We start from the raw sequence: 72,089 nt of genomic DNA, 5'->3' as shown, positions 1-72,089 counted from the left end.
ACAAGGGTAACAACAAATTGATCCAAATGACCATGTAGATAGGACAGTCAGACAGTGCAACATTTTGTATCAATCCACTCCAAGAAATAGTTCCTAAGAAAGTTCTGGGGACTGTTTGAAGAGGAACACTAGGAAGTTCCCTTAGAACTACACACCGTGGGGTCTTTTTCCTGTCTGCATTTGCACTGCCATGTTTTCTTTCAAAGTATTTTTAAGAGCTTTTACCAACTGTTATTTGCTAATGTTCGACCAATCAACGTACACTGCCGTATGGACCAATCACTGTGCACATAATGTCCCTCCAGTGCTGAAAGGGTACCTACCCTGAAGCAGGAATTAAAAAGGTTCCTCTTAATGGGGTTCTGGGAACTAAAGTAGTTCATAGTTCCTGTAGTCTGGAATCAATAGGCGTTTTTTGGACGGCAGGAACTTTTTCATAGTTCTATAGGAACTTTTGGAACCCTCCTCCTTTTTTATTTATTCCCTACCGCAGGAACTATTAACTATTTAGTTCCCAGTGGAACCTTTTTAGCTCCTGGTGGTGGGGATGCAGACAGACAAAAAGTCCCCATGGTGTGTCGTTCTCAGGAAACTCCCTAGTGGATAGTTCCTCATCTAAAAGTCCCAAGAACTGTTTGGTCCTAAAACACCAAATAAAAAGGGGGAGAGTTCCAAAAGTTACTAGAACTATGAAAAAGTTCCTGCTGTCCGAAAAACACCTCTACAGAGAAGAGTCAAGGGTTACAGAAGGTGTAGTCTTACTTTATGTAACTTCACAGTCACTTTTCTGGTTCTGTCTCAGTGTTATTGTTGGCAGATGTTGGAGTCACAACAAACAGTTCTGTTTAGCATTTAGTTTTAGCTCTGACTAACGTGCTAGCACCTCGACGATCAACCTTATCAGGCATTTAGCAGAAAAAAGAACAGGTTGGCTTAAACAGGGGAGGTATGGGGGTAGAGTGAGGACCTCACATGGGCATTGAAGAGAAGTTAAGAGTACAAATAGTCATATCATTTACACAGTGAACGTGTACCGCATTGGTCCTAAGTGGAATGCATTCATACATTATGGGCTCTTCATAAGGTTACTGAATTGAATGAAACATTATTTAGCGGTAATAGTTACGTTAAGCTTTGAGTGTTTTTATGTCAGATCACTTCACTTAGATAAGGTCGCTCCATTGCCTTCAGGTTAACCTCTAACATCTCCACCTTTTGGACTGCTCTTATTTATAAATCATGAAGTGTTATTAGTAATACCAGTAAGTATGTCTTAATCTGATTTCCTGATTGTAACACTGTACATGTGGAGTCCATGCAGGCTGATAAGTCATGCAAGACTTTGTGTAACCCAACGTGCACATGCTGGCTTGGCATGCGCTCAAGTCTTTTGAGAAAGCAACTGTTTATTCAAAAGCACCAGGCTAACCTTATCAACTAATAATATGTCAATGTTGTGTTGAAGCTTGTCATGCTGTGGCTCAAAAAATCAATGAATTATTATTTTAAACGTTTCTTCACTTGGCTGAGGTGAGTTTTGATGCAAACATTATTTCCCTCCAATCACAGAAATGTGACTGTAACACAATAAGCATCTTTCTCTGACAGTCGCTTTAGTGATTCTCTTATCTATTCAGACATCGGCATGCGTATAAAAAAAATGCCAAAATCAATCTCAGCACACACAACATGAAATCCAGAGAAGCTTTTGCCGCCTAGAAGGTCAACGCTGCCATTACGCTAATCCTATTAAATCAAATTGTCAGTGTTCCTTCCATCAGACCATGCTTTATGTATTGTTGCAGTATATATTGACCTATACTTTAAGTACAGACATGATCCTCATGCATCACATTTGACCCTCTCTGCCCCTCTCTTCCCGATAGGCTTTTCTCTGTTGTGGTCATTTGGCTGGTCTCAGTAACCATGGCATTACCCAAGGTCACCTACATCCACTTCAATGTGGGCTGCACGTGGGCGGTGGGCCGAGACGAGTGGCTGTACTTCCTGGTTCCTGCGTTCCTGGTTTACTACATGGCTCCTCTGCTCTGCATCGCCGTCAACTGCGGCCTCATCATCTCTCAGCTGCACGGCTGCAGGAGAACTCTAGCAGCCGACAGACGCAACAAGAAAGCCACCGCTCTGCTGATTGCTTCCACGCTCGTGTTTGCGCTCAGCTGGTTGCCGTATTATGCGCTTGAGTTTGTTAATGTCATGTCACCTTATGTCAGCTCTGTAGCTTCTCCTGTCAGCAGATTAGGGCGTAAGTTGTCTTCAACATTGTCTCCATCATATTTAAACGTCACCTCTCCTGAGCAGACTGAGGAGACAAGTGTGTCCTTACTGTGGGAGGTGGCGTCCCTGTCGGCTATTTTGTTAGTATGTCTGGCTCCCTGCTGGAATCCGCCACTCTACTTTCTGTTGTCACGTCCGGCAGTTCGTCAGCTCCGAGCTCTCCTGCCAGCTTTCTTTCAAAAGCACTTCGGTAAAAAACCTGTGCAGCGCTGGCGTATCGCTCCTGCTCCTCCCCCTCGCTCGCCACACCCTCAGCCTTCTGCACACTCACTCGCTCACCAACCTCTCACACACAGTTTGACTCAGTAGAGTTAGAACTACACACAAATCTCATATCCACAATACGCACCCGTCACATTCCACATCACAAAAACACTAGAAAAATTCAAATCCATGAGTCACAAAACGTTTGATATTTAGGCAGAGTCATTCTGTAAAGGAAATACAATGGATCACTATTGCTTTAACTCATGAAAGTTGATTAAAAACACAATATGTTTCACTTTATTACAAGGTCATTTTAAGTTATTATGACTTACAAATCTATGATTTTATTTCCTTTTTATGACAATGTTCTTTTTATCTTGTTTTACTGTAAACCTTTTTGTGAAAAATCATGTTGTAAAAAGCTAAAACATTCATATTTAATGAAGATGTAACAATAGTTTTGAGTTTGATAATTTAATAAATAATTGTATGATTGTTATAACTCTTGTAATACTGTGTCATTATACAAAAACATCTTGTTGTAACATAATTATGTTGTATTTAAATATTAACATTGAAATTCATTGTATTCAACATGAAGATATCTTGTTACATGAAATGATATGTAGCATTGAAATATTTTGTCATAGCCACAAAAGATCTGGAAGAAATTGTCTTCTTGTTTATTGAAATGGATGAATATGAGACTATAAAAATAAAAAATCCAAACGAATGTGATAATGTCTTTTTATTTATTGAAAATGACATGAAGAGGATCTTGTTAAAACGTGTAAATATCCTGTTATAATAGAAAGAGTCTAGTTGTGAAATGAAAATGATTTAGTTATAAGGAGAAAATATCTAATACTAATGTCAATATTGTAACAAGGAAAATGTTGTTAGAAGATAAAGGTTTCTTGTTATAGGGCCCAAATATCCAATTTAATCATTATTTTTTATATGCGATTGAGCGTACGCTATTTTGTCACTTCAGTTAGTTTAATATCCACCTTTGACATCAAACATTTCACTTTTTGACCGCCCCTTTGAGCTGTTTGATTTCAGTTTTTGATCCATAACGAGTAGGGGTTGGAATCTCCAAAGGCCGAACGATACGATATCATCACGATACTCGATTCAGGATAAGATATTATTGCGATTTAAAACATTTTGCGATATGCTGAGAGTTGCATTTCAAGATATTGCTATTTTACTTTTAACTGCATATTATGTCCACAAACTTAAACTAAATCAAGAACTGTTTTTTCAAATCAGAAAACCTTCTCAGTCCATTCATCTCACTTCAGTCTTTGTATTTCTACACACGGGGAGTCAAGCCCACAGACTGACCAACAATGTGGCGGCCATGAATCAATATTATGTCACCATGCAGATTATCGCCATACTATGCTCTATCGATTTTTCCCTCCACCTCTAGTAACGGGTTCTTTTTTCCGTGGTTAAGTTAATGTTGTAACCTTCGATCTACCGGGAGGTCCTCACTTCATTCCAAAATAAAAGCAGGGTTTAATTCAAACATTAAGTCATGTACTCTCAGTTTATGACAGTACACAAATTCTAAATGAAAGCCTAACAAAATAAAAGCCTAACAATTCTTATTTTTATATGAAAATAGTGGAATTTCAAACATGTGATTCAAAATGTGATTCATCGCAGTAAACTATTGAAATGTAGCGATTAATCGTGATTACATTTCTTTGTAATTTCAAGCCCTAGCTTGTGTAAATAATCTTTGATAAAATGAAAATATCTGGTTTTAAGATGAAAATATGTTACAGAGAAAATAATCATACTGAGATGGTATCTTATAACAACAAAAATGTCACATGTTAACGTGACAGTGGTCTGTTCGGCAGCAGTGGGCTGTCGTATGTTAGTCACATGCCTTTGTGTTTGTTTGGATGCTTATCATGACCACATCCTTTTTCTTTTCCAGCTGTACCATGATTGTATAAAAAGGCTCCAGGCAACAGTGTATGAGCTCCTTAGAGATATGACAATGAATCATAAACAGGAAGCTTTATGTGTCATAAAAACTGAAGGATACCAGATTCACCAGGAGACGCACGGCTCTGACAGAGTGAAGCTGGAGGAGGAGAAAAAGAGCATTAATTCAAACTATTAGAGAGGAAATACAGCTAAAGCAAGCAGTGTATTTAGTCTTTATCTTCCTATCAAAGTGCACATCACTGTGTACAAATCCAGGTCACTGAACTTAAAGAGACGTGTTTACAGCTCTCACGTGGGACATGCACAAATCTTAACAGCAGGGTTTTTTTTCAGCAAGTGAAGGACGTCTGCTGAACTCACGCTGACTTACACACACTATCCGAGCAAACATGACTCCCGACGGAGCTTTTAAACATTCATGTTAGACTACAATAGGAAAAACCATCTGATAATAATGACACATACTGTATCATGTGCACAGTTAGAGCTTGCCTGTTTCATTACAAAGCTGCATAACCTCGTATTCATATTAGTAAGCCGTGTGACACTTAGGGGCACAGCCTGCCTCCCAGTAAAGCTCCCAGTAAAGCTCCTCAATGTTGGCTTAATGACCTTGTGAAGAGGCCTCCTTGGCGTTTATCAAACCTTGTTTTGTTCAGGGCTTGAATGCATTGATTATTAAAATCTGCATAGTTTGATATCACAGTGTAAAGGTTGTGTCATGTAGTTGTAGTGGTCGGGGGTGATGTTTGACAAATTGGCTCGGTATGAGTAATTGGATTTTTGCTGGCAGGCTATTCATACTGAGAGATTTAATACAGTGATTTAAGTTTATTAAGAAGATTGAATCAGGTGAGCTGCCATGAAACATTTTCTAATTGGATTGTTTTGCAGCGACCATGGAAAATGATTCATTATTTTATTCAAACCCCATGTAGAACTTCGGGTTCATTAGAGCGCCACTTCTTCATTTTGTTATTTTATGTTGTTTTATTATATTTTGTGTCCATCCATCCGTTCTCTTCCGCTTGCCCAGGTTGGGTCATGTTGCAATGCAGACTTCCCTCCTACCAGCAACGTTTTCCAGCTCCCCCTGGGGGAGGTGTTCCCATGCCAGATGGGACATATAATCCCCCCCAGCAAACTCTGTGGCTGGAAAACCTCCTAAGGGAGACGTCCAGGAGGAATCCTAATCAAATGCAACTAGCGCCTTTCAATGTGAAAGGAGTAGCAACTCTACTCCGATCTCATCCCTGAATGTCTGAGCTCCTCATGCTGCTCGTTTCCATCTTGTACTTTTGGTCACTACCCACAGCTCATGACCACAGGTGAGGGTTGGAACAAAGATCAACTGGTAAATCGAGAGCTTTGCCTTCAGGCTCAGCTCTCTCTTCACCACAACGGTTCAGCACAACGGCCGCATTACTGCTGATGATGAGCCAATCCGTCTTACCCTCACTCATGAACAAGACAAGCTACTTAAAACTCCTTCACCAGGGGAGAAGACTCACTCCCCAACCTGAGGGAGCAATCCACCATTTTTCCAGCTGTATACTTTATGTCTTTTATACCTAATATAGCCTATATCTTTTTAAAATCGAGCCTCTCCACCGAAGCATTTCACATGACTTGTCTAACCAAACTGTATAAACATAAACTTAAATTATGAAAATGTATTTAAAGCAATCCTTCAACATGTAGTGAAATACGCTTTTGTTTCAAAGTTAAGCTAAAGCCATCAGTTGGCTAGCTTAGCTTAGCATAAAGACTTAGCCTAGACAGAAAGAAATATCCAGGCTCTGCTCATGTTGTCTGCCTACCAGCACTGATTATTTAAAAAGTAAAAATTTTAAACTGATGCCTCGAAAAAAAAGAACTGAAGATCATACAAAACCCCCAACCTGGAGAGGATTGAGCCGTTGTACCACCTGTGAAGCTGTGACAAACTGGTAGCTTGTAGGAAACACAAGTGAGCTGATGATCCTAATTGAGCCAGATGTGCTGCAGCTGTGCCAGCAGGGAGCCTCAGACCAGATCCTCGCCCTCTGCTCCAGAAGCAAGAAACAACAAAAACCATACAACACAAGACAACACTACACTTTTAATGACTACAACTAAAGTAAAAAATAAACACAGAAAGTCCAAAGCCTGACAATAACAGCGTGTTAACCAGCAGACTGACTGCATGTTTATTGTTTTTGTCTGACATCGCTGTTACTTTGTCCGATTCTGATGAAGCTATTTACAGCATCTAGACAGAAAATGCTTTTTTTTCCCCTTTTCCATAATGTGTGGAAAAGCAAATCTTTTGCAAATCATCAATCAAATAAAAAAGAAGCATTTTTTTTACGCACATGTCCAGGAGCAAAACAAGAAAAGACACAAGACGTATCATGTTGCAGAGAGGGGCTGCTGCAACACACTATAGCTCGTGTGTTAGATCCACAAAACTAGATTATAATTGAGATAAAATACAAAGAAAAACAAAGTGTATTAACATCAATGTCTGGTAATAAATCAGCTATGTAAAAAAAAAAGGTTGTGGTTATATGCACGTCAGGTAGGTGCAGGACAATTCAAGAACACCTGATGTGCTCACACATTTATTCACTGCCACTTATTGAATCTCAAATTGGTTATGTGACTAACTACTTATTGTGTTGGCACAGTAACTTCCTTGAGTCTTTGTTGTTTGTCAGCATAAAGGAGTATATTGTTTCCTTCAGGGGATGAAGACCAGCTTCCTGGGTCTTTTCTTAGCCGAGCTAAGCTAAGTAGCTACATCTGGCTTTTAGCTTCATCTTTAGTCGATGGATAAGTTTGTAAAACTGTCAGATTAGAGAAAAGAGGTAGAAGTCATTTTTCATAAAATGTTTACATGTAGGCTATCAGTTTACATGAGGCTGTGGCTGAGGGGAGGGGAGGGCAGGTTTTCTGAAGATCTGTGTCTCGAGCCCCTCTGTTGTAGTGTCCTTATAGGAAGATGCTAAACCACAAACCGCTCTCAAAGACATTAAGTGCAGTGTGTGTGACAGTAACTTGAATATGTCTTTAATAGAATGTAACTAAACAGACTAGTTAAAGCAACTGAAATGTTTCCAACTTCTGCCACAGGGAAGGTGTCGTATAAGACAATTAGCAGCATGCAGTCAAAATTGTTTTTTTCTCCACTGATTAGATTCTCAAATAACAACACAATTGCCTGTAATAATAAATTGCTATTTCATTTGTAAAACAAACTCTCCTTAAACATGGAGAGTTTCCGGGACAAAATCAGCAAAAAGGTAAGAAATACCACTTTGTCCACAGGGGTCGCCAAAAATCAACACAAACCAAAAGTTCCTGCTTCAAAAAAGGGTTTTCACAAAGTCCCTGACTCATGATAGCCGTTTTCACAGATACACTACTGAAAATATCTAGATCATTTCAGGAGGACAGCTCCAAATATTCTCCTGACCTGGCTGTTCATATATGCACCAGCAGGAGACTATCCCTGTCAGAAAGGAGGGGGGGGGGGCGGGGGGTCTCCTGAGGTAAGACGTGAAGTAAAAAGAGTCTGCTATATTATGCTATAATTAGAATATTATATCAAAGCTATGTGTAGTTCAGCGAAATCAAACAATGCGTGCACATAGATCGTAATGGTCGCACTTTGCAGTCCAAGCATATAAACGTCACGCCCTTTCCTATTGGCTATGGGGTGAATTCTCCAGATAATATTCCCTGCTGCGATTGTATAAATGGCTCTCTCGAACTTGCTGCGGACAAAATGCTAAGGGTCTGGCAGGAGAAACTTCAGGTTTTCTGCAAGTGTGAAAGCCCTATATGTCACCCTAAGGCCTGATGTTTTTGTTTGAAGTATGAATCAGCATTCAGTTGTGGTTGTTCTTTCACAAAACAAGTTTCTAATATATCATTTACAATCCCCTTGTCTTCAGCAGCTCTCTGTGTGAGAATGTATAAGATGATGTGATGATTTTTGCATGACATCCTCATCAGTGAATAGACTGGTATACACTAAAGACTTAAGATCAGAAAGAGGTCATACAAGCTCAGAACATTTTTTATTTATATAAGGAAAAGAATAATTCACCTACAGCTGTGTTATTATCATGATGGCTGCATGACAGGCACGTGACCCTGATAAAGTCATCTCCGACCTTTCGGCTGTCATCTTGCTGGCAGCCATAAATCCTACCTTCGTTACCTCTCGACCTCCTGACATCTCCCAGAATGCACTGCTGCAGGTTGTAATGACAGAGGGGAGTGTTTCCACTTGCGGGGGAGCTGGCAGTATTCTTCGACGCCGTCTTGGTGTCTAATGAGAGCACTTATCTCTGTCATCTGTCTGCGCTGTGATCCGCTCACACAGTTCGTGGCTCTGATGTCCTGATGAGACTTAATTAAGTCTGAAGATTAGTGAAAGCTCCAAATACAAGTCATGCTCAGCAGGCCCATTGAGAGGATCTTTCCCGTTTTCTTTTCAGTGTGTTTACTGAGGTCTGACGTGACTTGGAGGCCTGATGTAGTTTTTTTTAAAAACACTGAGCGCTGCAAACAGAGGAGATTGATGTCTAACTGATTCAGGAGGTGGCTTCTATAACTGAGGGGACTCCTCTGTGTCTGAATGGTAATTTTGGAGAAGTATTGATTACTTGGTTGTGACAGAGAGAATGAACACTTCCCCCTTAATGGCCTTAAAGGGATGCCAATTCATTCACTGTGATTGAACACTGTTTAAATCCCACAGGGAGGATCTGTTTAACACAAAGCGCTCTTGACGGTTAGATGTGTTTGAAGTCACTCACTCATTCACCACTTCCTGCCCACTTAATAAGGAGTTCAATGTAAGGGGACTACATAGTGAGGTCATTGATGAAAAGACTTTAAGGCAATAGTCAGGTCATTTTCTCTGAGCCGTTTATTACGTCATTGCTGTTGTTTTTTCAATCTGTATATTGCACGATGTTGCACTCGGTCAGCAACCATCAATTGTCCACACATCTTGCATTTTGAACAGCACTAAAAAAGTCAAACTCACTCTATAGGGGACTATAGGAGTAATGTTTTTTCCCTAATGGTGTAATAATTTTACAACATCATAGAGTGAGTCAATAATTAATGGATTAAAGGAGTTATTGCTTCAATGTAGAGTGTAGTTTCATAGTCAAGTTGTTGATGCGACTCCAGCAGGTGTTCATTGTGCATTTTCCAACTCGGAAACTCATTATTCCAAAGTATTAGGTTTTTAGTTTGTATTTCTATCCTCAGGAATGTAAGTAAATGGTAAATGGACTTCAGCTTGTAAAGTGCTTTTCTAGTCTGACTACTCAAAGCGCTTTTTACACCGCAGGTCACACCTACACATTCCGTCCCATTTCCAAACTGATTGCAAAGGTTGCTGTGTAAAAGGGACCATCAGAAGTAACTAATCCCATTCATACACACTCATACTGTGCACTGCTGATGAAGCAGCTGGAGCAATTTTAGGTAATGTGTCTTGTCCAAGGACACATCGGACATGTTGCTGCATGAGCTGGGGATTGAAACCCCAACCTTCCGTTTGGGAGATGACGACTCTACCAACTGAGCCACAGCCACCCCAAGCCTAATAAAATTAGTATTTATATAGCTCTGTTTTTGGCACCAAAATATCTTCATCTTTAGCTGAAAACTTCTCTATAATGTTTAATGGCAACCCTTTTGTGTTGGTTCCATGTAGCACCAAGGGCCAACCTCTGGTCTTGAAAAATGAAGCCAAAGTGGAGTGTCCGCTTGAGGCTGGGAACACCTGAAGTCACATACACACCACAGCCAAAAAGTTATCAGTGTAGCATTTACCTATTTAAGGTTCCTGTGTCAAAGCTTACTGCAGGTTAATGTATGTAAGTAAGTTCAACTTCATTAATCGAGTACTATTCAAACACTGGGTGCTTCACATGCACATAGATGACAGCATACACAAAGACCTCAAACTCAACAGAAATGCCCACATAAAGAAGTCAATCATCAAACAGAGAGCAACATGAAGGCTTGTCTGTACAGATACATTTTTAGATGCTTCTTGAAACAGTCCAAAGATTCAGCAGACTTGACAGATTGTTGGAGCCGATTCAAGAGGGTGCTGATACAGCAAAGGCACAGTCACCTTTAGTTTTGCAGTTAGAGCGTGGGATAGCTGAGAGGCAGAGAGAAGACGATTCACAGAGTGGATGAGGGGCGGGGTAGGAAATGAGGAGTTTGGAAACTTTTTTATACCTTTATTGATAGGAACATGGATAGAGTAGAACACTGGGGAGAGTGAGAGTTGGGAATGACAAGTGGCAAAGAAGCCACAGGCCGGATATGTACATGGGCCGTCGCCAGTTTGGAGGTCTATTGCCTCTGTAAATGGGGTGCAACCTAACCACTAGGCCCCAACGGAAATGTAATTTGGGGAGGAAACCATGCAGTGCTTTGTTTGTAATTAGCAGGATCTAATTAATTCAGAATTTGACAGGAAGCTAATGGAGGAGACAGGAGAGATGCAGGATTGACTGCTGCTACATTATGGATTAACTCTAGACTGTTTAAAGAGGATTGGCTGAGGCATGTGTACAGAGAATATGGTAAAACAAATGTATGATTTAAAAGCACATGATCTGTATAGGAGAGAATTGCTCTGAATTATGCCAAATTTCTTGGGTGGTCAAAAATGGTTCTGAGACTCTTAGAGTCAGTGAATATAGTAAATATGTCAGTGAGATACTGTTTTGTTTCGTGATGCTGTAACAGAAATGTATTGTGATATACTTTGTACAGTGTATAATGAATTGGTAAGGAGGGGCTGCCAGTGGCTGTGTTTGCCTGCAGCCAATTTAATATAAATTGTTTTTGAATTAAGTGTTCTGTTTTGTTTTAATTAATGTTTTGTAAAAGAGGGGCATATATTATAAGATTAATCTTCTTTCTGCTCTTTTTTTGTTTGTTTTTCTTGACTTTATTGTTTGTTTGTTTTTTTAATGAAATAAAATTGACAAATAAAAAAAAAATATTGGCTGAAAGTTGTCAAAGGAACCGACATCCAGTGTGTCTCTGCTAGTTATCACAGTGAAGTGAAATATCATGATGGATATAATGATCCTAAATTTATTATGTGGTCCAACACATGTTTCTCAAAGTCAGTTCAGTGGAATTAAACGACTCTGGAATTTATTACTGTGGATTTAACAAAGATGGACGTCCATTTCTTACTACGATACATCTAAAGATCAAAGGTAAGATTATTTTAAGTTTTTTCCTTCTCTCTGTTTCCATTGTCACGTTGTTAATTTTCTGTATATTTTAATGATAAATGATCTTGAAACATAAGTCAGCAAATTGTCTTTTATATTTTGATGTAAATCAGTTAAGATGAAATCCTTCTCTAATAGGCAGCAGTGACGCTCATAACAGCAACTATACAAGTAATATTCTCCAAAAGTTTTCTTTATTCAACAGACTTGTGACATTTTAAATCCTTCATGTTAAAAAGCTAGTTGAATTTGGAGTCTCCAAAAGGAAAACAGAGTCTGAAGCAATGATCTGTCTCTGTAGAAGAGTCTAATGGAACAGCAACTAAAGACCTGAGCTTCTTTAAATATGTTTAATAGGAAGCAACGAGGCAGATGAAGACGTGGACAGAACGGACAGTAACCATACGAGTAACCATAGACTTCTTATATCTTCAAATAGCTTAGAAGCTTAAAGAATTTAGTTTGATCCTGTCAGGTTTTAAAGGCTTTATATGCGACATTTTTGATCCAGCAGATGTCGCCCTTGAGCACCAGCATGAAACCAAAACAACTCGCGCTGCATTGTGGGTTAGTGTGCTAATGCTAGCGATCTTTATTATGCTCGTATCTTCACACTGCATAAGCGTAATCTAGAAACGCAGTTAAGCAGTGAGTACAGAATGTTATTCTTCTTTTCTCTAGTCCCTCAGTTAAACAACTTATATTCGCGAGGGGAGGAGTCAGCCGTCTGTCAACAAACAGAAAATATGACTCGGAAAAGTCGGAAAACATCAGACAGTGGGACTCAGGTGTTACACCCACTGTAGACGGTCATTACTCAGAGTTATTTTCAGAGGATATACTTGATTTCTATTATATTTAAGTGTGAAAAATCACATATAAAGCCTTTAAAAGTCTCTAAAAGGAAAATGTATTCTGACACAATGATCTTTCTTTGTTGAAGAGTGTGATGGAGCAGCAACTCTGGCGAGTGTCGTCCTGTGTGTTTTGACTCTTGCTTGTGATGGTCTTCATCCGTCTGGTTGTTAAATACAGGACATTTCACACAGGTATGTTTTTTATCTTTCTTTATCACAATAGAAAACTCATTCAAGTTCCTTCAATGGTCTTTAAAATGACTCAAACATAATGTTGAATGAATTTAGCAGATGTTGTATTTTGTCTCTCAGCTGCTGAAGACAGACAGAATCCAGGACACCGTGAGGTGAATCACATTTGAATGTTTACTTTTATAGTTTATGGATAAGTCCAGTGAAGAATACTGATATTAATCATTGATGTTAGTTTAATGTGTTTCAAAAATATTAGTGTATTGATAGACTTACATACTTCTTGTTCGTATACAGAGCTACATGAACATTGAATCAGTTTAGGAGAGTCAACATTAGTGTTGTAGTACTCCAAATCGCTCTCCAGGCCACTTTTGGAAGGTCTCAGTCTCAGAATCAAAGCATTTTAACTCAGACTTGTCTCGGTCTCAGACTGGGCGAACTCTGGATTTCAAATCAAGACCACTCAACACCACCCTCGTGGAAGGAGGGTCACCTTGTTGTGGTCCGGGGGCTTGCGTGCCTCAATGACCCCAAGAGCTATACCGACAGGAGCTTACGCTCCTGGTAGGGTCACCCAAGTCGGTCAGGTCGAAGGATAGAGGTCTGACAAAGTGCAATCCACTGGTCCTCCAGGTTGGGGGTTGGGCACAGGGCCAACAACCCAGTCCCGTAGAAAAAATATTGTTATGGAAACGGCAACAAAGGAAAAAAACACTACTGTGTACAATGGGCCTCCAGAGTTATTGAAAGAAAATATAATGAAAGTCAGTAGTGAAAGCCTTAAGGAAGCTACTGACAGGAAGGTGGATGCCCTCAACACAAAATGCAAGACTGGAATTGGATTCTGGAATGTGCAAACCTTTTGCCAAACAAGTAAACTCACTCAAGTCACAGCAGAAATGAGAAATTACAACCTGCATACTCTTGGAATAAGTGAGAGTAGGTGGACAGGAAGAGGCAGACACAAAACCAACACAGGAGAGACCGTCCTGTACTCCGGAAGAGATGACAACAAACATCATGAAGGGGTAGCCATCGTCCTTAGAAAAGGAATGGAGAAATGTCTGATGGAATGGAAACCTGTAAACAGCAGACTCATGAAAGTCAGATTGTGGGGGGAAACACATTAACATCACAATCATCCAATGTTATGCACCAACAAAAGACAGTGATGAAATAACCAAGGACATATTCTATGACCAGCTTCAAGCCAAATTAGAATAAACTCCACAACATGATATAAAGATAATAATGGGTGATTTAAATGCAAAAGTTGGCAGCAATAACCAAAATTATGACAGGGCCATGGGGAGGGAGGGCTGCGGCATCATGAATGAAAACAGAGAGAGGCTGTTAGAGTTTTGTACCACTTACGACCTTGTCATCGGAGGTACCCTATTCCCAAATTGCGACATCCACAAACTCACCTGGTGTTCCCCCAATGGAAGAGACAGGAACCAGATAGACCATCTAATGATCATTGGCACCTGGAGACGATCACTCTTGGACGTCAGAGTCAGGAGAGGAGCTGATGTCGGCAGTGACCATCACTTAGTCACAGCAGTGCTGAAGTTAAAATTAAGGAGAGCCAGGCAGAAGACAATAGGACAGCAACATTTTGACGTGGAGAAATTACATGACCCCAAAGTGAAGGCCGCTTTTATGCTACAGCTGAAAAACAGATTCCAAGCTCTGGCAGACACGAATGACAACACACAGAAAGGACCTGATGTTGCCAACATTAAATGGGAACAGATCAAAACCGCTTACACCAATAGCAGTGAAGTCTGCCTTAGAATAAAGCAAAGGAACAGAAAAGAGTGGATTACAGCAGACATCTGGAAAGGTAAGGTCTATAAAATTACCAAAATAGTCTGCGGTAGGTACCATACAGCTATAGATATGCCGATCACTGACAAACAAGTGCGAACTCTTACATCAGAGGCAGAAATAGAGGCAAGGTGGGCAGAACACTTTAGTGTGGTCCTAAACAGACCCCCACCAACAGCAGAACCAAAGATATAGGAACCTGAGACTGCACTTGATGTTAACACTGCACCACCAGAAGAAAAATAAATTGTTTCAGCCATCAAAACACTCAAAAATGGAAGAGCCCCCGGGCAAGACAACCTGAATGCAGAACTGTTCAAAGTACATCCAGAACTTTTAGCAAAACTGCTCAAACCACTCTTCACATCCATATGGGAGGGGAAGACGATACCAAACGATTGGTCGAAGGTTGAAATCGGAAAGATCCCCAAGAAAGGTTCCTTAAAAAACTGTGACAACTGGCGTGGAATTACTCTTTTGTCAATTCCAAGCAAAATACTAGCAAAAGTCATCATACAAAGAATTTCAGATGCAATAGACAAGCAGCTCAAAAGAGAACAAGCAGGATTTCGGAAAGGAAGAGAGTGTGCCGACCAGATTTTCACTCTGCGCAACATCATAGAGCAGTGCACAGAATGGCTAAGACAGCTATATATCAACTTTGTAGACTTCGAGAAAGCATTTGACAGCATCCACAGGGACAGTTTATGGCGCATTTTATGTTTGTATGGGATTCCACAAGAAATCATCCTCATCATAAAGGGTTTTTACACCAACTTCACATGCCAAGTAGGAAACAGCAACCACACTTTTGAAGTCAAGACTGGAGTGAGGCAAGGATGCGTGATGTCAGCATTACTCTTCAATACCGTCATAGACTGTGTGATGCGAAGAACAACCGAAGAGCAACCTAGAGGCATCAGATGGACACTATTTACAACACTTATAAGACCTAGACTTTGCAGACGACTTGGCACTGGTTTCCCATACCCACCAACATATGCAAGAAAAAACATCCCGTGTCAACAGATTTGCACAACACATAGGACTGAACATAAGCATGACGAAAACAGAGGTGATGACCTTAAACACACAAAATCCCCCACCTATACAAATAAATGGAGTAAATATACCCACAACAGAAGAGTTTTCATATCTAAGAAGCACTGTTAGATATGATGGAGGAACAGGCAATGACATCAAAGGCTGACTCAACAAGGCAAGAAACACATTCAGAATGGTGAACAAGTACAGCATCAACACCAAACTCAAGTTGTACCAGAGCTGTGTTCTCTCCACCTTACTATACAGCTCTGAATGCTGGAGGATGACAGAGAAAGACCTTTCCAAGCTCTCGGCATTCCACACAAGAAACCTCAGAAAAATCCTACGTATCTTCTGGCCTAACACCATCTCCAAACAGCAATTACTTGCTCGGACCAACCAAAAAAGTATAGAGACCATCATAAAAAGAAGGCGGTGGAGATGGATTGGACACATCATGCGAAAAGAACAGGATTACATTCCTAGAACCGCCCTACACTGGACACCTGAAGGCAAACAAGAGAGAGGACGACCCAAAGAAACCTGGCGTCGAACAATGGAGAAAGAACTGAAAGCCTTGAAGCAGACCTGGAGTTCTATCCAAAAGCTCGCCCAAAACAAACAGGAGTGGAGATCCTTTGTTGCTGCCCTACATGCCAGTAGGCATAAAGGGCAGTAAGTAAGTACTCAACACCACCACTGACTGGTTGTTTTTCCATGCCATTACTTTGATTAGAAGGAATGGGCCCCATTTAAGTAAAACAAAAAAAAAAAAAATTAATTCATAATTTCATTTTTATCCCCGGTTACAGCTCAACCTTTCAAATGTTACACTCACTAAGTGGCACGCCCGCTGCACACAAGATGATGATCTTTCAGTGATATTTTATGGGCTTGTTACGACCAGTGAATTTAGGACCCAGATGCAGGACACATAAACAGAGGGGTTGATTGGTGATGAGGTTTATTGTGGCAAATGGAGATGAAGATGGGTTGAAGATTCTGGAGAGTTAGCAGAGTGAAGGGGATGAAGGCTGACCAGACCAGAGTAGGGGTGTGAGTGTGGCTGAGCAGTTTTGAGTCCAGAGAGCAGGTTGAGGCAGATGGCTGAGCAGGAAGGCAGGTTGAGGCAGATGGCTGAGCAGGAAGGCAGGTGGGTGAATGGTGATCCTGAAGCAAAGGAAAAACAGGGTGAGACTCAAAAACCAAAACAAGCACAAAAGATTAATTTCAAAGGTTTTTTTAACATCTTAATTTAGCCTGAGACGTAGTCTACCGCAGTAGTTGATACAACGATCTGTCGATGAGTGGATGGAGAGCCGGGGTATATATACTGCTGAGTTGATGAGGAGATGGAGAGCTGGTGTGCAGGTGAGAGCAGGTGAAAGGAATGAACCTCAATCAGGAGGGAGCCAGAGTGAGAGAGCCATGACAGGTCTTGGTCTTGGTTTTGGTCTTGACTCGTTCCCTTAATGTCTTGGTCTTGTCTCAGTCCCGGAGCACTCTGGTCTCTGGTTAGTCTTGGTCTCAGTTAGTGTGGTCTAGACTACAACACTAGTCAACACCTTTTATCAATGATCAAGAACCAAAATATCATGATCTGTACCTGCTTAAAGATCCAGAATATGTTGGTCTACTCTGGAAATAAAACTCATGTCCAGTGAACACATCATGACTGTAAATATTATTTCACAGAATGAGACCTCTGATGAAATGAACTACAAAGAAGTTGTAGAGTTGACTTGAAGCCGTAAGAAGAGAGCCGGAGCCAAATGTTATTCATGTTGCTTCCAGATAGAGTGAGGAGGAGGCTGGACATGAGTGTGTATCATGTATTATTGCAATGCTTTGGGCTTGTGCATGGCTTGTTGGTGAGAGTTAGTTGAATTATCATCTTAATATTGCTTTTACTTACTATTTACTTTTGCTGAATCAACACTGTCTGTGGCTCCCTGCATCTCTTTTGTGATGTGTTTTAGAAATCCCTACATGTCATCATGTGATGCTTTAGGTAGATTTTTTGTAATGATTTGTTTTGATGTGGTGTACTGAATTTGGTTTTCAACAATTTTTGTCACTTATATTGTGTTTGTATACTCTCAGTGCAAGACAAATTCCCCTAGGGGCAATAAAGGTTTCATTCATTCAATAAAAGATTGAGTTATGTGATGAGTTGCCATTGTTGTTTGTTCCCTTGTATCCCAAAATCTTCATCAGTAATGGTCTGTCCCTGTGATTTTTTAATGATTATAATGAGTTCAGTAAAAGGAAAATTGTCTGCAGCATTTCTGTCTGCAGAAGTAGACGAGTGAGTGAGGATCACATCACTTGTTAGACAGGAAGAGAGCACAATGTGCTCTGAGGTGACAAAAACCATGAGGCCTGTGGACCCCAACCTCTTTGAGAATAAAGTGTGAAATGAAGCAGCAAATGGCTGACTGTCTTTTGTTGGTTGTACAAAACAATAAGCATCTCTACGTTTGTAGTAAAGTCATTAAAACACAGAAGGTACAAAATCCCCTGCATCATGATCACACCCAACAGGCATCGTGTTCCCAAAGAATATGAAGACTTGAAGAAGTGATGATATTTTTTAAAGACACGAGAGGTGAGAATCTAGTCAGTGATGAACAAACATCAAACTGTATCACAGCTCCTCCCATCAGAGGTCACACTTCAGACTCAACGCTCACACTAACATCACTTCTGTTTTTTTAAAAGACATTTTGCAATGTGACTCTTGTACAGTCTCATATCAAAACATTTGCTCTGCTAAAGGATGCATCATTTTTTAGAGGTAACAAATGACAGATAAAAACACAGCAGGGGACTTTCCCATCTATTTCCACTGTCACATACAGTTCAACCAACTCCTTCATCCCTCACCTAACACAAACTGACTAACTGAATATCACAAGATGTGTCCGTTTCTGTTTTCATGTGTATAAAAATGATGGCTGCACAGCTGTTGATGAAGTAGCTGATTACACTGTGAAGACTGGGGTTGATGGGGAAGATGGGTGATGCTGTGATCTGAGGCTGATGGGATGAAGTGTCTGACCAAACTGTGAAGGCTTGGTGGTGATGTGGAGGTGGAAAAACACACAATGACATGAATGATCTGGTGGAAGAGAGAAAGCCACATTTAAAAAAAGACAGCAGCAATATGATAGGCTAACTATGAGGGAGTGGAGCAGTGCTATTGGATAGTGATGTGAACAGCTGATGACAATGATTGCGCGTGAATGAAAAAGCTATGTGATACAGAATACATGATGTAAGAACATTACGTCAAAACTGTTCATATTACTGTAGACTCCTCCTCCTCTTATCTTACCTGAACCTAACAGAGTATGTTAGATTGTGAGAGTCGCTGCAACATGGAACTAAAACTGAGGTTTTTCTTCTATTGAAAAAAACTATCCCGTCCACACTCGTTAAGTTCTCAAAAGCATCTTGCTCCACATGAAAACGCACAAACCCACTGTTATGTTGGTTATGAGCAATCCAGTCCAACCAGGTTTGTGTCGTCAGTGTTGAGTGAAGCAGCAGTGGCCTCCATATCCATTCAGACGTCTCTGCTGGTCAACAATGATACATGGTTGCTGATGCTACTTCAATTTTTCAATGATTCAACCCCTATAATTGTCACTTGCGGCTCTTTTTGATTTGTTTCTATTGCTTCTGTAGCCCTTCATACAGTTTAGAAATGGGCTAAAGTATTAGAATTTGATCTTATATGTTGTCATCAACGTGAATGTGGACCAATATCAAAATAAGAATTTTCACACCAGAATGAAAATTTGAACCTGTATATTAAATACACAAAATATGGTTCATACATACATAGATAAACAGGTATGACAGATGTGAAAAATAACAAACTAAAATAATGATGTGCGAACGAAAGGAAAACCCTTTTTGTCCCTTGAGTTTGGTTTTCAACCGTTGGGGCCCTTATGAATTTGTGTCAGTGTTTGTCATACCACATGATGAGCAAGGAAGGGAAAATCCTTCTAAAGTCAAAATGACAGTCACGATCCGGCTCACCACCCAGCCAACAGGACTGGGAATCTGTGCAATCTGGAAACACTGGAATCTGTGAGTATCTAGATCTGAGGACAATCTGAATCCGTATTCCTCTGTGGAATGGACCTTGGGCTGTCCGATGATTTCCAGCTGTCACCACAACCTGACCTCGAAATGAGGCCAGATAATTTCTCTCAATTATCTTTCTGTAATCAAATCAATTGCTACAGGCTACTATGAAAAAAAAGAGCTTAATATTTCAGTAAACCCATAAGGAAAATCAAAATATCAGTTTAGTTGTTCAACATTTCTTCTCAGATATCAAAACTGTAAATACGTTATTAGACAAACTTTAATAAAAATAAAGTCTAATCCAAGTTTCACAGAAACTGAGTTACATTAGTAAATATCATAAATAAAATGGCATAGATTGCATAGTGCAAGTTAACATTCATCAACATGAATTATTTCCTCACAGGACTTACTGTATAAGTAAGTAAGTCTATAGTAATGTAACTCTGAGGCATTAAGACGTTTACGTGCTTAAATATCCCTCCCTGCACTGGTAACAGTGGAGAGAATGAACTAAAAATAGGCCCCTTTAATCCCTATAAACACATAAAACACAATTAAATTTAACAGAAATGTCATCATTCATTTAACAAAAACCCATAGTCAGTAACAGTATGGAAAAGTAACATTTCCCTTTTATAACCAGTAGACAAACTCATTAGCTTTTCCACAGGCAATAGACTGTATCACGCTAGCTTTATTGTGGCCATATTAGCATTTTAATACCACAATCTCACATTATCTTTAAACAGTTAGCACTTTAACATGGCCATACCCATTAGTGATAATTAGCGTAAATTCTAACGACTTCGACGCTCGCCAAACAGGCTACATAAACAACTCACCACTGAAGTGGAGTTCACTGCCTTAGCGCCACGATGACGGTGGATTCAGGCACAGCGCTCCTCAGTATGGGCAATATCAATTTAGAATTAGTTCGATTTCATTAAATATTACTTATCCTCTCACCAAGTGGGTAAATGCATCTCTCATGCTCATGTTACAGCGGCAAAAGAGCGAACGAACGCGGGAGTAAGAAGGAGTAGCTTGGGCGAAGGCTAGCTTATAGAGTTCACCGATTGGCTCACTTACAAACTCATCAAATCACTCAAAGACAACAACAAAAATGTAACCCTTAGTAGTGACTTGATCAGACAGCTAGATATGATTGTATTTGTTATGTTTCAATCATCTTCTTTAGGCATAAAAGGAATTCTAACCATCTTTCAATAACTTTATATCTTGAGTTACACCTCCACTACATATGTTATTTTTAAAATAGTTGTTTGTAATATGTTTTTAAAATTAAAGTGTCATACTTAAAGGTGGGCTATATCATCAAGCAGGCGTCCTAAAGAAACATTATATTGTTTTTGACCCAGCCATTCGTTCCACTCTATCACAATAAGGTGATCTCTTAGCAGGTCCTCGGTGCGATTCCCCCTGAGTTTTTTCCGATTGTCTCCTTCTAGTCAACATTAACTTAAAGGTTTGTAAAATATAGTGTTTTCAATACTGTTATTGGTGTGCAAAAAAATTATCTTCTATCAGTCATCTATGTAACATTTAACGGGGCGCACAAACATGCCGTGGATAATGCTTTTAGATGGTTAACAAACCAATTATTAATCATTGATAAAATATTAATTATCTATCTAAAAAATATTTATAGATGCTTTACAAAGTATCAGTAAGGCATTATAATCTTCAGTTCCAACTTTATAATAACCATCCAAATAATGTTAATAGACGCTTTATAAAATATTTACAAACCATGAACAAATATTTGGTCCATGTATCTCTGTAATGTTTATAGATGTTTATAAACCATCTCTTAAAGGTTTATAAATAATTTGGTCATCATTAACAAATGCTTCATAAAGTGTATAAAATGTTATAATGTGTGCATCAATAAACTGTTAACATAACATAAATTATAGCATTACAAATCATTAGCAAACATTATTAACTATCATTTCAGTGTTTGTTAACAGTAAATAACTATTAACTCATGGTTAATTAACTATCTAATTACCCTTTATAGGTGATGGTTATTATAAAGTGTGACCGATTATTCTTTAATGTTTATTAATGTTTGTTAAATTATGGTTTACAACACTAAGGAGCTATTCCTAAGCAGGTTAAACCCAAACAGTTCTCTGAAAGCTCAGTAACAACATTACAAAAAATACATTGGCTAGATAAAGTAAACTGAACTCTGAGGAAATATATGAAATGCCAATTTGAATCCTGGAGAAAAGTAATAAAACAATTGACCAGCTATTTTGTATCATTAAATTTTTGTTTGTAAGCAGTCTTAGTAAAATAAAAATCCCACTCTCACCCTCATTCATATTAACACACATCCACTGAGAGCATTTGTGGCACTATCCAAGAGGCATTTCTCTGGCTCCCTCTGGCGGTGACGTCACTTCACAGCTTCATAACCTGATTGTCTTAAAAAAAGATCTCACCGGGAAAAGCCCACAGAGCTGTTTGACAAAGGAACACATCTGAAGGAAAACTGCACATCTGAGCTGATATTTACTCAATAGGAAGGAGACGACGGTCTCTCCTCCACCTTCAAAATCCCTTCCTCCACCTCCAACACAACCCATATATCACTACACAGTGACTCAAGGACGCGCCCCCAATTTACACTCAGAGAGAGACATAGAGAGAGAGAGATAGAGAGAGAGAGATAGAGAGAGAGAGAGAGAGAGATAGAGAGAGAGAAAGAGAGAGAGAGAGAGAGAGAGAGAGAAGTGAAGGTACCAACTGGAGGTGGGGAGGGAAGCGCAGACGCTGCTGGCCACTGGGACACTAAAAGGAAAGGAGGGGATGTGTTGTTGTGCTGATGGCTTTCCTCATTCTTCCTCCTTTAAGAGCTCGCCTCCTCTTGCAAACGGAGACACAGGTGTAGCCTCTTTATCTACCCTCCATCTACTACTACCACCACCACCACCACCACCACCTTTGCCAATTTTCCATGCGCCCTACCTCTCCTTTTCTGTCACCAGAGGAGGGTTTTACGCGCCTGTTCTTTGCGATAAACATCATGTTAGATGAAATGTGGTGCGTCTCTTTTGTGCGCCGTCCGTTACCGCCGTTATGAGTGTGATGCCGGCACACATGACTTGAACCGGGCGGTGGAGGCAGCTGCAACTACAACAACACTTGATCCATAAAGAAGACTTATTGATAACCATGGCTGACCAGGTAAGGCGACTTTTATTGTACACCTCCATTAAAGCCAGCGTGCGCTCTGCACAATTAGATACACACACGCACACACACACACACACACACACACACACACACACACAAGCGCGCGTCAGGTAACCCAGACTACACGAGATCTAATCTGTGTTTTTATGCAGCGTACTTTGGATTTTGTCCGCCACACTCTCTTTGTGGGGATATTTAGGTCAGAATCTGGAGCGTTTCTCATCTTTTCCCAAAACATGATTTATTAACTGACAGCTTGTCTGTGCTCAACAGTGATTTCATAGTAACCTCTAATAAGATTATTGTAAGCTGAGTCAATGAATCTGTCTGTGATGTGTTGACCAGGGTTACAGTTATTAAAGGTGGTCGATCCATCGATCTGTCTCTCTCTATAGGTGGACCCTCTCAGCCCTCAAGGACTACTTCACAGATCCTCTATAATGAACCATAATGAGTTCAACTGTAAACATGTTTTGGGAGAAAAAAGTGCTTAAGACACATGAACGTGGAGCGGCAGTCAGTGTAATCGGGCTGTAACAAGAGGGGAATAAAAACACTGCCTGTAGTATTAATTTTGTATTGTGCACTGTTGTTTGCCCTAGTTTTTTTGTCGACAGCCTGGCTAGAGAAGCAGATTAACCCCTGACACGCCGGCTCAGCCCGCGGTCACAGTTTCCTGTCTCTGCATGTACAGCTCCCCAGAGTGCTGCTAACTATAAAGGCCATGCTTAATTGATTAGTATGTTCAATTAACCTAATTGAGCTACCTCAGTGAGCCTGTGTGAATGATGTTTGGCAGTGTGTGTAAGGGGTGAATGCAGCTTTATCTGTGTCACAAGCAGCCACACCTCAACTGCATGTGCAAAAAATAACACAAGGGTGCCCTATACTATGAAGTCACCACATGATTCTATAGTGTACTTTACCAAACATGCTACAAATAAAATATGTTCAAGGCTACTATAGGCTACTATAATATGTTATACTTCACTACACTGTACCATGCTTCACTAAATTATAATAGGTTATACACCACACTGCACTTTTCCGTGCCATACAGTGTCATTCTACTGACACACTCAACATTACCATGCTATACTAAAATAAACAATGCTATACTATACTATGCCATGCTATACTTTAAAATGATATACTAAAATGTACTAAACTATATTACAATAATATATGACTTGAAGTAATTTGACCATAGACTGTAAGAAAAACATGGATATATTGTCTGAGAGACGTTACCCAGAATTGTTTTTGTACTAGGCTGTAAAAACATGTTATTTATTCTGCTGTCAATTAAGTATGGGTGTGTATGGGACTGTCAGGGCTTTTGGAGCCAACCTCAGGTGGACGCTGAAGAAACTGCAGTATTTTGAACTTCTGCATAAGACTCAGTACTATATTACACTACAATTATCTAGTCTACACCACAATACTCTACACTATACTATACAACAAAGCGCTATATAAATAAAAGTATTATTATTATTATTATTATTACTCTGCCATACCATGCGTTGCCATAATAACATAAACTATAACACAACATACTATACTACACCATACCGTACCGTACCGTACCGTACTGTACCACACCACACCACGCCATATCATATACTTGTATAGCCATACTGTACAACTATACACTATAAGATAATTAAATAAATGAATATTCGTACTATACCAGTCTATACTTTATAAGAAATAATACACAACAGTCCATAATGATGTATCAAAATTTATTGCATCTTAAAATATAAGCATTTGCTATATTATAGGGTTAGGGTTATGGTAGATAAACAACGTTACACTATGCAATACGTATCACTATTACAACTTATCACAGTTGTTCTCAGTACTAAAATATGCTGTACTAGACTTCACTACACAGTACATTAATAAACTGCACAATACTGTATTGGAAAACAATACACTACAATACCCTTTACCAATTGGCAAACAAAAGTACACTCTATGATACTCTAGTGTACTGTTCTGTAAATATACACCTGTGCCATATACCCATATGTCACTGCCTTTGAAGTATGTACAACATCTAATACTTACACAAGTCTAAGATAATTATGATGTTTTTTAAGGATGTTATAAGAATAAGTCAAACTGATGTATCGCTGCTCCAGGAGTCTAAGTTACACCCTCATTAGCTGCACCTATATAAAGCAACAATACAACCCAATATAGTACAACTGCCCTGAGATAAACCCTGACATTGTGAAGTTTAAAATCTCCATCGTTTGCTGACACTGTGCCATAGAGCTGCTGATTCAGCTCTTTGTTATCTATGAGACTCTCTTCTCTGAGGATGCTAAATTGGACTACATTATATCCTAATGTGTTTATGTTTTTGTCTCCCTCCCATTTAATTAAGCATCAGTACTCTACTTAGCTTTGCCACATGCAGAGGCGAGGCCATAGACACCCAAGGGTGCGGCTGGAGCTGGATTAATTGCAGCATTAATATTGATGAGGGCCATCTATGGCTGACCTGCTCGGGCTGCGTGCCCACACATTATGCAAATGGAACACACACACACACACTTACTCACACATACACACTTCTTGTAACTATTGTTCTGGAGAAAACTGCTGACTGTGTTCTCCTATTTAAATCTCTAAGGATAGAGATCAAGAATTCATATTTTTATGACCTATTTTCATGTGAATTCATGCTCTGTGAACAAACTCTAGCTTACAGTTTAGCTTCACCTGACCACATTTATGTCCTTATTATACACCCCTCTGCAGCACACACATGCCATGCCTCACTGCTTCTCCCTTAAGTTTCCTTTTGACATGCCGTGGGTCTTCATCCGCATCTTTATCACACTACCACATATCTGTGTCACCTTCTCCTGACATCACCTCCCTCCTCTTTGCACACACAGTGGAAACACCCCTCCCCCATTCCTTAGTGAAAACACAGAATAGACAGTGTTACAGGTAGATCTGTAGTCTCTTTGGATTCTACAATTGCCTGCTTTAAAGGAAAAAAAAATCTTAATGTGTTTATTGGCTCATTTTACACTTAAACTTGTTTGTTACTTTCCAGTATAGTATGTTTCTCACGACGGCGCCCCCCCTACGGCGTGGCAGCACACCCCTTCCTGTCAAACACCAGCTACGGAGGGAAGAGGCAGTGTCCGACGACTGCGATTGGATCCCGGGTTTGGATGAACCTGCCATGTTGCCGATCAGTGACACAGGGGTCCCTCGGGACGAGTCCTTCAGCCAATTAGCAGCTGCCCAGTCGTCTTACCACAGCCATGGTGGGGCTTTGAGGATAGTGTTACTGGGACAGACCGGCGTGGGGAAGTCGTCGCTCGCCTTATCGCTGGCCGGGCAGTCTGACAGATCACTCTCTATAGACTCTGAGACACAAGCATGCGGTAAAGACCTGGAAGGGGAAGCGGAGTGTGATTTCCTTGTTAATGTCCACCTAACATTCACACATGTGAATCCTTTTAAATCAGAACATAAGGTTTCATTTTTCTGAAAGCTTCATTAAAATACTTAATAAAAGTTAGATGAACTAATTGACACTACTCTTATGCATGTAGCCTATGCTAAATTAGTGACCTGAGCTAGCCAGTTAGCGTATTTGGAAAGCTAACACCTAGCCAAGCTCTGGCCAACACAATCTGCCAAACAGTCCCTCTAAACAAAAAAATCTATATATATATATTTTACATCTACTTTGTCAAATATGTAAAAAAAAAAAAAGGCTTAAAACTTCAAAATGTTAGCTACTAAAATGTCCTAACGCTGGGCAATGCTAACCAGCCGCTAGCTGTAGCCCCATATTTAGCTAACAGATGTGAGAGTGGTTTTGTTCTTATCATCTCTGGTCAAAAAAAGGGAATAACCAAACAGTGCCTTGCTGAATATTAACCCATCTTTCTTAGGGTCCAGCATATTTTAAGTTGTCTTGGAAAATAACTTGGTGTGCAAATTTTAAATGAATAAAGGTATGAAAAGCTTTAAATGCTCTGCTGTGGAACGCCTTACTTTGATGGAGTGCAACAAATTGCCTTCAGGTTATTTCTTGCGCATCCATTAGATTTCTGCCTGCCTCTATATGGCTTATTTATCAATTATTCACTCAGGAAAAAAAAGCTAAAATAAGTAAATCCAGTTTCAGGTAGTGAGAACGGAAAATGTGGAAAAATCCAAAGTAGGTGAATACTTAATCAACGGACAGCTTGTTCTCCAATTTAGCTTGTTCCGTTTTAAAGCTGTGAAAAACAACTTTAATCATATTTTCCCAGTATAGGTTTTGCTGTCAAAAATCTCATTGCAGCACAAAGGGTAATCAGTTCTGGACCTCAACCTATACCCACCAAATCAATAAGTCAGTGTCACTGAGAGATTTGACTACTCCCCCCTCATGCTCAAAGCTGACGTGCCCCTGACTCACACCATACAGTATTCATCACTGCTCATGTACTACACTCAGATTCATGCATCATAGATGTACAAAAGAAGCCCTCTCATCCAAGAAGCTAGTAGGCCTACACATTTCCAAGATTGTGCTCTCGTCCTCATCTTGGATTTGATCAACGTGCTAAATTATTCCACGCGCTACACATCAAATTTGCAAAGTGTCAAAAAACACTAATCAACACCTATTTAATTGACACTTTGATGATAGTTTTGAACAGATGCTGCAGCACCACCTTTGCTCTGTGAGCCGTGTAACACCTGACTAATCAATACGTGTCCTCACCAAGTAATTGTCAGTCAATGACAGTGATGATTAACACCAGGAGATTTGCGCGTACCTTAATATAGATATTATTCATCAGGGTTGATTTTTCAACTATTTTTCAAGGCATTTGGTTTCATTTAAAAGCGGCCTCTCTAGGGCGTGATTTTCTCGGGCTGTATTGGTGCATTCAGCTCACAGTACAATTAATTAGTTCACAACATTTTTAGGTTTCACCCTTTATACAGTATACCTTATCACGTAAGTGTAGATTCCTGATTCATTTTTCAAAAGCTTTCTGTCATTACAAACTTATTTTTTACGATGGTTGACAAATGTCATGAAAAGCCATAATTATTCCTATGTGTCATAGAGCTTCTCAGTTGCCTGAAAAACTGTAAGAAACTCAATCGCACACTGTTGCACAGGTAGATAGTTTCCTTTATTACAATGATCGTGGGACCTGACTCTAAGTCAAACTGAGATGTAACATCCTGTGCAGGGGCGTGACCAGAGGGTGCCAAGTGCCATTGCAAAATACTTGACTATTATTGGTTATTTGCCTTACCAGAGGTGGGACTTATGTTGAAATCCATCACTCAGTCTGTGTTGCAACAAGGCAGCTCATAGTTTTCAGTGAGCAGATGACCCTAACCCTTTACATATTGTTTTGAGTCCTTAAAGAATTGGTAAATGGGAAATGGACTTGAGCTTATATAGTGCTTTTCTAGTCTTCTGATGACTCACAGTGCTTTTACACCACAGCGGGAGCAATTCAGGGTTAAGTGTCTTGCCCAAGGACACATCAGACTTGTTCAGCTAGGGATTGAACTCTTGACCTTCTGGTTGAGAGGCAATGACTCTACCAACTGAGCCACAGCTACCCTATGCCCCTAATAAAGCTTAGAAGATGTTTATGTTGCCATTACCTTGTATTACATAAAAGTTGATGTAATTAGTGAAAAAGAAAGCGTAAAGAAATGCTCTTCATTCATGTGTGTGCTCACAAACTTCAGGCCACCCCTGCATAAGTCAGTGCCCCAGTTGCACCACGCCGGTCCTAAAAGTGCTTGACCAGACCCTGGTCCTGTGGCCATAAAAACTTGAAATTTCAGCAAATGCATAACATTAATCTGCTAGAAATAGTCCAAAACAAATCCAGTTTTTACCCCAGAATGAGAATCTTTTGCTGGAAACCGAACTGCCCATCTGTTTTAGGAAATTACTGAGTCTTTTTGAATGATGAAAATATCTGTGCTCATTTCTTTCAAGGCTTACATCTGCAGTACTGATAGGAAACCAGCTTTGAGCTTGATGTTTGAAAGAATACTGCTCAGTTATATCCTTCAAGTTAGAAGGACACAGTGTGTCCTGATAGAAATAAGGATCATATGTCTAAAATTGGTTGCAGCAACTTTCAAAACTCGACAGGTGGCCACACGACCCAATTTAAACTCCTTAAGGAAACTGATTGAAGGTCTCCAGAGTAGGTCAAGATCAATTGTAAAAACTAGATATGCTTGTCAACTTTGTTAGGCAGCAGTTAAACCACTGACATTTAGTCAATACTGCAATTTTCTTAGACTCAGTGCTGCAAACTTCCATATTTTCATGTTGCACCCAGGTTTGAATGGAAGTGTCAGACAGTGTGAGCTGGTTGTTTTTCATCACTCTGAGTGTGCTGACGTGTGTGACGTGTGTCTCTGCCGGCAGGTGAAGGCTACGAGTGCAACGTGACAGTGGACGAGGAGGACAGCAAAGTCATAATTTACGACAACTGGAAACAGGTGAGTAACGCCTTGTCAGCTTTTCCTTTTCACTCACTCCGACTTGTTTATTTAGTGAGGATCAGACCAACTCTCTAGTCTGTCTGTGCTTAACTTCTTCTGGTTTTTGACATTCTTTGCCTGCACAGAGCGAATGGGAAAAGCCATTTGTTCAATTTCTGTGATGGGCAAATTATTTGTGTGCATTCGAGTGTAAAGAGCGTGTTCATACTTTTTTTCCTTTTGGTGTGTTCAAGTGTGTGTCTGTGTGTATGTGTGTTACATTGAACAGGGCATGCTTCAGGAGCAGCTGCACTCATAGCGCTTGAGCTTTTTGGAGTTCTGTCATCCAGAAAAGTGGAAATCAGTCTCTTGTTAACCTTGATTCAACAGAAATCGGCATGGAAAGTTTGGCGAGGGCTTAAATTGCCGTGGCTATTCATCGTGAACTTTTTTGGATGAACACTATCAACAGGTTAAAATGACCCCATGATGCAGAAAAGTTTCTCTCTCTTTTTTTAACAGCAGCGGCAGAGAGAAATAACAGCTTGTCCAAAAAGTCCACATGACACTGAGCAAAAATCAAAAAGCATGCAGTCATTAATGCCCGATAATTATAATGTGATGGAGCAGGAGAGCACTCTAATTAGTGCGAGGGACGGATCATCCCTGATGCATCTTATTCCAGATGTTCACTTGGCCCTCTGGGGCTCTCCCGTAAGGTTAAATTATTCACACGCAGCTACATTTAGCTCTGGGGAACTCCACTGAGAGCCGGCTTATATCTTCACCTTTTCATCTATTTCCTGTTTGCTCTCTCCTCCCTTTCTTAGCCCCAACAGTCCTTCCTGCAGCTGTCTTCAACTGCAAATCTCTATGTCCATTATCTTCCCTTACTGCTTGCTCGGCTCTCACCACTGGCCCTTTTCTGTTATGTTTAAAATCTGGCTGCGAGTTAATTACATTTGTTATTCTGTGCGTGTTAATACTAGGCAGGGCATTAAGGCTGCAGCAACAGACGCAGGCTAGCGGGAAGCTTGGAATGACTCCAGGGCCGTCAGCAGTGGGGGGGGAGGCAGAGAGGACTGGACAGCGTCCCGAATTATCCGCCAAATTATGCTCATGTTTTTTGCTCTAATGCTCATAGATAGAAGACACAAACAGATACAGGCTTCCACACACACAGTCAGATGAGCACACAGATGTTGTCCAGCTGTTGTCCAGTGTGTTGTGGACTTGAACCGGCACAGCAATACGCGTCGGTCTCTTATGACACTTTTGGCCTCGTTGCAAGCTGAAAGTGTTCTCCATGGGGCACCCCAACCTACTCCCAAAGTTACCATAGCAACATAAAAGGCACATACACTCTCACATGCCCACATACAAGGCCGAGTTAATCACTCAGTCACGCATAAGATCATGCAGGAACAGTCAGCATCCGACGCTGTTGGCTGTCGGGATTCGTGCGTTCTCTGGCCGGCTCGCTCTGCGCCTCGTCATCCCCCCCCCCCCCCCCCTGCAACACAAACTGCCAAAAAAGATGAAAAACTGTTACAGTCACATTCAGCGATTGTTCCTTCAAGTGCTTTCTTGGCTTGACTCACAGCTGATTGACACATGTAGGTTTGGCTGAAGCTGTCATTTTCCAAAGGGACGTGCAGAGAGCGATGCAAAACAAACAGCATTTCAAAGCTCGCTGTAAGTGCAGAAACATGTACATGTGTATTTATATACATACTGGGCAGCCAGACGTGTGTGTGTGTGTGTGTGTGTGTGTGTGTGTGTGAGAGTGTGGGTGTGTGTGTGTGTTTGTGCATGCTGCATCAGCACAAGCACAGAGTCTGCTCAGCCAGACGCTGGGACGTTGTGTGTGTTGTTGATGTCACGAGGGCTGGACGGTTTAAATAAGTCATCAGTGTGCCTTAAAATAGAAACACTGGCACACTTGGCCTTGACCCGGCATGCCTGTTCTGTCCTTCGCCTGTAGACTGACTTTGGTTGTGTAATGTATCTCTCAAACAGCCAAATCAGCTCTGTACCTAGTGAAGAAAGTAAGATTAAGGTCACTGAGGACCAGAGGGCCCTTTCACCCTGATCCTCTAACACACAGGGCCTGTATTATTATTTGATGGCTCTAAATTCAAATATTTATCAAAGACAACCAAAAGGTGCAGCCTCAGGCCTGGAAAAATGTGGGCCAATGTGTATTCATTCTCAATCAGTAAGTCCTGCAGGACAGGATCGTTTATCATGTGAAAGCAAATTAAAAAAGAAAATACAGGATGTCATTATGAAGACGATAATCACAGCTTGACCACATTCTTTAGCTCAATTAGGAGGAAAGGAAAATGTGGTATCACCACAGGTTTCTCAGATCTGAGACAGATTTTTGGTGTTGTCTGCAGGGAGTTCCTTCCCTGGACGTTTCTCTCTTTCCTGTTTTGCATCCTTAAGAGAGTCACTCTGGACTATTCACAGTTTCTCATCTCTGGCTCTGATCCGCAGAAGCTATTACACCTTAACAGTTTGTTTGTTTTCATCTCAGCTGGAAGCCACTTCTCAAATCATTTTTGGAAAGGGAACTCTGTGTGAGCCAAAATCAAGCCTTGTTAAAAAGCTACATTTATACAACATCCTGCTCATTGTTTTGAATGAACATTGTAATGAGTAGGAGCTCTATATGGGTGCTGGTGTATTAAAATTAATTTATATCACAGTGTATCAACTTAGAATACATTTAAATTAAAAATGTTTCTGTGCACTATAACCATTGAATTTATCTCTTTGTTCTCATACATTTCATGTTTGGCTTTTAATGTAAGGTTTGTCACTTGGGGTTTAAACTCTGAAAGTCTTCATTTAATACAGGTGTTAGATCAGGAAACAGAATTCTCTCATGAGTTGTGTGTTTTGTATTAAACTACTCAGTGTTTCTGTGTGATTAAAGCTTGCAACAACGACTTGAGCTTCATGCAGGAAGTAATATTTGTTTTGAACAATTATGCAATAACGTGCTGTTTTCATTTAAACTATTTACCTTTCCCCCACCGAGTGTCGCATTAATCTTCACCAGAATGAATTGTTGGTTGCTTAATATTTCCTGAGGGAGGACACCCCAACCCCCCCCCCCCCCCCTCCTCCTCTTACATATGCCTCACTATGTTTCAATGAATCCTGCACTGTTGAGGAACTGCTGGACTTCCTACAGCAAAACATTTTACAAGCCCACCCTTATTTGACAGAAGGGCCTAATTCTCCTTTGCAATGATTCCCTAACTGTTAAGAATCGGGTCAGCGAACTCACAAAAAGTAAAAAGTATATTAAATATTAGTGTATAGAATGGGACTGTGGCTTTGATATGTGGCAGAAGACACCAAATGTGGGCTTTTATGGACAACATTTTTCTCGAGGGGGGAGGGGCTGGCTACTTTTTCCCCCACTGGCTGATCACCTCAAAAGCCGATACTAAGTGATTTCTCCTGCACACTGTTTAAAGTATGAAAATACATTGGCAATAATGGAGTACACAAACGTTTTTTGAAGGTTTTGTACTCTTTGATGTACTCACAAACGGAGACTGTGTCATTGTAAAACACGTGGTATCAAAAAATATCCAAGGATTGGACATTTTGACGGCCTAATCTGTGACCAGAAATAGAGAAATAATGAAAGTTAAATTGGCTTTAATTCATATATTGCATCACAGCCTATGTACCAAGGTTTGAATCAGATCTTCTCTTAAAGGAGAGATGCACACCTTTGCTTTTCTTTTCACTAATTATTTCTTGGAGGGATATTCCCATCCGTCCACAGAACAGCATGCCTAAAACCTGCAGGGATTCAGGGATTTTCTAATGGAGCAGGGCAGAGACCACATGCCGACATATTGTTAAAGGTGGAATCTGGGTCGTGGAGGGACACACCATACGCCTCCCTCTCTGTGAGGTGGCTGCTGTCCAGGGCATGCAATAGTCTGAATGTTTTAATATAACAGTGCAATAATGTCAGCTGCGAGGAGTTATGATGTGGTCATTCATGATCACTATTGCTCTACTTTTGCATTGCTGACGTATTTACGTTTATCTGTGTGTGTGTGTGTGTGTGTGTGTGTGTGTGTGTGTGTGTGTGTCCTGCTTAGCCAGATGGTCTCTGTAATACTTTTCTGTAGGGCAGCGCTCATTGTCTCACAGTGCAGCACAGTGAGATGTAAGTGAGAGAAAAAGAGCAAACCCACTAACTCAGCACTCACACTAAGCTTCATCATCCAATTATCAGATTCTGAACTACAGCTTCCAGACGATGCTTCTCCTATTCTTTCTTCAGCTCCGCTCTCCTCTCCTTTCGTTTTTTTTTTCTTTTCTCTTGTTCCTTCATTCATCGCCCTTGCTCCTTCATCGACATGTCTGCTCTTTGATTCTGCTCCTAGAGGCAGTCACAAAGACAGACAGCAAACCAAAGAATGTGTGTGGCAGGTTATCAGATGTTTGATACCACCATGTTTGAAAAAAACACAATCTCTGCTATTTTAATTATCAAGAGTCTCGAAAAGTACCAAATCTTTAAACGACTACCGTATTTTCCGCACTATAAGTCGCACTTAAAAGCCTTTAATTTTCTCAAAAAATGACAGTGCGCCTTATAATCCGGAGCGCCTTATATATGGATCAATTGGTTAATTGGTTGATCCATACTGGTTGTACACGGCGCTCAGCGACACTGACTCGGATAATGACGAGAGGGAGCCGGGCATGTTGGATGCCGTACTCGCCCAACTGTTCAATTCGGACACTGAAGAAGAAGAATTCGAGGGATTCGTGGACGGGGAATGAACTGAAAAAGTGAGCTTTACGTGTTATACGTAACTGAACAATGTTGAGTTATGCACTAACGTTTGAATTAGCGGTATCAGACTGTGTTTCTTTTACGTGTTTACAACTGAACTAGGCTGGGAGATATTGTGAATATGCACATTAACGTTTGAACAACGTTGAGTTATTGTGAATGCACTACGTATAAAACTATGTTTTGAGAGTTAAGAGAAACGTCAAAGAAATAATTTATTATTTGGGGAAATCGTCTTATGTACTTTTGTTTTTGTAGTTTTATACGTTACGTTTTATACGTATTTATATTTATATATTCACAATATCTCCCAGCCTTGTTCAGTTGTAAACACGTTCTATTCTATGCGCCTTATAATCCGGTGCGCCCTATATATGAAAACAGTTCTAAAATAGGCCATTCATTGAAGGTGCACCTTATAATCCGGTGCGCCTTATAGTGCGGAAAATACGGTCCATGTCTTCAGTCGTATTTTTCAACCTTAAGCTGCCACAAGTAAAAGAGCGAGCACTTTCTAAATTTCACAAATACATTGGCAACAGTTTGATACCTTGCCAATGTGTTGATATGATTTAGACAGTTTGCAGGAGTTAACTTGCTTTTTTAAATTTGTATTAATTAATTATTAATTTTGGGTTCTAAGGAATTCTGTTTTTGTAGCCGGGGTTTCAAAATGGACATCGATATTAACAATGTACCTGGGCAATCTGCAAAGTCAATTTAACACAAATTAGTCGCCTTGTCTAAAGGTTAATAACACTCACAAACTGTCAATGTTGAACAATATTTATTGATTTCCCGCGTCTATGGTCAAATAAGGCCAAATCAGTTTGCCGAGTGTGGCTAACATTAGCGGCGTAACTCAACATGTTTACAGCCTTATACAAAAACAACATGGATCTGATTCGGTTTTTTTCATCATTTTTTAAACCGCTCCGTTTGATTTTTATGAATAATCCTTATTATCCATAGTTAGGCACGCAGCTGACATGATTGTCAGGTGGGCGCGATGTAATGGTTTGTCAAAAGGCTTAAAACCCGCCTCAGCTCCAGCTCTCAGCCTGTCGTTAGGTTGACTGAAAGCTAAGACAGCATTTAATATTTACAGTCTATGGTTTTTACACGTGTTGAATCAAAATTTGAATGTTGGTATTGTGACGACCCTAGTGTGTGTTTTTATCCCTCTCATTGTGCGTCTGTGCGCAGAGAGGTGGAGGACTGTCTGATCTTTTGTTTCCATGTAAAGGCAGTAAGCTGCTTTACTCATGTATCTTGTTCTGCGCATCAAACGAGTCTGGAGCAAAGAATGAAATAGTTCAGGTTCAATGTTACAGGACGCACACACACACACACACACACGACTGGAAGAGATAATAGTTTGAGTGCTCACAGAGCCACAGCATGTTATGCAAATGTCGTCTGATAAGTGATTCATTGCCCTCACTGTTAATGGTTTCTGATGACTCTAGCAGGCTGGTGTGTGCGTACGTGTGTTTTCAGTGCTCGTCAGAGTATGTGTGTTTGATGAATATTGTTCCTTTATGAATAAAAGGCTTAAGAATTATGTGTAAATTCATTTTGTTAAAGACTGTTTTTCAACCACAACTCCACTGATCGCTGTGAGAAGTTCAGCTTCATCCTCTCACTGGATCAAACAGAATACATCTCCTTTACAAGAAGACAAGTCTGTATGCTGCACTGATCAAGACAGGGCTGCAAACCAGGATTCCTATCAAGTTTCATTGGATGTAGTTTTCTTATCTGCAGCAGTAACAGGAATTTGTGGGAAAATGAAGTTTTAGAAAGTCTGTTTTTTATTGGTAGAACTGATAAGCTTCTCTGACTCAACTATGAGCCTTCTTTTATTAAAAAAAAATTCATCATGCTGTTTGGACCTGGATGAGGTGATGGATGATGGATGAAAAATACTTTGATTCTTTTATGATAATAATTGATTTGATGTTTCCTTAAAACATGAGTTTATTTACTGTATGTTATATGTTTCTCACAAAAAATAAATCAGTACTTTGGTAACTTTAGGTTCAGTACCTTTTCATTATAAAACATAAATGATGGGCAACAACATGAGATAATTGTGGATTATGTGCAAGCAACAATGTCCCGTCTAAAATAAGGCCATACTTCATTCATACTTTCAATATAAAGCCAGCTTTGTATGTTCTGATTTGAATATTAATTAAGAGTCTTAATTAAAGTTGGATCACAGGGTTTAGTAATGAGCTAAGGTTTAAGAAAATAAAACTTTGTATTCATTTTTAGAAGAAGTAAGTAAGTATAGGAAGAAAGTATGTGGATACCTGTACAATACAGCAATGTGTGTTTAACAAGCTATTTCATATTCAGGAGGACATCTAGTGTTATTACATTCTCATGGAAGACTTTCCTGCTAATCTGTAACTGTAGGGCTTTTTTTTTTATTTGTGGCACTGATGTTGGATGGCTTTCACACTAGACGTTCCCATTTCTAAAGAGGTGTTGGATTTGAGGTCAGAGTTCTGCAGACCAGGAATGTTCTTCCACAAAAAAACTGTTTCAGTGTTTGAACAAGAAAGGACCCTCCCCAAACAATGTGCATAATTATCTTTATTCTCTGACCTTTAATCCCCTGAGACCAACTTTAGGATTTTCATAGAACTTAATACTCGACAATAAAATGCTGAAAAATGAGTGATACGATAAATGATTACTAGTTCAACATACCCTTATATGCTGTATCAAGTCCATGTTGTTATGGTTGGATAAGATGTACTCATCAGAGCTGGTATCACATGTCAACAATGTCATACAATGCAATTCAAATAGGCTGCTTCCTGATTGGTGCATGGACTATTTCACATCAGGATTTCAATTCTAATCCGTGTCAAATTCAAACAACCAACAAGAGCTATAGGCAGAATACACAGACAGAAAACTCTTGTGTCATAAAATAGAGACAGACATGTGTTTCACACATTACCAATATGGTGGCCCTATTTAACAAGTGTTATAGCTGGGATAAAAAAAAAACTATAGTACATGAATATTTCAGTGAAATAACTATGCAAATGTTCTAAGAAGGCTGCTGCCCTCAGCTCAGATGTGTTTCTTGGCTAGATGTGCTGCAAACAGTGTTGAGAGTATTTTTATGCAATGCACCTGGAGAGAGCTCTGCTGGACTAACACCACAGAGCTGTTCTTAAATCAGCCTGCAATCGGTGTTCTGCAGAAAGACATCAAACCGTCACATATTGGAAGACATATTTGCAGATAGCAAAAGATCTATGGCTTGCTTATATCCGTCTGATGTAATTGGCCAAGAGATTACATCAGATGGAAAACTAACTAAAACTAAAAAGCCTAGAAAAAAAAAAAAAAAACATGCAATATGGTCAGAATTCAAAGTCTGGTGTCCACATACTTTGGGCCTTTTTTGTGCTGCATTGTTTTGAATATAGCGTCCATATTTGGAGAGAATGGACTCTGTCAGCCAGATGAGTACTTTGTTTTCATGAAGTTATTTTCAATTGTTCCTGAATACAGCATGATCTGGGCAAGTTTAAGTATGATTACAATATTTTTGTGGATGATTGTTTATGTGGGGCTTGGCTTTTGTGTTCATGTATTAGGCCAAGTGAATGAATGAGTGTGTGTGTGTGTGGTTGGGGGTGGAGAGGGGATATTGACAGATGGCCTGCTTTTCTGAGGACAGAGAGGAGCTGCTTAATCTAGAAAAAGAGAGAGGGGGAGAGAGTTGGCTCTGTCCTGAGATGCTCAGCCTCCGTTTGATGGATGGATACTTACCTGCTCACAGTTTTTCTCCTGAAACGCTCCATCACCGTCTCAATCGATACCTTCTCTGTGTTTGTACTTCTTCGCTTACAGGGATTAGTCTCTCTCTCTCTCTCTCTCTCTCTCTCTCTCTCGCTCTCTCTCGCTGTCTTGTTGTTTCCATTCTTCCTCCTCATCCCTGAATCAGACAGTGACAGGTGGCCAGGCCGGCTTCCATGCCAAAGCTTTCCCCGCTCGCTGTCTGTTCCTGCGCTCCATCAAACACACGCAGTGCCAAGGGGCTCCCCGTGAATTTCCTGCTCCAGGGTCTGATCCGATACTACTTGGCTGCGGGAAAGACTGTGTGAATTTTTCAGGCGTCTGAATCTCTCTGGAGGGCAGGAAGTTACCTCCGGGGGCTGGGGGATGTAGGGCGAGGGCATCCGCGTATACCCACAAAAACACACAGACTCACAAAAAATACACAATAAATGTGGTCCAGAGCTGGCAGCAGATTGGGTTATCTGGAGGGAATGACACGTTTTCATATTGATTTAGTCACCAATGTTTACAGCTTCAGAGTGCTGTTTTCAGTTCTAATACAATCGGATTGTTTTTGCTTCCTATAAATCATCAGAAATTTGCAGTTTTTAAAAATAACACAAGGAAAAACATAGCTTAAACCAATCCTCAAATATCATTTTGCCATTTCCCCCGTGGGCATGTTTACAGTTAAGTGAAGTGAAAAGCCGCCGTGCTCAACACTGTTACACTAATAGAAATACTCTGTTGACTCTGTGGTAATATCTCAGATTTTATTTGAAGACAGTCTGTGCTTCCCTGACAAGAGACCCAGCTGGATATAAAACAATTTCTCTGTTGTATCGACACAGACCCAAACACTGTTCGTCTGGCCTCATGTTTCTGTCTCTGTGTGAAAAAATTGTTTGTATTGATTGTGCTCTTTTTAAACTTTAAATGTCTCTTGTTTTGACCTCCTCATCACCACAGGCCGATGAGGAGCGTTCTTTAAAACAGAAAGGCACAGTGAAGATGCCAACACTACAGGAATATTAAAATGATCACGGCGGATGAAGGTTACACACTTTAAGACTTCAGTGTCTGATCCAGGAATAAAATCATAAATCCTAAAATAAGCTGAAAAAGTCTGATGTGAACAAGAGAGGAAAAATGTGCGGTCAGCCTTGAATCATACTAATTGCTAGATTGGGGGCCGACGGGTAGCAACGGAGCCGGACACTCTGACAGGGCGACGATCACTCGACGACAGTCCAACTAGGACTGACGGCCGACGATCTCCTTGGTGTGTCAGGGCCTTTAAGGAGACAAGGTGTTACAGTCAGGAGCATGTTGTCATGGTGCTGGTTAAAAATATGGCCATGCATTCTGACTGTTAACAGGGAAGATGTCTCAAAGAGGGTTTACTTTTAGTGTTCACACCAAGCGGCAACCTCCCGTGATGAAAAATGAAGCCAATGTGGAAGAGCTGCACTTCCCGCAGTGTCACCTTGAGGCTTGCTGCAAAAGCCAAGAAAATCCCCGTCAGGGTCCAGTATCACAATGCAGATTTTTACAGCAGAAATAAAAATGTTTACACTGTCGATCGAAAAAAACGACTTTGGTGTCGTTCAGCTCATTTCTTTAGTGGAACACAGTCTACATGAGGCTGATTTTTTTATAAGTCTGGGTTTTATTTGATTAAGCCTAAGAGTTATTCATTCATTTGTATAATTAGGGCCTGAGTTTACAGCATTTGACAATATGGCGTCCGCCATCATTGGGCTTCAAAACGCCTCTTCAGAAACCAATGGGTGATGGCACTGAGTGTACGTCCATGTCTTATATAGTCCATGGTCCAAACCTGCAGCAGACATAGGTAATGCAAAACAAGTTTATGTTTAAGGAGATATTACTTTCATGGGCCTGGTGATGCAGCTTAAACTTTGAAAATTGTTAGAGGTGATTGTGGACTTATAAGTCACATAAATGGGTTTATCTGCAAAGTGTATTAACATGTTTATTTTTGGGCTTTTATTGTAGAGATAGGACAGTGGATAGAGAAGAAAATCAGGGAGAGAGCGAGTGGGGAATGACGTGGGAAAGGAGCCACAGGTTGGATTTGAACTTGGGCCGCCCGCATTGAAGACTACAGCCTCCATATATGGAACACACACAGTAACCACTGCGCCACCAGCTCCCCTGCAAAGTGTATTTAAAAAAAAAAGAGTGTGTGTGGGGGTATCTGGTCTCTCAATCTTTCTTTTTTTTTTTAAGATTTATTTTGGGCTTTTCTTGCCTTTAATGCAGAGAGAGGCCAGTGGATAGAGTCGGAAACCAGGGAGAGAGCGGGGAATGACATGCAGAAGGGGGCCATAGATGGAAGCGAACCCGGGCCTGCTGCTCGAGACGAGAGTCTCAATACATGGGATGCGTGCCCTAACCATTGCGCCACCAGTGCGCCCCGTGGTCTCTCAATCTTTTGTCTCTACTTCTCCTTGTGTGTGTGAGCGCCTGTCGCTGTGTGAGAGGGCTGGACCCAGTGTGTTAAAGAGTTTTTCTTTTTTAATCCATATAAACACATAAACTGCATTTATCTGGTATTCAATTCTGTTTTCTTCATATCTCAGCAAAAAAAAAAAAAAAAAACACTTCTCAATGTAAACTTTAGTCCAAAATCCTGCAGCTTTAGTTCTTGGCATGTGATATAAAACCCCTTTTTTCCCCCTGAATAACACTGCCAAGCACAAACAGGATTGATGATAGCAATCAAACTGCAGTTGGGTATTCTTTAAAAATAAAACAATAATCTGAGATGACGAAATGCTCTGGAGCTGAAGGGAGCTGTAAAGCTGAGTGATAAATCTTGGTGGGTTCGTTTGTCATGAGCGACACTCTACACATCATACCTAATGTTCTTCTAGAAATACGTATTTACATTGTTTTAAGGACAACACCAGACACCATGTGGTTAATGCTTGGTTTTTCTTGTCCATTTAGACAAAGCTATAGTGAATCAAATAAAAGCTACTATAGTGTGTGACCTAATCCACGTAACCAGAGGCTTCAGGATTAAACTGAAATAGTTTTACTCTGCAGGTCACATCCTCAGAGAATTCAGAGTCACTAAACCCTGAGCCACATGGCAAAATCCTTGCATAGGACTTCACTCAACAACTCAGCAGCTCATGCATTAATATGATATCATCTTCCAGTGGACTTGGATAAATAACACGGTCAAAGGATTTGGTCATGATTGCACTGATGTGAATATTTTGTGTGAGATGTCAGCCTGGAGAACTTTGCCCCGACATGATTTCATACTCACACCACCTTCAGTTGTACGTAAATGTGGCCAACAGAGAATCAGGGAAGAAGGACAAAGATGGCAGTGTCAAGCTGCTGTTTTCTGCGAGAACCACTCGAGCTAATTGAGTGTCTGTGACAGAAAGCCCCGACGGGATGTTGCTGGTCACTGCTAAAAGGGTCAGGAGATTCAAAGTGAAGCGTGACGTGCATGCAGGCAAGCTGTGCAAAGACCCGTCCATGTCCTCTCATGGGACGTGGATAAAAACTTGAGTGGTGCCTGCTTGGTAGTGGTGCTGTCTTTAGGATGGCTTTGCTCTAGAACAAGAAAAAAAAGGGACTCAAGGTGGAATCTGGGCTCAAAATTTGTTGATTTTTTTTAATGCTTTTAAAAGGCTCTTCTGTAACGTATCAGCTCTTACTGACATTCAACACTAATCCAGCTGTCATCTGATCTCTCCTGTCTTTATACAGCAACTAATCCGCCCCTCCAAGGTGTTGTTTTTCACATGTGCTCGTGTGTGTGTTTGTGTCACCAGGACCTGTCCACTCTGCAGTGCGACGTGTGTATCCTCGTCTTCTCCGTGACTGACAGGCGGAGTTTCCACCGCACCGCCCAGCTCCGCCTCCTCCTCAGGGAGGCCCAGCCGCAAACACCAATCATCCTGGTGGGCAACAAGAGCGACCTCGTCCGCTCGCGAGAAATCAGCGCAGAGGGTAGGTGCAGAAGGGGGTCTGGGTCTGTGATGGAAAACGGTCATTGGTGCCTGCAATGTATTGTCGCATAAGCCATGTCCCCTGAACTGTGACTGTTCAGTTATGGTTTAGAAAGCTTAACTTGACATGGCAGGTCTGTCAAGCAATTAATTTATCTGCCTCCTGAAGCAGTGGGCATGAATAAATGATAAAAGAGACACTCAGTATTAAGGGAATGTCACAAAGGGTACCCTTCTATCCTCGCTAAAAACACAGGCAAAAACACAATTAATGCATGACAAAAGTCTTGTCTCCAAAACCAGTCACTGCTCACTATATAATGAGTAGGGCTGGGACAAAGTAGAGAGCAGGATTATGTTAGACAGTTGGGTAAAAAAGTTAAATGATAACGCACAATAAGAAGAGAAACTGGCACTAAATTGCAGAGAATAAAGACATCCTGTACTTTACCTCTTAAGTAAAGTACATGATCTTAGGGGCATTTTGTATTTTCCAGTTAATCAGAAAGCCTGATGTTTGAGTAAGACTGTCTTAATATATATCTAATATTGCAGAATCAATGTATCTGGATGTTATTGCTGTCATAGGCCACAAGTCAAATCTTATCATGCTGAATTGTATCGTATTTACATAACGTATAATATAGTATAGTATAGTGTTGAGTGAGTAACCCTGTGATTCAAAAGCCTCATTTTTTGTCCGAATTTTGAGTGAAAAATATACAACACCCTTTGATTTGGACTATATCTTATAATTTTGTATTCATGGTTCAAAATCTATTCACATTTTTTGAGTTATAAATCTGATCATTTTTCAGGTCATTCCCAAAAAAAAAAAAAAAATTCCATTCCGTTCCATTTAACTTTTTCACCCCTCAGGGCTTAAAAAAGAAAAAGTGCCAATATAATTATTGCCACAGATAAAAAAAAGTGTCTGAAAGTATCATCTCATTTGGCAGTAGTTGTTTAACCAAAGTTTCTTTTTCTCAGCTTTTAAACATAGATAAACTATAATAACAGTTTTGCCAAACAGAGGAACACAAATGATCTTGCAGTTCTAACTTTTAATTCATGGTTCCACATATGAATCCTTGTAATCTCGTTCTAATTACTGGTTGGACTGAGTGAGCTAATGGTCCGGAGAGAGGAGAGGTATGAGCTGCCAGCACTTGTGAAAGAAGGTGTTGCCAGATCTCACATGAAAAGATATACTCGTGTTGCCAGATCTGGTCTCAGAGAAGCAGACAGTGTTTGGAGGATATGTGGGAAGTGAAAAATGGGTCCCACATTGACATGGGTAACTTTGTGAAGAAGCAATCGGTCATAATGTGTGCCCACATTCACTTACTTTGAGTGAATGGACTCAGGACATGGACCGCTTAGCACCAAATGGGCACAATACAGTCACAGGAAATTACTTTTTGAACCGCCTCTGACCTAAGCCAACCTTTCTCTCGCGGTGAAGACTGACTTCATTTTGTGGAGTTACAAGCCGTGTGGGAAGAAAGATCCCTGTTCACTGAGAGCACGCACGCTGATTGATTTTCCCTGCTGTGTGGCGGCTCATCGTTCAGCTGCTCTTTGTTTGGGAATTTACACCTAAGCAGACCCAGACAAAATCATTACCCGGGAACTTTGTTGTTCAGCAGACACCGTGGTTAGTCCTCCTAAAAGCCCTTTCTTTTGAAGCTAGACAGGGAAACTGGCATCAAGTAAAAGACTTCCTATTAAAACTGTAACCTTTGAGATTGTAACAACATCAAACAATGATTGCGATGTAGGGACAGAAGAATCTCGGTCATCATTACTTGATCTTTACTGCATATCCATGCTCTCTGTAAACGTTGTGTTTACAAATATTTTGGGTCGTAATCTCTGCTGTCTGAAGATTTGAGTCTGAAGAGAATCAGGTCCAATCCGTCCTGCTGTTATTATGTCCATGCTTCCCTCTGTCAAGCTGCAATGTTTGGCTATTGAAGTGAGCTTATGCAAAATGTGTTTACTGAGGCCTGCATAAAGGAAAAGAAAATGCATTGGCTATTGGATTGTATTTTCATTTTTTAAATGAAGGAAAACACAAGATTCTAATTTCTATACTTCCAAAAAACATAAAAAACTTCAAACTTCAAGTGGCAGCATAGCAAACATGTACTCCTGAAAATTTCTTGAAAACTTAAAGGGATACTTCAACGGTTGAAAAATGAATCTGTTTTGACATTGGGTCATATATGTAGTAGAAATGTGAAATACATTTTGAAGTTGGTGCCTTCTTGACCGAGATAAGGCAGAAAGTGTCTTTTTGGCTCCTGTGGATGAAAGACACCAAATCCCAGAATGCACAGCTCCGCCCCAGCTCCTCGTCCTTCACCCCCTCTAACCAAGAATTCTAAGAAATACAGAGCTTTCCCATCTCAGGGGAAAATGAGAACGGGATGGACGACCATTCAAAAATACTACCAGGTTTCTAATGATACAAAGCTTAATGCAAATGGGTGAAGTATCCCTTTAAGGACAGCATCCTCAACATTTTCCTGAGTCACCCTTTCTCACATGTCCCTCACAGCGGGAGATAAGGCCTGTTGCACGGGGGTCTTGGGAGGCAATACTTGAAAAATGTCCAAGTATAGTGTTTACAATGTATCCAAGACTGCAGCTCAAGCAACAGAGTCAGACGCGCTGATGACGGTTCTTGCATTCATATCAGTGCTACGTGTAATCAGATGTAGTCATGATATAGACAAAAAAAAGCAGAGAAGAACACACTGGGGAACATAAAAGAGTAGCTTCATTTCGTGCACAATGATCGCCCCCGTCCCGTGCGCTGGGTCACACGTAATGTAAACGATCCCCGCCCATTCCTTAATATTACTAGCTGCATTCACACATCGGCTCACCAGACTTCTTGTGGATTTTACGAGGGCTGGTTAGAAAAAAGTTCTGTGGTAAAATATTCACATTTACACATACAGCTCACCCTCAAGAAAAGCTTTGCACATGTGTATAGAGGTCTCATGGAAGCAATTACTTTGGGGGCTACATTGAAGACATCCTTCCACAGAAATGAAGATTATAATGATGCAATTTTCTGCAGTTCTACGTTTTCAAAGACTTTGGGGGGGCATTATATAAAAACCTCAATAAATCCGCCTCTTGAAGTTCATTAATCTCTCACTTTAAAGTGTTGAGATAGATCTCTCCATGCGTCTTCTCAATGCCTTAAATCTACAGATGCTGTTCACTATGGAGCATTGAGGTTCATAACAAATCACAAGGGCCGAACTCATCATTGTAGTCTGTACGCTGGAGCTGGCTGGCCTGCATGGACCTTCTGTCGACTAAATAATCGGCTTGTCCCTATTTATTTGTAATACTTAACTTGCTTCCCTCATACTTGTACAATCTTTTTTGGAAATACAGTCACAAAGGGTATTCTTGTTATCTGTTTTCAAAATGCGTCTAGGAGTTGGAAAAAGGAGTTTAGTTGCTCATGCTGCAGGAGGGTTTGGGTTTGGTCCAATAAGGACGTTTGAGGGTGATTCATCTGGTTGACGATGCTTTGACTCGGGACTTTTTGCTCTGTGACCCAGCATGTGTCGACCTGTGCTTGTAGTTTTTTTATGTACTGTATTTCTGTAACTATGTAAAGTTTACACTGAAATATCTAAATTGACGACACTTGTGTGATACATATATTTGTTTTTTGATTATTTACATCATCTCTAATATTTCCAGCAGTTATTTAAGCCAGAGAAATCCCTAATTTCATAGTTGTAACAGCCCCTGTCTATGATGGCACAAAGTCTTTATTGTTGCCATGGAAACATAGAATGTTACGTCAATATCTGCTGCATAAGGAAGCGGGAACTGCTACTGAAAGCTGCCGTACTGTTGCTGTATGTGCTGCTGTGATAAAAACGTCATTTAAATTACACTTGGAAACATCGTCTGTAAACATATTCTCTTCCTCAGGTCGGTTTCGCCCGTTTGTCTTGATTACTGTCAACTCGGAGTTCATTTTCATCAGGGGTTGGGGGCTTCTTTTGTTGTGGTTTTGATTGAGAGCCCCCTGGCGGAAGAATTTACATACGTGTGAATTTAAAATGTACTGCTGCCTGGCATGGTCAGGACACTCTTGTAAAAAAGATTCTTAATCTCAATGAGCTTTCCCTCATTAAATAAGTAAATATAGAAATGAAACAAAAAGTGAAAATGATTCGCTTCAACAATAAATTCCACTTTTTCTAAAAATGAAAAGCCAAAACTTTGTTCTGCGTCACTCAAATATTCAAAGTGTTTTGAATTAAATTGACAAGAGACTAACTCCACGTCCACTGTGACATTTGGGTGAATCAGATAAAAAGCTGCAGGTGAAAGCAACCTGCCAACCAGGTAATAGCTGTATTTCAAACAGGATGCATTTGAAGCAGCATGAAAACAGATGAGACTGAGCTCACGTCACATCCCAGCGTCTGCTGCAGCTGCCAATAAAAACTCACTCGACAAGGAATATAGCCTCTGTACATGGGGCGCGTGACATAACCGCTAGGCCCCCGGGGGATTTCATGTTTTTAACTTAACATTTTTACTCATTCGGAAAAATGTAATCTACTGTTCACTTTAGTTACACTCCGTTTATCTGTGACCTTCACCTCCTCCAGCAGCCATGTCTATCAGTGTGTTGTGTATGTTCCACCTTCAGATGAAAACAGACAATTTTTAGGACAAACTTGCACCGTGATCAAAGAGGATGTGCGGCTTTTTGAGGGGATAATTCATAAGCAAATTCAAATAATACATTTGCCGCGTAACATAAAATGATCCTGTCTACCAATACCAATGAAATAAAGGTGTTAAATAAAAAAAATCATATAATATTACAAAAATCTGCTGGCAAATGTGCCCCAACCTTGGATGAGCTCAATGCCCGTGTCTAAGGCTTCTTCAACTGGGATTTCTTTGTTACATGAAAAAGTCAGACGATGACTGAAATGTCAGCGAATACGTTTACAGTTGTTTTCCAGTCAGCGGCTAGACATGAAAATCCCTCTTTTGTCAACCTCTCACTGATCCATTGTTGCAAATACAACAAAGAATATCCAATGGTAAACCGTTATTATCACAATAACAAACCGCATTACATGTGTGCATAAGAAAAAGAAGCTTGACAAGCAGCATAGCAAAAGGAACAAAGGAAGGTTGAGTTTATAGCACACGGTTGTATGTGTCTGACAAAGGATAAAACAGATACCAGATTTGAAACGCTCTCACTTGATCACTTCCTTATAAAATCTTTTCAAGCAAGTCTCCAATAGACAATCTGTAATGAGAAATTGCCATGTGTAGTTATGAAGACCTGACATGTATTGATGCGTTTTTCTACCTGCATTAATGGATAAGAGTGCCTCAATGCCCAAATATGTAAATGCAGTTGATAGGCACACAATAGCCTCTTGAAAACAACAGTGAGCTTTGCGCAGGTACTCATCTATTCCTACTCTAAACCCTATTTTCCAGACTTTCTTTGTCTCAGCTCATCCTCCTCTCCACCCGAGTATTACACCATAAATCTTCCTCCAAGCAGACATGATCTCCATTAGAAAAACTCTTTCGGGATTCATCTTTGATCAGCCAAATCAATCTCTGACTGTTTGCAGTATCCAGGGATGAATGCTTTGTTTGCAAACTCATTATGTGGGAATAAAGTTCGATCATCCATTATGGCTGTAAAGGGCCCTGAAACACACACATTGTTCGTTTTTATCTTTATCGTCCTATAATAAAAGTTCCCCTGGGTGTAATTAGGCTTTTTTTTTTCCCACGCTGATGCACAGAGAAGGTAAACAATTCAAGCAAAGAAAACAGATCTACTAATTGATGAAAGTTATAAATCCTGAGCGCAAATTGATTACTTTTAACTCCTCGTGCAGACATTTACGGCTAAAACTCGAGCTTTTCTTTAGGAGTGATTTGCTGAGATCATCTGATAATGGAAGGGAAACAGGAAAGCTTATTTGGGTCTGAAGTAATATCAATAAGTCTCTCAGTTGGTGGTTCAGTCCATCAGTTTGGTTCAGACTAAAACATCTCTTTGAATATCATTAAGGATGAATCCTTTCAGAGAGGATTTGGGTGACCTAAAATAGCATTTTGTACGTTTTGAATTTAAAGCTCCTGTAAGAAGAACACTCTGTGATGATAATAGTGACCCCTGTGGACAGAGGTGGTAACTCACATCCTTTTGCTGTACATTTGCAAGTCGTGTTTTTCAACAAAAAAAATCTCACCCTGCCTTCTGTTACCACTCAAACGTATCACTCATTATGGAAAATGTAATAGTAGCTGTTTGAACTGGGTTTTAGACTTTTAATCTTTATTGTCCTCATGGGGAAATTCTTTTTCACAGCACCGTCACTGTCATAACAGACAATTCCCACCAAAGAACATACACACACAAAACACAGAGTTTAACACAAACAGAGTTAGACAGCAACCAAGAGTTCCCCCTCTGGCCTGTTCAGCGAGGCCTTTTATTCAGGGCAGCCATAACAGCAAGGATCAGGCGAGCCTTTCTGCACCTCATTTCTCTGGACCTCCGTCCTGAGGGAAGTGGCGCTGAGGTGAGTGTTCAGTTGGGTGTGTGATGTTCTGTTCTGTGGAGGTTGCAATGCGTGTGATGGCCCTGTTATTGAGTTCTGTAAGGTTGGGTGTGAGGAGACCGATTATTCTGGCGGCAGTGTTTGTGATGCATGTGAGTTTGACCTTGTTTTTTTTTTTTTTTACGGATAACATGTTGAAGAAGCAGGTGGAACAGTAACATTAGGATGGGCTGAATCTTTCTCTGATATAGCAGCAGGACGAGATGGGGGGCGACATAGAGTCCTTTTCAGTTTACGGGTGGCTGACAGTCTTTGATGGCTCTTTGTTTGGATGTCCATTGTTGTTCAATCACGTTGGTTGACACCTACCGAACAGCAGTTTCAGACATGAATTCTAACTATATAGAAATGATCAATCTTGTTGCTGATGGTTTGGTTACCTTAGTAGGTCATATAGAGGCATCAGTTATTCTTTAGTCTGTTTTGAAACCAGTGAAAATCTCCACACATGAGCTTTAAAGGAAGTGGTCTGACACATTTTACACAGTTCATAAGCAAACTTTATTTTTCCTCTGATTTGTTTATGCTTTATGGGAGCTTTTTATGCCTTTACTGAGAGATGGGTGGATAGAGTGGTAAACAGGAACCTAAGAGTGAGAGAGGACATACAGTGATACTGTGATGTTTTAATGAGTGGAACAGCCTCTCTGCTGTTTCAGCTGAGCTTTTCTCTAAACTATGACGATAACAGTGTCTTTCCCAAATGTCTCTCCTCCAGTCATTTCGTCTCTTGGGCCTACATTAACTGGTACTGTAACTTACAGATGGGCTGCAAACCTCATAAAACACAGACACAGATGTTCATTTAAAAAACAGAGCATTGGCTCCACAGCATCAGAGATCAACACAAGCTAGCTTTGACTGGGCTCGTTCCTCACCGTTACTCTCTGTGTCTGAACATGTTTGCTTTTTAATGGGAGTCTTACAAAAGCTCTTAAACCCCCCCCTGTCTTCTCCATCCCTGCTACACAACACAACATCAACATGTCCTTACTCTCCCACGTGTGCTAAGAGCCATTGCACATTATGTATATGACACAGGGGTTTTATGCCCAGAAGCCATTGTAAAAATATGTGTTTGATCGCAACATAAAAAGAGTAAAAAAGAATAAAAAGTGTGAAAGTTATTACTCTGATAATAAAAGTCTATATCTCAATTAATTTTTGTTATTATGTTGCCTCTTCCTCTTCAGTACAACCCTTGTCTTTAGTGATTATTCGCTTTTATAGCAGCAACGGCTGGTCTGTATTTATGGGTTTAATTAACTGACATGTCCTATCAAATGTTTATAGTTAAAATTAATTAAAATAAATTAAGATGGTCATAAACACAAAGTGCCTGGAAAAGAACAAACCACGATGATCCACAGAGTCAAAGCTGCAGCCAAAGTCTCCCGTGTTCAGCGCCGTGTCCAGAGGTGACACCTCAAAAATCCTCAAACTGATTGGTAATTTGCTCTGTTAGAGGCGGGACTTATGTTCAAACCAACTGTTAGGTATTAAGGCTTTTAGTGTTTTTCTTAAGATATCAGTGTAGCACATTTTCTTTTGTTTTTTTACTTTAAATAAATACAAATGTTGCACATCGGTTTCATGAGACAGGTGTATGGGCTTTGCAGGAGTTAGCATGCACTTTTAGAAGTACTTTGCGTAAGTAATTGTGACTTTAAAAAATGAATCTACTTTTTGTGTAATACCATGTATAACCTCTTGTTATCAATGTAGATATTGTTGGTGAGGTTAGAAAGAGTAAATAATTGATATTTATTTGTGCCTGTCTTTGCACACATAACACTTCAGGCCATCCCTGCACAAGTTAGTGTCAAAAAGGTCTGGACACGCCCCTGATGTAAAGTGATGAAAACGAATGCTTTCAGATTTTTATTTTTTTTCATATGGATACATGTGCGAGAGGTGTATTTGATACTTGATGTCAGAGATTTGCATACGGCTGAATATTTTTGTGGTCATATGTAAATAATATAACAATTTGAATGCAAATGAATTAATCATGTGGATCTCAGCGCTCACTTCACTCTTTTTATTTTTTGGTGGCGAGCAACATTGGAGGCAGGTCTTGGCGAAAACAAAACCACTGAAGAAGAAACACACTTCGCGCTAAATCCATTTAGCAATGCTTGAAATCCACAGAACAGACCACAGGCGGGTTATAATTTTCTGGACTTTATGAGGAAATATTTTATGCATCACTGGCAGGCTGTCCCATTGTGTGAATTTCATCCGTTTCAGAGAGGGTGCAGAGTGGCTGCAGCTGGAAGGGAGGTAACACTGACAGCCTGCATAGTTTGACCTTGATTTGAACTCGTGTGCTCAATTTATGGTGTATAAGTTCAAAAGCTTCACAGTCATCCCTTTCAATTTCATCAGTCGTCACAGCACATGTCGGTTTTTATTATGTGTCCTCTGTCACATACATGAAATATACAGACTCACATTGTGCTGCTCTCGCAAACATCACCTCTTTTTGTCTGTCTCATTCTCTGGAGGGGCTCCATCTCTCGGTCCCTCTGCTCCTCTGTTTTCTTTTCCCTTTTTTACCTCCAAATGGGACATCTCTGTCTAGATTATCTCCCTCTTACAGGCCACTCCTGCTTCTACTATCTTTATGCGTGTTTGTATTCACCATACATGCACACACACACACACACACACACAGACTCAGAAGGCTCAAACAAGCAAACACACAGCCGCATCTCTCTCCATCTTCTGTGCCGGATGTTTCAAAGCGAGGAGTGAGGAGAGGAGGAGTGACAGAGGGAAGGACGAATATATGACAAAAGTGTGTGTATGAGAAGGGAGTTTCAGAATGGAGAGATGTGTGGAAGTCTTTTTGTGTGTGTGTATCGGGTGAGAGTAGGGCTTGTTTTGCTGTCCTTGAAAGAACCACTTTGAGTTTCTAGACCTCCAGTCGGAGGATATTTTTCAAAGACAGACGCTTTATAGCTGGTGGTAGCAGTTTTTTCAACCTTGTTTCATATGCAGACTATGTCTCCATATCTTTCCTCTTCCTATCAAAAGAAGTTGTTCTTTGGCCGTTTAATGAGAGACGATCCTTCCTCCCTCATTTTGTCTAATACTGCCCTTTAATGGCAAGTCAGAAATGACCTGCCTACACCTCTGGAGAAGCTTTAAAGGGAAATGGTCTTATCTGTAATGTATGGAAACTGTCAGTGACCAAAGGTGAATTTAACTTTCAGGTATAATGAAAGTTGATGTTATGACTCCTTACAAGAATCAGTCAAAGAAATAGAGCCTTCATTCAAAAAATCTTCAATTGTAAAGCATTTACAGCAGAGTGAAGTGACTTCCTTTGAATGTGAAATAAGAACCCAATCTCTGCTGCTCGACTCTGCTTTTACTTTTATTCACTTGTTAATAGACATAGCCTGTATGAGATGGATCCACTGCTCTCACTAAACCGCCGGATAGCAAAGAAGCTAGGCTAGAGTCAAAAGAAGTAGGGGTTTGCAAGTCGTCAAGAAATACGGACATTACAAATGAACCAAAAAAAAAAAAAAAAAAAGATTACATTGACTCATTTCTTTTAGCGCTTACAAAAGCTATATTATGATCTTTCTAAATCATTATGATGTTAGCACCAGTAATACCAGAACTTAAGTTTGATGGGTCAGTATGAGTGTAAATCAATCATTGTGTTGATGTCATGTCTGTCGCTCACCGCAGTTATCAGCCAGCAGCATTCAAACAGTATGGCTGCTCTTTTTGACACATATTTTCAATATCTGTTGTTTTGTGAAGGAGGCTTACTCCTTCCTTTAGAAAGTAATCAGATTTGTTTGATGTCTTCCACTCACATATACTAATATATATATATGAACGAGAGAAAAGTTGGAAGGAAAAAGCTGCCGACCTCCAGCTGACAGATTTTTTTTAATGAGTGTGTGTGTGTGTGTGTGTGTGTGTGTGTGTGCGTGCGTGATGGAGAGAGAGCGAGAGCATTTTTGACCATGTTTGTTTTTGAGCAGTGTATAAAAGACGACTGAGTTAGACATATATCCCACTTTAACGTCTGTCTACGGCAGTTTTTCAAAGGAAAATGTATTCACAGCTCTCAACGCTCTGACCCTTAGGCGCTCATGCCATGCTTGACGATTGGCTCAAACAATGTGAGCACATAATTCTATTTTTATGTGGGCGTCGTAAAGCATTCACTTGTACAGTGTGGCCGACATTCCCTCATGACATTTATACAGTCGCCTGAACCTTGCCTGTCAAGCACATTGAGAGACGATCCTTCCTCCCTCATTTTGCTTTAGCTTTAGCTCTCTGAGGGACTAGAGGGCCCTGACCGTTCCCTTCTGCATTCATACAACCGTACAGTGTATGCACTGCCCGTTCATACGCATGCTGAGATGAACAAAATACACAATCTTAGCAAGTTAGTGATGGACAGACAAAGCTTTTTTTTCACACCTCTAAACATGGTTTCAATAGCTCCAGGGATACCACATTGATGTGACAAGAAGAAAGACAAGACAAGTCAAAACAAAAATCCTCTCATGGCATTTCACATCAGAGCAGGTATAGGCCTGCAGGGCCAGACCTGATAAATCCTCCATGAGCAACAATCCTTTTGGTGCAACAAGTTATATTAACTACAAAAGGTATTGTGTGCAGCTTTGATGATATTTTTGTTTACTTCTATTTCTGGGTCTACAAAGCTGTCTCGGGCTTTAAGCAGACAGTATAACTCCATTTAATGGATCTCAATCTGCAGATACTGGGTTTTATAATGATATATGATATATGCCCTCTTAAAGGAAAAACGGTGATGCATTCTGAAAAGCCATTTAGAAATTAAATTAAATTCAAAAATAAATTTAGCACAAAAAAAAAGAAATCAGCCGTGGTACCTTAAATAACAGTCTGCCATAGTCTGACGTTTTGTGGCTTAATCCTACAAGGTATCATTTTATTTTAAGAATCTACTATGTGATTACATTCACTATGTTGTGATTAAATGTGATAACATTGAGACTGAGAGAAATAATCCGGTCAGTGGAGGGTGCTAAAAAAAAAAGCGAGTGTCTGTGCTTATTGTGTTGAAGCTTAGAATCCCAAATTAGGGATTTTTATTTTTGTTTGTTTTTGTGAGTTAAACTGAGGCAGCAAGTGTGAAATGTGTGCACATCGGTGCCTGCACACGCTGTCGAAACTCGGGATTCACTCACAGCTCTGGTTTACACTTAATAACACAAGTGGAAAGAAGGGAGAGAGAGAGAGAGAAATGGGGGACAGAGAGAGTGGTGAAGACTGAATAATGAGAGATGCCTACACTCAGCACATTCTCCCTTCATGAAATAAATAAATAAATAAAATAAATAAATAACACGGGGACAGAGATGTGGTCAGCGATATGGAAATGCCCGTCCCTGTTCCTGAGGCGACTGACAAGGCTGTTGGTGTGTTCTTTCTGAAAAGACCACATGTTTTCCTGCTGATATGTCAGTCTGACAGACAAGAAACACACAGAGGGAGAAACACTGGCTCCAGAACCCGAGGCCTGCTGCTGGAGTCATGAAGTCTATTTATGGCATGTACAGTGACACTTTTATTCTGCTATCTCCCACCTTCCCCCCTTCTACACCTCTCTCTCTACATCCTTAACACACACTCACACTGAGGGGCTATTAATCTATAGCCCAATAAGGCCATAGTGTGGGTCTTTTAATATGCACTCAGCTAAGTTTGCTTAGTCGACATTTTATCCTGCAGTCCGTCCATCTGTCTCTTCCTCTCCTCCTTGTTCATTTCATCAGCCATCCGGCCTGTCATCCCCTCTCAGCATCACCTTCCTTACTCCCAGTGACTCGCATGTTTTTGCCCCTTCATCAAAATGCCTCTCTCACTTGTCTCCCTTGTTTCCTTCCTCCGTGTCAGCACACAGGTGGAGACCCTTGGGAGGCCCCTCCTTCTTCCGATTCCTCTCATCTTTTCTTCTCTCATCTTGTCTGTTCCTCTTTTCTGTTTTCTCATCTCGTCTCACATTTTTCTTTTCCCTTTTTTGATCTACTCCGCTTGAAGAAAAGACTTCTTCTTGCCTGGTGACGTCACTCTCAGGGTGGGAAGTTTACGCAGCGTCTTGTAAAGTTGAGATGAAAATGGCTAAATGGACAGGAAGCCTTATTGTTGCATCGGCACTTTCCTTCAAACAAGTCTACAAATGGGCTGATGGATACTAAAAGAGATACTTGATTGACACAACATGATCGGATCTCATATCCATGACAGCTTGTTTCAAAAAGGAAGGTGAACCATAGAGGTTTTGCTGCTTTCTGTTGGACAGGCAGGTGCCAAACACTGATAATGAGCTTGTGCTAGCGTGCGGTAGCTTGCATTGTAGCTACAATCAGTACACATTAACCAGCAGTACGTGTGCGCTGTGAATGTTGTGTTTCCAAGCTGCAACGAACATTTCTAATGACTCCACCTTTAAGCTTTTTCCTCCCACTCCCCCTCTATTCTTCTGTTGTTTGTTCTTGTTTCTTTCCTCACGAGCTCTCCTCCATCTCCTTGTTTCATCTTGTCTCCTTTTGATATCTCTTTCTTCACCCTGTCCTTGATTCTCTTTTGTCTTATCTCTTTTCTATTTGACTTTCTCTTTTCTGATGATTGTTCCCTCTTCCTCTGCACCCTCTCAAAGTCATCTTTGTATCCCTCTCCTTGTCTCCTCCACTCTTTTCCTCATTTCTCAATTGCTTCCTTCTCTTTTTTTTTCTTCTGTTCTCTCCTTGCCTCTTCTCCGTTCTGGTTCTCCTTATATCACCTTTACCTCAGCTTCCACTGATCTGCTTGTAACCTTGCCTTATTTCCTTCCCACTTGTCCCCAGTAGTCTTGTTTTGTCTCCTTTCCAATTCAATTTCTCAAACGCTCTTCTAAGAGGTTAAAAACACTCGGTTCAATTCAATCAGAGCTGGTAGGTATTAGTATAAGCCTTGCTGATCTCGTTTGGGATTTGTCTTTTTTCCTCCACTCTTACCTCAGCGACTATGAGGTGACAGCGCTTTGGGTCGACAGCTGCTGTGCGGTCGGATTATAACGTCCAAACCAGACCTAGTTCTGTTGTTTTTATTGTTATACCTGTGACACTCTGCTGCTCTCACTTCATGTTCATGTGTGAACGCAGCAGCACTAAATAACACTATGACAGGTTAAACAGCAATTACATTAACGGTACAGAATATGAACAGGGTTGACATAATGAGACGAGAGTATTTAGTAGATCATCTTAGGGTACAGTTGTCACTTCTCAAACTCTTTACTTTTAACTGTATTACATGGTCTCCATGAGCAGATAGATTGTCCCATGTTAACATCGATCTCCTTTAAAATGAGCAAACTCAATCCATTCATAAAGCTTGGCAGCTGAAGAATCATTGAGTTTGAAAGGTCAGTAAATGTTAGTTAGCTTGAGTTACTATAGACAAATCTGACCTGTACAGGAAATGTTACACCGTTGTTATACTGAAAAAGAACTCAGAGCAGTGTGGATACGGAGGAGTTTAGATCTTAACTATACAAAATCATGGGCAGACTAAGAAACTAAGAACTTATTGGTTATTTAAGAAGGAGTATGAATGTGAAAACAGGTGTATAACTTGCCTAAAAGCAGAAGATCACTGTGTGCATAGTTGAGATGTGGTATATTACCACTACATGTTGAAACAGGGAGATATGAAGTTGTGTCTGAGGATGAAAGAACCTGTGAAAACTGTGAGCTGAAGGAGAACAATGAAACACATTTTATCATGTACTGTCCCCTGTATCACAACCTTAGGGAACTATTGTTTAAAAAAGTTCATGTTCCTGACTTGAGACATGATTCATATGGAGAACAGTCCTTTAATGGAACATCTCCTTGATGATGTTTTTGCTTTGTCTAAATATTTATCTTCAACATGGGGTAGGAGGAGAGAGGTTTCCTTTAACAGATACATTTCACAGACTCTATTTATTATGTGATGTGTTTGGGTTAATAAACTGGACTATATCCAAACTGTATGGAAGTGACGGACTAAGATGACGTTGATTCATTTCATTTGCATTTATTTTACCGTTAGTTTAATTTATAGAATAAACAAAACACAACAATCAGATTTAAATCAGAGTCGTCTGCACGGTGTGTAGCCTACCTCCCCTCTGCACGTTTGGCATGTGGCCGCATGCACTCGCAGCTGCAGGAGGAAAGAGGATGAACAAAAGGGCATCGTTATCGCTATCTCTCTAACTCTTTCTTCACCAAAGACATCTGTTTGTTGGGCCAGTCTGTGCACAAACAAGACATTTCTTATTTTTAAAAAAAGTTAACTTCCTCTGTAGAGGGCAAAACGGCAGGTGCTCAAGCCCCCTTTTTGTCCATGTGTGCATGTGCCTGGTTTTATCTTAAATGACATGTGTGTCATATCTGAACAGTGCATGCAGACTCACTGGAGCCTCACAGGTTTTAACAGATCTGTTATATGGATGAAGGAATGAACAAGAAGATCCCCGTCTATTAATAGCGTCATCCTGTGCACCGCTCGATCATTTAACGCAGTTAGTGGAAAAGGTCGAACATTTTACATTTGACATTTAAGGTAATTGTTCTAATGTTTAGTGTTGCCTTTGGGACCCCCGTCTTTGTCAGTTTTGCCATTTTGATTTGTAAACACAAAGCAACAAAATAAGAATACATGTTGAAAGTCATGGTACAAACATTTTGTCTCTTCAGTTGTTTTTTTGGGGGGGTACATTTAATTTAAAATCACTATGTGGGTGTTGCCTGATGTTTTAAAGTTATCATATTAATTAATGAATATGCTTAATGTTCTGTTTTTACACTTGATGGTTGCAAGTTTATGATTTAAGTTTTATTCAGTACTTGCAGGGAAATCTTGTGTACTTCATCAGTGGTTTATAAACAGAGGTCCTTTTATTTCTGTCTTTCTGCTGCTGCCAAGTTTGATGAAGTTATTATGAATTTCAACAGTCAACCTTAAAAGCTTTTTTCTGCACTCAGCTGCTCAAGAGCTCTTAAGAGACCATCCCTGAACAGAGAAGTGGCAATGAAGAGAAAGAGTGAGGTTCAGTCAAAAAAGAAGGAAATGCTGTCTGAGCCCAGCTTGAACCTGTTTGCAGCAGAATGATCTGTATCAGTCAGCCTTCCTTATCACACCAGCCTGTTGACCAGTAAACAGCGGGGGCTTTAGCTGAGATGCTGAGCCCTGCCAACATCACATATAGACACCTGAATACATCCAGGAGAGTCACACTGAGACAGAAACCATTTTCCTGTCTGAGATTTGAGCTCACACAGCTCAGCTAGTGGCAACATTAACCCCCTCCTGCCAGCACTGTCTCTATCAGCCTCTGTAAGCTTCATTATAACTGATGATCAGACAGATTTGCTAAAGGAATGTGATGAACGATGATTTCAGAAATATTTCAACACAACAAGGGCCTGTGTCCACGAAGGCTGATCTTTTTTTTTGCGCTGGCAACGCCAGTTTTCAATACAAAACCAATGCAGCTCAGCTTTATCAGTGTTTAGCGTCCTGAGCGTGAAAACACCCTATACATGCATCAGCAGTTTTTATGTCCACATTCAAAGCTTCTCAGTTGAAAACAGTTCAATTTTCAAACACAAACGTGCTCATCAATGTCACTTCCCCCTCCCTGACCAATCAGAATCCAGAAGACCCACCACCTGCTTCTTTAAGTTCCCAGTATAATGGCATGGAAACACTTTGAACATGCTAATGTATATGAGACGGCATCACCCGGAGCTGCACAATCACAGAAGCTATAAGCTAAAGAAAGAAAGTGTGCAACAACTCTGGACGTGAAAGCAGAGAGGGTCACACACTGAAGCTGATAATAGAGCGCCACAGGAATGAGTCCTAAAGCCCGGAAGTAAGTTAGCATTTGAGCGCCATGAGGTCTAACGTCTAAAAGTCAACAGGGATTTTGAATGGGTTTGTGGTTAGACGGCTAAAATAAGGTCTGTGGTTAACACAAGCTGAAGAGATGTTTGCGTTTTGTTAGACCACATAAACTACGTTAGGTAATACCCCCACTTGTGAACTTTGACGTTTTTAACGCGTCTTTAAAAAGGCGGTTGCTAACAAGTGGCTAAATGTGAGTACAGTGGTTGTCGTGGACATTAAACGTCATCACGCCGGACACAGAGGCCGGGAACTCTCTCACTAGTCGGAGATGTCTCCTGTAGGTTTAATCTTTAGGTTAAGGCAATTATTAGGTTAGTAAACATTTTATTAAGCTACGTGGATTAGTTTATCGGAGATGGTCTGAAGCGTAACTGTAGTGACGTCACAATCATCCGACCGTGGTGTAGTTCGCTTGTAGCACAATGTTAGCTTTTCACTTTCTGTCGGCCGCATTAACACTTCAAACATCATAGAAACGGCGTTCATCTGTGAAGATTATCCCGCTGAACAAAACGCCTACGCTTCAGAAACGTGCGTTTGCCACAGAGCTTATTTTCTGCAATGATCCAAAATCCAATGCAAAAATCCCACTGGTGAATTGTTGTTAGACCCCATGGCAATGCTACTTCTGGGTTGGCCTACAAAACTACGTCATATGGTTTGTTCTCTATAGGTAGGTAATACTAGATATCCAGTAGTAAACGATCCCGGATCACTGCAGTTTGGTGTCAGTTTTCCCCTCTGATCATGCTTCATCCTTTAGCTTCTATTAACCACGATGCGATATCCCCCCGCTGTCATCGTTTTCTTTGGCCGATTACCTTGTGTTCACATTACCCTTGTTTATGATACAAGTCACTGTGGGGGTCATGAAGTAGTGATACGATCAATCAACTTGCTTGTCAAATCTGTTTGGAGCACCGTATTTATTTCAAAGGAGTCAGGGTGACAATATATTGATTCCTTGTCTCACCCCTGATATAAATCTTTGTGTTTTCTGATCTGAGGATCAACACTAACAGCAGAATTACTTGATAGTATATCTGCTGAAAGAGCTTGGTTTCTTCTTCTCTGTACTTGAAATGAATAATTTCTGAGCTGGTCTGCTGTGATTTTAATGAATGCTGAAATCAGGACAGAAATATTTAAAAAAAAAAAAAACCAAAAATGGAATACTTTCATATGTGTGTAAATTATATTCATCCATTTGATATGATATCACAACATGCATTAACTCTTTAAAACATTCATTGATTCAGTGGTGCAGCTGCCATGCAAAGTAGCAACTGAACCTGTCCATCATCTCACATTCATTCATGAATGATGGTGATGCCTTTGGGAGCAGTTTGGGGGTTCAGTTTCTCACCCACGGATCATTAACATGAACCGCAAGGGCCAGGGATAAGCCAATACTGCTCTGCTTCTCCAAACAGCCCTCAGTGCCGTTAAGTTCAAGAACATTACCTTAAGCTAAGAGACAGGCAGGTTGAATGCCTCTCTAGAGGAAGACAGGGTTTGTATGTTGTGCGAGTTAGGTGAAATGAGAATCATTTTCTGTTTTACTGTCCCATCTATGATGATATAAGGGATGTACGTTTTAGAAAAATGTCTTCCATTGACGTTGATTTCTTCTGGTGAGATGATTATGAAAAGCTTGAGTTGTGCTTTAGAAGAGGAATCTGTTTTTGTTGAGCTGTGAAAGGAGCATTCAACTTTGTAATATTAGGAAGTCTTGAACCACTCGGCTGAATTTCTGGTGTCTTATAAACCTATGAGGACTTGACACATGTGTGTATGACACATACATGAAAGACAATCAATCAATCAATCGACCTCTGAAACACAGCTTTTACCAAAAAAATGAACTTCTTAGCAACTTTTTTTGTTTCTAACACTCCTGGACTGTTTTCATCAGCAGGCGGACTTTTCTTGTATTGTGGAGATTGATACAGTATGTTGAAATGCAAGCTCACAGTTACTGTTATTCATTTCTCTGATGCTCTTAACGTATACCTTATAAACACAATTTTCACAAAACAATCCAATCTCAAGTTTGATACACTATTGTTTTGTTGTTGCTTTCAACAAAGACCCACACTCTGACTCTTGACTGGCGGTTGCTCTTTTATTCTACATGTAGACAGTCAGATTTAGCTTTGTGACAACTGAACGAACTCCGTCTGATAACTAAAACCTGTTAGGGTATGAATCTGCACAATAAAAACTAAAGGGTTATCTTAATTGTGATCACGATTACAAAGGATATACAGATCAACAAATAATGTAAATGGTTTAGTTTCAGTCCAGGCCTAGTGTGTATTTGTATCCTTTGTGATCAATCACAATCCCTCATAACGGTTTCTTTTTTACTTTACTTTTCTCACTACCATGACTATAGGTATTTTTATACCTATTTATGTTTGCACCTTATTCTTATGTAAATACTTACTACTGTTTTTTATTCTGCACTATAACTAGCAAACTGCAACAAAATGTTGTTGTTATCTGCACTGTAAGGTACAATTTGAATGACAGTAAAGAAAGTCTAAGTCTAAGTATCACAAGATCACAAAGGCGCTCTAGCAGAGCACTCTTTCTTTCCCACTAAGTGAGATGTTTCGATTGACTCCATTTGTCACAATTTGGTTACGAAGAGGAGACAAACTAACCTTTAGGAGACTAATACAGTAGAGACTTTCAAACAGCTGTGTGTGAGCTGTGGATGCTGAAGTCTGATGTTGTGAAGATGCACATTACACTGCTGCAGACTGCAGGTGGTTGCTAGTTTTATAATCTCATACTTAAATTTCAAACTGCTCACTTTAATTTCTTTTTGCATCTGCCAGTGTGTAAAGCTTTGATTATTTAAAACATTTGATTAAAACCCTTACCTCCTCTTTCCACCAGAGGCCCAATCCAGCGCCAACATGTTCGACTGCGTCTACTTGGAGCTTTCCGCCTCCCTTGACCACGGCACCAACGAGCTGTTAGAGGCCGCTGTTCGGACAGCAAGAGGCGAGTGTGTGGGCCCCGGCTGGACGGATGGCGACCCTGGCGCAGCGCGCAGGGAGAGCCTGACCAGCCGTGCGAAAAGGTTCCTGGCAGGGCTTGTACCTCGCTCCTATGGTCGAGACCGGGACAGAGATCGAGGCCGCTATCGAGAAATGAGCCGCCACCGGGGCAGCAAGATCCTCCGCCAGAAGTCCCGCTCCTGCCACGACCTCAGTGCACTGTGACACACATGAACACACACGGGCAGAGGGGGAAAACTCCCACACATGTACACACACATTGGGGTGAAGGATGTTGGGGAGGGGGAGGTGTAAAAGGTAGATGAGCAGGAGAAGGAAAAATGGAAGCCAGCAAGGGGACAAGAGGAAGATGATGGAGAAATTTAGCAATGGCAGATAAAGGTCAAGTCGGGCGAAAAAGGGAAAGAGATTGGCAGAAAAAGCCAAAATCCCCTTTGACCACAGCAGTGAGCCTTTATCTTCCTCCTAACAGTGAAACCAATTTGAGAGAGATTAAGGCCAGGTTTGAGAGAAAACAGAGAAATAGATAAGGACGTGAGCCGCTTGGGTTAAGCCATGAGGACTGATTACTTGATGAGTGCGGCAGAAAGAAAATTAATTATTTTACACAGCAGCTTGTTTTCCTTTGACGACACACTCAGGTGGGAAGCTGCAATACTGTTATCAAATGAAAAATGTTGTATCAGTATTATTCCAGTTTGCAAATCTTAAAAACATAAGGAATCCGGCATACCATAGCATTGTGCTGCTTCCAAATTGAAAAACAACAGGCCAATGAGTTGGGAGAAATCCAGTGGAACCGCATATCATCATTTTAGAGAAAACAGCAATAACCAATTAGGTATTGTTGACAACGGCATTGAGCTATTTTAGCAGTGTTCCAATATGACAGAATACCAAACAAAGCTTGAAATTCCTAGTTTAACGGTAATTTCAATTTAAACAGTTCAGAAAGCATAGCTGGTGTCTTTAGGTAAATCCTACTCAATGGAATAATAATAGGTTTTAAAATATGTGCTCTTACCTTGAAATTTGGGACAATGCTCCTCTAGATTTTCACTTTCCACCATATTTTTTAGTTGCTGATAAACTGAAAAAGGGTGAAATTATACAAATTTGTCAGAACTTAAGTTTGTACAACATGCAGCTGTAAGATCATTTAAAAGCATTTGAGCTGTCCTACCTGAGGGTTAACTTTTAACAAAAATGGCTGCCTTGTGTGTATGGTGACTTAGGCCGTGTTTACATGAAAAAGATCCTTTGGGAACTTGTTTTTTTTTTTTTTTAATTCTACTTTCAGGCGACAATACTCGAAAACAACCGCCTTGTGCAAAAGAACGCTGTAGTATACATGCTAGGCCAGTAGTTGGTGGTGTGACCTTGTAATTCAACAACATGCACATGCAGACAAATATTTGTGTGGACAGACAATGAGGAGGGGATGTTACTACAAGTGGCCCTAAACAGCAAAGAGAGTCGATTTCAAATAAACTGGGAGTGAGCAGCACAAACAGAACTCAGGAGTCTGTCTTTTGTTGAAGCTGTCCATCTACGCGTGCGGAACCGTAATGTACATGTGTGTAAGGCCACCGTTTTCAAGAAGGAACAGCGTCAGTCTGAAATGGTGCCGTTTGTAAAACTTTGCACTCTTGGATCTGTTTTCAAAACCATCTGTTTTCTGGCACACAAAACTCCTTCCAACCCCCCTCCCACTGACAGGTAGGCGATCAGCCAAAACGCAACTAAATTTTGCTGTTTTTGGATGAAAAAGTTGTTGTGTAAATAGGGCCTAAGTGACAGAAAAATCAGATTCTGATGCTAGGAGGGGGAAGGGGCTCACAGACAAAGACACAACCAAGTAGCACGCACTGATTATGTAGAGACTGATAGCAATCTAATGTACACCTATTGTAAACCCTGTTTTATAGCATGCAGAGTAGACATGATCCTGTAGGTTTTTACAGTAGGCTACGTGACACTGGACTGACTGTACCCCAGTGGCTAATAGCTAATGCACAATCTAGCTAGTATCTCTTGCAATGCCATCTCAAAGGCAAAACCCTTTATTTATTAAAAAAAAAAACTCCTTCTCTTTGCCTTTTCTAAGACACATTCTTTACACCTAATACACCTTTTGTGTCATGTACTGATCTGAAGACGTGTTTGGTGACACCTATCGGTATACATTCATGTGTGATTTTTATACAAGAATAAAAAAAACATCAGCGCCCAAGCCATATTTCCGCTGAATGCACCCTGAGTGAACAGCACAAAGAACCCTTTACTGAGGATGAGGAGCGTAAGGAAACAGGTCAAAACGGCTCCAAGGACGAAGACGTCAGCATAGGATGACTGAACTTTTGTTCCACAGAAGCTGAGTCACTGAACCTTGGATGTTCTTGAAGCGCAGGCGGACAAACAAGAGAAAACCTAATCTACCTGTGGCTGATTGATGTCTTCATTCATCTCCTTTTACCCACTGGTGTTATTGCGTGTGCTGAGATTTCATTCTGTAGGGGCTGCCCACACAGGTGACCCAAAAGAGGACGTTCTGGAAACGCTGCTTGGATTGCTTCGAGCATGGTCTCAGACACATGCTCACTCGTTTGTCACCGTCTACTAAGCACTCTCTTCTTTCCACTGAGAATAAATTAAGTTTTGTTTTGACATCCTGAACGAGTCTCATGTCCTTTTTTTATGACAATGATAAGAAAAGAAATGTCTCATTAGAGCGTTTGTTTTGGTAGAAGGGTAGTAAATGAGGTCATGAGATGACTCACAGGATAGACTGAGACAATCTCCTAGGGGAGTTGGTCCATTTAGGCTATAAGCAGCTAAAAAAAGGTTCTCTGTCCACTCTCTGCGGCTGAAACAAAACCTCAGGTTGGAAATAGATTGTTAAAGAGTAAGTGAGGTAGAAAATATCAGAATGCTGATATGCTATAAGTATCACAATATTATGTTAGGTGATACTGCAGTAATTATTTAAACCCGTACACTTTATAAATAGAAGTTCACATGGAAATTATGTATTTTACATATTAAGGCAAAAAATTAAAAGTAGCCCAATGTGTGTTACATGGACTGACAAAAACCACAACAGTTCAAACTTTTCTCATGACTGTTTTTTAACGCGGATTCTGTGTGTACATTTGGAATTTTTCTCTACCCTTTTATTTTACATTTCCTTGTTTGAAATATTGTAGCACATTAAGAACAATACTGTACACGGACAGAGAAAGAAATATGAAATGTTTAGATTTCAGGATACACACTGATCAGAAGCACTTTGGGAGCTCTCTCTTATTACCTGCTCAATCATGAGAATGTCTAAACCAATATGCATCATTCATTACGATGGTTCTTACAGCACCAGCTGTATACAAATACTGTATTCTGTATACTTTATACAAATGGCTGGTATGCCCCCAAAAGCCCCTTACAGCGTAATGGCAGTGTTTATGTGGTGGAAGTACGAATAAGATTTTGAGTATTTCAGGGCTCTAATGGAAATTGTTTGTTGTTATTTCAAAAGTAGTCAATAATAATTCCTTCAATATTATATTTATTGTGCCAAAGAATGAAAGTTATATGATACAAACAAAATTATACATTTCTATTTTCAACACAGTATTAGTTTGAACTGCCATGTGTCACATCAATCACATCATGTTCTGGTTTCAGGCTGTTTTCTTCAGCGTCAAGACAATTTGATGTTGAATGTAATAAATTGTGGTTGTGAAGTTGAAATAGCTGAGAAACAGCCAAAAAACAAATTCAGTATGAGCAGGAATGATTGACATAAATATGGATAACACGCCTCAGTCTCCTCTTGTGAAGCCAAAAACAGCCCGACAATGGGCACAGATATATTGTGCTGGTGATGTAGTTTGGTGCTAAAACAGGCGCAGATTGGAGTTAGCTGGTGGAACTGAAGCACATTTAACTTACCGACTTAAATTTACCGCAGATTCTTGTTTTGCACATTTTTTTTTTTACATTTTATTCTACCTTTACTATTCCTATCTGCTTATCCAGTCGAGAACTCTGCATGAGCCGTATTTGTCTACAGCAGATCCAAATTACACAAAATTTTCATTAAATAATTTGATTTCACACTAATGAGTTGGTGGTGAGTCCTGAGGTCAGACCAGTTAAGAACCATTGGTCTACAGAGATGTCAATCATGATGTTTAATCTGCTCTTTTTAACATCCAATAATAATTAAAACACTTGACAACTCTGTTTGTACGTTTGCTCCTCTACAAACTGGCATGCCTGACTGTTTTTACATATTCATATCTCAATAAAGTAATAATAATAATAATAAAAAAACTCAGAAAAAGAAATGACTGGTCATTTATCAACAGAATCTGTGTTTCACAAACATGTATTTGACTAGTATAGTAGTTTGATCCATGTCTCATCTGTTAACATGGAGGAGTTTTATGGAATACAAATATTTTGGCTTCATTTTAACGCAACTGTTTCTCAGTCCATCTTTATATACAGTCTGTGGTGAAAATATGTTTCATACATGTTTTAAACCCTTGTAAGTCTTTGTGCTTGTTTTGTGGACATTAGCCAAGAGTTGCATTAGCAGTAGATCTCATGAAGTGTTTTTCAGATATAGGGTTGCTATTTAGTAAACCTGACACGCTGTTTTTAAATCTTCCTATAGGCTTCTTTTTTCTAACAAAATATTCAAGTTGCTGATGTGGTACTTGGCAAAATATAAAATAACATGGGGAACATTAATTGGGAAGTTTTTGGTAGTTTGTGAATTGGCTCATTGCTTTGAGGCAGCATTGGGAAGTGAGATTAGCAGCCACTTTTATTTGTGCAATATCCTGCTGAAGGAAGGGGAGGCTCATCTTTTTAAGTTCACTTTAGACTGATACAGGAAATGGACACAAGAACATCTATTTATCAGGTACAACTGACTATTAAAAGATAATGCAAATATTTAGGGCTGGTTATACAGATTTATTCAGAAAACATCTGGAATCTAAAGTACATAATAGATGGTGTTAATGTTTGATGTTAAAGTAAACTAAAACGCAACGTTGCTCCTTTTGTTACCTGTTTCCCCAATATTGTTAACAGTTCAGACTGCCATCAATAAATGTATTATGGAGATTTTTTTTAGTGAGTCATAACAAAAGGAGTTTAGAATGAGCACGCTGTGAACATTTTAAAGGGGCTGTGTCTTCATTAGAAATAAATTATCTTCTGTGAAATAAATGTTTCATGATTCTCAGTAACAAGGACAACAAAACAATATACTTCTATACTGATCAGCATATACAAATATAGTACACCTCATACTGTACAAGCCCACTCTAAATATACCAAACTATCCCTTTAAAGCTATACCTCTATAGCGGCTGTGTACAAACAAAAAACATTATAGATACATTGGCATCACTTCTAAAGCTAAACACAAAAGACCATATAGGGTAAAAAATGTGGAGCTGTGACTCATGATGTCTTTGAACACTGCTGGATCTGTCATGTAGTCTGTTCCTAAAATGAGACTCTGTTTTGATGTTTCATTGAAAGGTTCAGAGTGGGAAGTGAAAGTGTTGATTCAGACAAATTATCATCTTCACTGCTTTAAAAATCACTTCATGTCTGTCCTATTGCACAGTTAAATTATATTAGACAATAATTGAATTTGGAAGTGATTGAAATCAAACAGTAATTGTTGTCTAACCGTGGCTAATAGGTCGTGTTATGTGTTTGCTTAATGTCCTTCTGGAATTTTCTCACTTCGTTGTCTTTTCAATTGCTGATCGATCTGGAAGTAGTAAACGATAGTGATTTGTCAGATTCCCCGTGTTAATATCACTTCCAAACCTCAAACACAGAGTTAATACATTATTACAGCATTTGAACTTCCCACCATGAGCATGACATCTAGTAAGTAATTGGCTGCCATTTGATTATTGTGACGAGGAAACTTCCTGATAACAATGAAAAGCTGTGGTCATCGGAAATTAAAGCTAGCATGGATTATTACTAACTTGATGATTTTGCATGATTTATAGGCTGAAGAGCACAACAAGATGATTTAAAAATATTAAAAGTCTCATTTTGGATACAGTTGTCCACTTTTAGACGTTACACCATGTTGAACAATATGTAAGCACTGAGTCCCACAGCTAATGATACAATTGTGGCTTGATTCCCAATCGCTAAACAGGTAAGTTACAAATTTCTAACCCTGCAACTAAGAGTCAATTTAGTTCACTGGCTGCTGATTCCAAAAAAAATGGCGAAAAACATGTGTCAGTTTTCCCTCTATTTCCTCCTCCCCACTTTTCGCTGGTGTAGAGAAGTGCCTCAGGCTAAAAAAGCGAGAGCACTGTTCCCTGCAGCCAATCACATTGGATCACATCACAAAAGCTGCGGTGTTCAGCTCCTGATGCTGCTACACTAACTATCTGAAGTGGATAAATGGGTGGACTCTTGAAAGGGAGGCAAACTGACGAAGAGACAGAGGGGTAGAGGAGAGAGAAGGAGGGAGACGGGGTTGGAGAGATGCTTTGAGGAGTAATGGTTGCTTGGAGACTGTTGTCAAGGAGACCATGAGTCCTAGAGTCCTTTGGCATCTCAAATGTCTCCTATTGATGTCGATTTTCAGAAAAAGGGAGGTTCTAGGTTTGCTTTTTTTTGTCCCCAGTAGGAGAAAGAGACAAATGGTGATGTCAGACAGATAGAAGGTGAATTCTTCAAACAGAGACAGGCCCGGTTTTGTACAATGTGTCTTTCTGAACAGAGAATGACACATAGATGATTTTATCACATATAAAGGATTTTATCACACTTAAACAGGTCCGATAACTCAGATAATAGCACGCCGTTTGACAGCTGCACAGAAGCCTGCAGGAAACAGAGAGGGAAACAGGGACAATATGATACCATTTCTTTTTTGTGACACCCTATCATTCGCTCAAATCATGACAGAAATCCTCCCTCTCTGTTTCTTTCTGCCGCTGACTCATTCTGTCGGCATTTACTGTGATTTTCAGGCAGAAGAATACTTCACCAGAGCGGGGAAGACAGACAGAGGGAGCTTAAAAGACAGAAAACCCACCTACTGTGAGCCAGTGAAAGCCTGTCGAACTTATCCTCACTTTGCACCAAAGAAATACTATTTCCAGGCAACTGTGAATCGCTAATGAGGTGCATATTCTTTTTCCTGAAGTGTGGGTGTAAGCTAGAAGGTACATCTGGAATTTGTGTGTGTATGGTTAGTAAGGACCAGGTCATGTAGAGGCTGCAGTCATGGCCAGATCCCCCCTATGACCAGTGGCCCTTGTGAAAGCACATTGCAGAATCCCCGGGGAATCCGTGTGATTTGCTTTCAAAGAGCAACGACTCGTTGCACCCAAAAGGTCATTGTTCCTCGTCTTTGTCTCCCGAGTGCAGAGCTGATTACACATTCACAGAGCTATAATAACCAAACAACAATAGGGAGTGAGAACAGACCGGTCTCGCTGGAATATCTCGCTCTGAAACGACACATGTGTAATTAAAACTGGTCAATGCTAGAAACCCACATGGAAACATCAGGCCGAGTGATTGTAATACCGGGTTGAATAAGGCACAAATCAACCTAATTATGGGCTGAATGCCTCTCGCAATGCTCCCTGAGATCAAAGTTATGTGGATTAATAGCAGGGTCAAGAGGTGAGAGAAAACCACAAGATATGGAAAACTTTCAGGAGATCATCATCATGAGATTAGGACTGATTTGCTCACAGGGACAAAATGGCACATCTAACAAGTAAATGAAGTGTCTTCAAGACCATAGGCTGTAGATTTTAATGGACAATGCCTGAGTGACGTCAACCGTCTGTTACTGCAGGGCGCTTTGAAAGCCATGCGGGAAATGCTGTCTCAAAATAACTTTTAGTCAACCTGATGACCGGCTAAAAGCTGGAGCTGAGACGGGTTTTAACTGCCAATTTACACATATTCTGTGTGCGCCGCTGTTGCTAGCAGGCTCCGTCTTTGGAGCGCTGCTTCGTTTCAAATATGCGTAGTTTACTTTTGACAATGCCCGCTGCAAGCACGGGTCAAGCTAAACAAAATATATTGACGGGACAGGAAATCGGACGAGAAAATTCACAGAGATTACGGTCAATTAAAATAAAAACACACACACACACACACACAATATACTTGCCAGACCAGAATAACCCACAGCAAAACGGAGGTAAAACAAAATAAAATAATATTCCAGCAGCCATAAAACGGGTATACGCCCATCAAGTGCCAAGTTGAGTAGCAGGCGAGATCCCTAACGTCCTCGCCTGAAGCAGTGGAGCAGTACCGTAACTGCATAACCTGTATCTTTCATAAAATCAAAAACCGATGAGTTAAAAAAAATGCAACCTTTGTACAGTGTATACCCTTAAGGACAGTAACTAATCAGACCAATATCATTTTTTTGTACCAGGCTGTACAAACAAGCATTTCTGAATGTGGTGTGTATGTGACTTCCGGGTCTGTTCGTGTCAGCCTCACGTGGACACTCGAGGAACTGCAGGTTTCACACTTCATTTTTCAACACCGGAGGTTGCCGCTTGGTCTGAAGCCCCCTGCCTCACCGTGTAAACACTGGAGAAGTTTAATGTGATTTATACATCATGGGGTTGTGCTGCTATATGGTCGATGTGAGGCTGCCATCAAAATCTACTGCTAAAGGCTGAACTAAAGCATTCATAGCAGAACTGTTTTCTTAATTGAATTTTCTTTTTTATCTCAATGAGTGTGAATACATCGTTTCAATGTTAAAGTCACACTGATTCATAACTATTAAATATCTGGTTACACTTCACAACAAGAGAGCGAGTCCCATTACTCAGTAACTCTTCACTCGTGATGACCTAATGTGTTTTAACTAAAGCTCACCCTTAACAAATGAGCTATGAGTTACTGTGAACAGTTTAAGCTTAATGGAGTTTTAATTATTGTATTTGATTCACAGTTACTTTGTACATTAATTTATATGCCATCAAATTAAAAAACAGTGAGCAGTTGCCAGCTCACAAAAACCAAACACAAACCGAGGTAAATGCAGAGTCAGGAACATGCCAACATCACCAGGTTTTAGGAACAGACTCAAAGATAAAACTTTTTCCTTCTATGTAACAATGTTAGTAATTTGATGGCATAAAAATGCATGTAGGACATAATGATTCTTCGCCCAATGATTGAGGATTCCTGAATCATTCATTGATCAAAGTCATAGTGAGCAGATAACAAGAATCATGCATTGAATCATAATGAAAAGTTACCCCTTATTACAAAGTGTAACTGAACATCCTGGTCTATTGTCTTTCTGCTGTCGGTTTGACTCAAGAAACAACTTTGATGTTAAGTTTAATATTTACTTACTGTTATCAGTCCTAATTCCATAGAGCTTAAAAGTTTTTGGTGTTTAAAGACACTTCAAAGTACTTTACTACCGTGGAAAGGCAGGATTCTTCTCCCTGATTTAAGTAAACTAATCCTTTAAGTATTCTTCAATGATACATGTGGTCTCCAGAGTCTGTCTAGCCTTCGTTGTGAGCAGACGTATCACTCTGCAGATAGGAACACTTCTATGATGTAACCCAGTGCAATGGAAAACCTGCATCAAAAAACTTATTTTACTTTAGCCATTTTTTTTTTTTACACATGCACTCCTGAAAATGTCTAAGAATTGTCAAGACAGCCTGCACCTGGAATCTTTTTTAGTAGCTTATTCATACTTGTCCCTTAGCTTTAAGTTGAAGGGAGGGGTCTCAGGAGGTAAGGTTTAATGTAGATAGGATGCTGTTGAAATACAAGATGGCTGACAAAGCGACAGAGTCTGACCCTTAACTTGTTTATTGCCTTTCTAACAATGCTAAGTGTAAATGGGTTGCAAGAAACCCACGGAAAAGGACATACCGGCAAGCAAACAAAGAGTATTAAGGTAAGACGTGACGTAAAAAAAACGACATGTAAGTGGCAGACAAAACGCTACAATGAGAATATTTGCCTTTATATCAATGCTACTTGTAGTTCAACAAAAGAGCGTAGAACAACATAGAGACAGAAAACACAATTCAGCCGTTTAGTTACATGCACGGAGACCGTAGCGGACTTCGACATACAGTCTATGCACCATGCAGCAGTCACAGTATATAAATGTCACTCCTCGTTACAACTCCCTCGAAGTGATTTCTCCGGATAATATCCTGCTGTGTTCTCACATTAGCCCACTCGGACTTGCTGAGGAAAAAA

The 72,089-nt window shown here is 40.2% G+C and overlaps 2 protein-coding genes across 2 annotated transcripts in view; both read left to right on the top strand.

Moving 5' to 3' along the window:
• si:ch211-119o8.4 (somatostatin receptor type 5) overlaps positions 1–3,227 on the top strand; it is a 9,173-nt gene extending 5,946 nt beyond the window's left edge. Inside the window, exon 4 of the mRNA XM_029282166.2 lies at positions 1,887–3,227. Within this exon, the coding sequence (XP_029137999.2) occupies positions 1,887–2,604 (718 nt within the window). The 3' untranslated portion in view covers positions 2,605–3,227. The remainder of the gene's footprint in view (positions 1–1,886) is intronic.
• Positions 3,228–22,524: 19,297 nt separating this feature from the next.
• Positions 22,525–62,661, top strand: rem2 (RAS (RAD and GEM)-like GTP binding 2). Its single transcript, XM_065953750.1, has 5 exons — positions 22,525–22,993; positions 26,082–26,418; positions 29,448–29,521; positions 41,975–42,152; positions 61,684–62,661. Exons 1-5 carry the CDS (start codon positions 22,982–22,984, stop codon positions 62,010–62,012), a joined length of 930 nt encoding a protein of 309 aa, XP_065809822.1. The 5' UTR covers positions 22,525–22,981; the 3' UTR covers positions 62,013–62,661.
• The last annotated feature ends 9,428 nt before the right edge of the window (positions 62,662–72,089 follow it).

The sequence above is a fragment of the Labrus bergylta genome, chromosome 4, assembly GCF_963930695.1.
Source record: "Labrus bergylta chromosome 4, fLabBer1.1, whole genome shotgun sequence".
In the NCBI taxonomy this organism is placed as follows: domain Eukaryota; kingdom Metazoa; phylum Chordata; class Actinopteri; order Labriformes; family Labridae; genus Labrus; species Labrus bergylta.
This window is presented reverse-complemented; position numbering and strand designations above follow the sequence as displayed.

Bases quoted from the DNA above. Each gene is read 5' to 3' on its own strand.
- rem2 (XM_065953750.1), top strand. The intron at 29,522-41,974 runs GTGAGTAACGCC...TTGTGTCACCAG, and splicing joins TTTACGACAACTGGAAACAG to GACCTGTCCACTCTGCAGTG. The intron at 42,153-61,683 runs GTAGGTGCAGAA...TCTTTCCACCAG, and splicing joins GCGAGAAATCAGCGCAGAGG to AGGCCCAATCCAGCGCCAAC.